The sequence below is a fragment of the Pelodiscus sinensis genome, chromosome 4, assembly GCF_052426305.1.
Source record: "Pelodiscus sinensis isolate ZL-2025 chromosome 4, ASM5242630v1, whole genome shotgun sequence".
Classification (NCBI taxonomy): Eukaryota; Metazoa; Chordata; order Testudines; family Trionychidae; genus Pelodiscus; species Pelodiscus sinensis.
Window position 1 is genome coordinate 61,341,587 of NC_143055.1, and position 71,837 is coordinate 61,413,423.

At 45.4% G+C, this 71,837-nt stretch overlaps 1 protein-coding gene across 2 annotated transcripts; it reads left to right on the plus strand.

Annotated features, from left to right (window-relative positions):
* The first annotated feature begins 6,223 nt into the window (after positions 1-6,223).
* DCTD (dCMP deaminase) lies at positions 6,224-38,726 on the plus strand. 2 transcript variants are annotated; one of them, XM_075930271.2, is made up of 7 exons: positions 6,224-6,463; positions 10,517-10,611; positions 21,340-21,451; positions 25,682-25,817; positions 31,024-31,140; positions 35,378-35,474; positions 37,573-38,726. In XM_075930271.2, exons 2-7 carry the CDS (start codon positions 10,580-10,582, stop codon positions 37,649-37,651), a joined length of 573 nt encoding a protein of 190 aa, XP_075786386.1. In that variant the 5' UTR covers positions 6,224-6,463; positions 10,517-10,579; the 3' UTR covers positions 37,652-38,726. The 2 variants fall into 2 exon arrangements, with proteins under 2 accessions (XP_075786386.1, XP_075786385.2); XM_075930270.2 differs by lacking the exon at positions 10,517-10,611 and having other exon boundaries at positions 6,228-6,463.
* Positions 38,727-71,837: the final 33,111 nt, after the last annotated feature.

The window sequence follows — 71,837 nt, forward strand, 5'->3', positions numbered from 1 at the left end:
CCCGGCAAACCAGTCACAGCTCCCCGCCGGAGTACTTCTCGATACTATGGCATATCCGATAATCCGGCACCACCAAGGTACCAAAAGTGCTGGATTATTGGAAGTCTACTATAGTTGATTAATCGATTAACCAAATAAGCAAAAGCTTATAGGTTAATGCTATAGACCAGGGGGTTCCAAACTTTTTGACACGGGGACCAGTAAATCCATTCACGAGCTTTCGGAGGACTGGTAACAATCAATTGCATATTTGCATATTCATTAAGCAAATGATGAATATGCAAATAAGTTGGTTTTGGTCCTCCCAAAGCCCCCAGGACCAGCTTTAGCAAAACTTTTGATACAGCCACCCACAATATTCTTACCAGCAAGTTAAGGGAATATGGATTGGAAAAACGGACTGTAATCCAATAAAACCCTGCACCACCACATCGTGTATTGAAAAGCGGCTCATTTATTTTCAGAAAGCCGACACCATCTTTGGAATTTTTTATCCATATTCTCGTTCCGGATGGTGAATGCACCAGGTTCTCTCCATTCTGACACATTGTAGTGCCTTTAAACCTCACTGTCAGCAGTGGGGATATTTAAAAGGCACTGCTTTACATTTTTATTCAGGATCTGCATGTGCCCTGAACTGTCCCACTCCCCACTGGCCAAATCTCTCCCTCCCTCCCTCCCCACCTGCCCCCTCCCCACCAGCCCCGCTGTCCCCGCCAGCTGATTCTCTCCCGATCTCCCCTGGCAAGCCCTGCTGCCCCTGCCAGCCCTGCTTCCACTGGTCGGTTCTCTGCATCCCACCCATCTTTCCTGGCCAGCCCCACTGCTCCCGCCTCCCCGGTCAGCCCTGCTTCTGCCGGCTGGTTCCCCAGCCAGCCCCGCGATCTCCCTCAGCCAGCCTCACGGCCCCTGCAAGCCGGTTCCCCCCCCCCCCCCCCCGGTGATCTCCTCTGGCCAGCTCCACTGCTCCCGCCCCACCGGCCAGCCCTTCTTCCGCCAGCCAGTTCCCCAGCCAGCCTCACTGCCCCCGCCAGCTGGTTCCTCCCTCCGCGATCTCCTCTGGCCAGCCCCCCTGCCCTCCCCTCCACCCCGGGCCAGCCCTGATTCCACCAGCCGATTCTCCAACCAACCCCATGATCTCCCCCAGCCAGCCTCACTGCCCCTGCCAGTCAGTTCCCCTCCCCCCCCCCCCGATCTCCCCTGGCCAGCCCCACTGCTTCCGCCTCCCCCCCCAGCCCTGCTTCCACCGGCCGGTTCCCCTCCCTATCTCCCCCGGGCAGCTCCACTGCCCCGACCCTGCTTCCCTGAGGCCCATATACAACCTCCACCCTCGCAGCCAGCAATAAGAGCTCACCTGGTAACCCTCACTATGCTCTGCCGGGAGCCTGAAACATATGGCTGCATCCGCCCAGCCCGGTTGGGGGCTTGGGGAACCCGGCGCTGCACGGACAGTCCAGGAGCCCAGAATACCCTGGCAGCCACGCTGAGGCCTGGTATTATTTTCCTGCAGCCCGGTACAGGACCGCGGCCCATAGTTTGGGAAATGCTGCTATAGACTACACGCATTTCCCCCCTCTGCCTTGCCAGTAAATTTTTTAGTGGGCTGGCCAGCAGTCCGGATCAGTCCCAGCGTGTGCCAAGTCTACCTACCCGTGCTGCAGCTCTGCATTTAAAGTGTATTAGGAACCAGGTGGGCAGGCAGCCCAGCTCAGTTCCACCTCGCATCGGGCCTGAGAGTTCAGACCACCCAGACAGACAGACAGTTTGCGAGGGGAGCTGTTTTTTAAACTGGCTTCCCTCAGGGACCAGCTCCTGCTTGGCATCCCATGCTGCTGCCTCTGATAGAGAGGCAGCAGTGTGGTGTGGCAGAGGGCTCTCCGGGAATGGGGCTGGAGCACACTGGCTGCTGGCCCCACTTCCAGGGACTATAGAATAGTCGAGTAACCGATAAGAATTCACAAGGTTAATCGAATATTCAATTAACTGATATTTAACATCCCTTATAAGGACCTCTGCTTTGAGCCTCTCTTAGGCCAGGTCTACACTAGTCCTGGAAATGTAGCTTAAGGTACACAGCTCCAGCTACCTTAAGCCAAGTTTGGCGCCATCCCCACTGCAGGAGACCAACGGGAGCAAATGCGTTCTCCACATTCAATTTACTGGTCTATACTAGGCTCACTAAATTGAATGCCAGAATGTCAATCTCTAGCATGGCGAGTGAAGACATGTCCTTAGCATCCACTTCGCTCCTGTTGATTTTAGTGGGAGAAGTATTATCTAGGGCTAGATTTTTGCCAGTCCTTTTATATGCTCCCTACCTCCACATTGCAGCCCTGTGCAGCAATTCTTTTTTGCTCTCATTTGAGTACCGTGATTGCAGAACAAGTGCTGCTAGCTACCCTAACAGAACAGACAGGAAATTAGACCACAGAGAGTTGGCAGAGCTGGCCAGACACAGAACGGAGCACATAACTAGCACTATATTATGCAGTGAATCTTGATATTAGGTATACTCCAGCTGACTGAATGTCTTTTGAGACAGCCAAAACTTTTGGCTAGGTAATTTATAAACACAGTTCAATTTCTATTTGAATTACATATTCTGTGGACAAAAATGAATGATCGATAACCCAATATTTTGATAATTGGGGTTGGAATAAACAAAATTTACTTGTAAAACATCTGTGAAGAATGCATATATAGTGTATCTATGGCAAAGGCCCAAGAATAAGAGGTAAAGTGTGACAGACCCACACTGAGAAACACACAAATTCAAATGCTGCTGGATTAATGTTTTTCGTTACAGCCAAGCCCAAAGATACAACCGGATTTGCTCCAATCCCACAGAGAGAGACAAACATGTACAGGTTCTATATAGAGAATTTTTAAAACTGAAATACCCACCTGCAGAAGTGAAAAACAGATCGACAGAGCCAGAAGAGTACCCAGACATGAACTACTTCAAGACATTCAGAGGGGTAGCCGGGTTAGTCTGGAACAGGAAAACTTAAAAAACAACAAATAGTCTAGTAGCATCTTAAAGACTAACAAAACATGTAGATAGTATCATCTGAAAAAGTGGGGTTTGCCCATGAAAGGTGCTACTACTATTAGTTGTTTTTAAAGTTTTTACTTCAAGACAGGCCAAGAAAAGAAAACAACAGAATTCCACTTGTCATCACCTATAGCCAGGGCTCGACAAATAATACAATCAACTTGCCACGGGCGAGTAGATTGTAAGCCGAAGAGCTGGGTTCGGGCAATCTGCGCATGCACAGAACGATCTGCACATGCACAGATTGCCGGACAGCGAGGCTGGCGAGCGAGGCTCGTCGCAGTTCGGCGAGCCCTGCCTAGAGCCCACAACTTAAACCCCTCCAACGCATTATCAACAATCTACAACTTATCCTGGAAAATGACCCCTCACTCACAGGCCTTGGGGGGGGGGGGGAGAGGGGGAGGATAATCCTCACCTACAGTCAACCCCCTAACCTCAAATTATTTCCAGTAACCATGCAACACACCTCCATCATAATCATCCAGGAACCCACCCCTGCAATCAGCCCCGGTACCAGCTCTGTCCACATCTACACAAGTGATTTCATCACCCAACCACATCAGCCATTACATCAAGGGGCTCAATTTAACTGCACATCCACTAATGTGATCTATGCCATCAAATGCCAACGATACCCCACTGCCATGTATATTGGCCAAACTGGACTGCCTCGACGGGAAAGCATTAATGGACACAAATCAGATGTCCGAAAAGGCAATACACAGAAACCTGTTGGAGAACACTTTAACCTGCCTGTGAACTCATTAATAGATCTCAAAGTCACAGTGTTGTTTCAGGCCAATTCCACAAGCCAAATATACAGGGAAGGGCTGGAGCTTCATTTACAAGTTTGATTCCTATGAGGGAGGAATGAACAGGCTAGCACACTACCTTCCACATCCTAATAACTTAACCAATCAACAAAACAAGGGGTACTTCCTGAGGTGCAAATTGTTCTTATCAGCCTCTTGTAACTTGAACAATTCAATTCACTATTTTTTTTCCCCTGCTCCCACCTCCCCCACCCACACCTTCCCTTATTTATTCTTGGATCTGGACTTTTAATACTCCAGCCATCTGAAGAAGTAGGTTGTACCCATAAAAGCTCAAGATACCATCTACATGTTGGCTGCATCTAGACTGGCAAGTTTTCCCGCAAAAGCAAACGCTTTTGTGCAAAAACTTGCCAGCTGTCTACACTGGCCACTTGATTTTGCCCAAAAGCACCGACGTTCTACCGTCCGAAATCAGTGCTTCTTGCGCAAATGCTTTGACATTCCCGTTCGGGTAAAGGCCCTTTTCTGGAAGTGTTTTTGTGCAAGAGGGCCAGTGTAGATACTAAAAACTGTTTTGTGCAAAAAAGCCCCGATGGTGAAAATGGCGATTTTTGCAGAAAGCATCTGTACCAATCTAGACGCTCTTTTCCGCAAATGCTTTTAACGGAAAAACTTTTCCATTAAAAGCATTTGTGGAAAATCATGCCAGTCTAGACATAGCAGTTTTGTTGGTCTTTAAGGTGCTGCTAGACTATTCGTTGTTTTTTAAGTTTTTCTGTTACATGGTTAGAGCACTACAAACCTGTGGATGTTAATCTGCTTTACATTTGCAGTTATCTGCTTAGCATCTGTGGATGTGGTGCAAATATTCCTGTACCACGTTTGCTGATTGCAGATGGATGTGCATCCAAATTCTGTATCCCTGCAGGGCTCTATCTATGGCACCTCATTCCCGATGTAAATAATTCCCAGCAATAGAGGCTCAGTTTGTTTGAAACATGGATAACAACTGGAATTAAATGAGAGAAGTCCCTGGGAATGAGGGATGTCTGCAAGCTTATATATGTGTGTTCAAAGTCTGTCCTCCAGTCCTGTTTCTTTTGCAGGCAGCAGAGCTATGGGCACTGGAGGACAGACAGTTCAATCACATGCTAGTATGACGGATTCGGAATAAAAGAGTGGCTGCTGTCTTTGTGGTGACTTCATATGTATTTATCCCTGGGACAGTGGTGGGGTACTCGTGGCCTAAGAGCTTTACATGGGTCATTGGGGTTCCATGTGTAGCCTGCAAGACATTTTGGTTACTGTTGCCCACATGAAGGGTTGCCAGTTTTTTTCCTCCTGTTATTACAGGTTGAAACGCTCAGGTCTGGCACCTGCGGTTCCTAACAAGGGAATTTGCCAGATCAGGGAAGTCAGGTGTTTGAGCTCTCCTGGGGCTCCCCTCCTGGTTGCTGTCCTGGGGGAACCTGGAAGGCCTGACCTCCTCTGGCTCACCTGCCCTCAACCTGCTCCCAGGGCTCTGCTCCCTGTGTCTGGTCCCACGCAGGGCAGTAGCTGCTCCCAGGGTTCCTGACCCTGGTCCTGGGTGGTGGTGGCAGCTGTTCCCAGGGCTCTCTGGTTCTAGCCAGGTGGTGGCAGCAGCTCCTAGGGTTCCCCATCAGGGATGGGCACAGGGAGCCCCAGGAGTGGCTGCTGCAATGCAGTGCTGGGGAAGCAGCTGCTGCTGGGCACACAGCCAGGGATGGGCAACAGCTGCTCCTGGGGTTCTCTACTCACAGGTCACTGCTCCTGAAGCCTGCTACAGACCAGACCAGTTCTGCTCCCAGCCGCTCTGAACCTCTGTGGCCGGAGTTCTCTGGTCTAGCACCATCTGTGGTCCTACCAGATGTTGTTGGACCAGGGAGTGCAAGACTTCAACCTATACTACAGAGACACGCACTTAAAGGGAGGGTGCATGCTTGCTGATTGCACACAGCAATGACTGTAAGAGGTGTGCGCCTTCTCTGCAGTAAAGCAAAGTGCTGCTCCGGTTCAATGCGCAGGCCATGCAAGTTACCAGAACTACCCTAGCAGGGAGATTGTCTCGATTTGCTTCCCACGCCCCTTAGCTCTGATCGGCGGGAGTGGTGCAGCCAGGACCGCAAAGCAGCTGTGGCTGTCTCGCTCTGTCCCCCCTGCCCTCATCTTGCTGCTCACTGAGACGCAGGAGGCCCCTTCACTCGCCTAGGCTGCCCACCACTGCCCGGGGGCCAGCAGCGGGAGCGCCCCGCCTGCCAGCCCCCCGCGCTGAACAGCTGTCCCCGGGGACTGGCTCCCAGCATGCCCTGCGGTCCGGGCCGCTAGCAGAGCTGGGGTGGGGTGGGGCATGCTGGGAGCCCCCAGGCTCTGCCCTGCGCTCCTTCCGCCCGGCCGCCGCCCTCACTGCCGCAGCTCCGCGCGCTCTCCGGGGGCGAACGGTTGGGCGTGGTCACGCGCGGTGGGGGGCGGGGAGGAAGCGAGGCCCCATGGCCCCGCCCCTCCTGCTTTGGCGCCAAAGAGCCCAGCGTGTCTGTGCGAGTAGCAGCGGCGGCGGCGCGGCTCGCGGGATGAACGGGGATCAGCCCGGCCCCTGCGGCCAGCGGAAGGGGTACGGCCTGGGGGCGGGGGGAGCGGCCCCTGCCCCGCAGAGTGGGAGCAGCGCGGCTGGTGGCTGCGTTGTGCACCGGGGGGCTCGGAAATGGGAGGCAGGCTGGCAGCGTGTGGGCGCAGCCGGCTGCTGCTGTGGAAGCCGCGCGGGCGGCAGGGCCCTGGGGGCGACAGCCGCGCGGGGCTGTTCTGGGAGGGTTTGTATGTGCCCATCGCCCTGGGTGAGGGCTAAGCCTAGTGGGCAGGGAGGGGCATCCTAGGCCTCAGGTTCCGACCTCACCGTGTCAGGGGAGCCCTTAGAATTCAATACATTGAGTCCAAAAATAAGTTCTTGCCGGTACCAGATTGTTACTGGGTTCACATGTATTAGATTTGCTTTGTCAAGTCGGATTTAAAATCTCTCTCATGATGAAACTTCTACTTCCCTTGAACTCTGTTCCATAACCTGTTAGCTTGTACTATCTTGAAGGGGGTTTTTCCTTTTATTTAGCCCAGGTTTCCCCTCACACACTTAAATCTAGTTACTCTTGGTTACACAACTTTCTTCCACTAAATAATTAGTCTGTTTGATGTTTACATCCTTCAGATATGTCTTTCTGAAAATATCTTAAAAGAAGGTCTTTGCTCTTCATGGAAGCTATGCTCCTCTTGGCTTTGTATTGTGAGACTTGGTGTTTGCTCCTGTGCCTCTTAGCCAACATTTGCCTGTGCACATCCTTCCTGAAGCATCCTAAGTAATTTCTGTTCCCAAATCCATGATATTGCAGCTTACTGGTGTAGCTCTTGTATGAAAATACTACATAATTTGCAAAACTCATTGAGATTAAATGTGTAATGTAAAAGTATCTTTACCATAGAATACATGGAATCATAAGAACACTAGAACTGAAAGGGACCTTGAGAGATCAAGTCCAGTCCCCTACCCTCAGGGCAGGACCAAGCACCGCCTAGCTCATCCCTGATAGGTGTCTATCCTAAATATCTCCAGAGATGAAGGTTCCACAGCCTCCCTAGGCAATTTATTCCAGTGTTTAAACATCCTGACAAAGTTTTTGCTAATGTCCAACCTAAACCTCCCTTGATGCAGTGTAAGTCCATTGCTTCTTGTCCTATCATCAGAAGCCAAGGAGAACAATTTTTCTTCCTCCTCTTTGTAACACCCTTTTAGACATTTGAAAGCTACTGTCATGTCTCTCTTAGTCTTCTCTTCTAAACTGAACAAGCCTAGATCTTTCAGTCTTCCCACATAGCTCATGTTTTCTAGGCCTTTAATCAAGTTTGTTGCTCTTCTCTGGACCTTCTCCAGTTTCTCCATATCTTTCTTGAAATGTGGTGCCCAGAACTGGACACCATCAGCGCGGGCCTAATCAGCATAGAGTAGAGTGGAAGAATGACTTCTCATGTCTTGCTCACAATACTCCTGTTAATGTATTCCGGAATCATGTTTGTGGTTGGTCCCCCCCCCCCCACCCCCAAACAATGTCACACTGTTGACTCATATTTAGCTTGTGGTCCACTATGACCCTTAGATCTCTTTCTTCAGTGTTCCTTCCTAGACAATTGCTTCCCATTCTATATGAGTGCAACTGATTGTTCATTCCTAAATGGATTAATTTGCATTTGTCCTTATTAAACATCATCCTATTTACCTCAGACCATTTCTCCAGTTTGTTCCGATCATTTTGAATTATGACCCTATCCTCCAAAGCACTTGTAACCTCTCCCAGCTATCATCTGCAAACTTAATAATAGTACTTTCTATGCCATCATCTAAGTTGATGAGGATATTGAATAGAACAGATCCCAAAACAGATCCATGTGGAACCCTACTTATGCCCTTCCAGTATGATTGTGACCCGATAACCATTCTCAGAGTAGTTATTATCTAGCCAGTTATGCTCCCACATTATAGTAGCCCCATCTAGGTTGTATTTCCCTAGTTTATTAATAAGACAGTCATGCAAGACCATATCAAATGTCTTACTAGTCTAGGTATACCACATCTACTACTTCTCCCATACCACAAGGCTTGATCCTATCAAAGAAAACCATCTGATCTGTTTGACATGATTTGTCCTTTACAAATCCATGCTGGCTGTTAACTCTCACCTTATTGTCTTCCGGATGTTTGCAGATGAATTCCTTAATTACTTGCTCCATTATCTTCCCAGGCACAGAAGTTAAAGTGACTAGTTTGTAGTTTCCTGGGCTATTCTTATTTCCCTTTTTATAGATGGGCACTATATTTGCCTTTTTCCAGTCTTCTGGAATCTTTATTATCATTGGTTATCTTCTAGACACTTCAAAAACTTCAACAAACATTGAAAACTAGGTTTCAATATATTTTGTTTGTATGACCATTGTTTGGAGTTTTGTTTTTTAAAATCCCTGCATGCTAAAATGATTGCTCCCCTTATCCTCGTTTATAGTTGCAGACTTTATGCATAGGCTTGTCCACCTCTGCCAGCTCTATTGCTGTGTTAGGGCAAAGATTCTAAGTTTTAGGCAGTGGCGCTGTAACAGGTTTTTTTGTTTTTTTTTTTTTTTTTGGAGTGGGGATGCTCAGCTGCACATCCCCTTACCTCTGTCTGCACCCCACTCCCCTCCACCCCCATGAGCTGGGGTCAGCAGCTGGGATCCCACATGTGGGGCCTGGAGGCAGAGCCCCAGGCATAAGATCAGCAGCTGGCTGGGGCCCCAGAGCTGAGCAGGGTGTAGGAGATAGGCAGGCTAGCGGTGTGTGTGAGTGGGGGGGGTGAGGGGCAGGAGTTAAGTGAGGGTTCCACAAGGGCATGGGAACAGCAGCCAGGACCCTTTGCAGGAGGGGTGTGGAGCTGGGATGCCTAATACCTGGGAGTGCTGCAGCACCCCACTCTCCCCTCTTTTTTCACACCAGTGGTTTCAGGCAAAGATTGAAAGATTCTGGGGTTGCTACGAGGGATGCGAAAGTGTAACCGTGTACATGGTTACACGCGGGCTCCTGGTACTTGTAGCAAGCTTGCTCAAAAGCTGGCTCCCGGTTTGCTGCCAGGGAGCCACCTGCTGCCTCATGCTCTTGCCTATGTAGCAGAAGTAGCAGTTGACGGAGGGCAGGTGGGAGCTGGTGTGCATGGAGAGCCAGCTTAAATGCCAGGTCCCAACACACACCTGCATCTGGGGAGCGGATAACCGCCCTACGTGTGATTGCTGAAATTTTCAGTGGTTACACACTCACTTAAATGCATTTTAATACCCTAGTTCAGGCCTGGGCAAAATACGGCCCGTGGACCAGATCTGGTCTGCCAAGCCACCAGATCTGGCCCTCAAAGTGGGGCGCCTCAGGCAGGCTCCCCTGCTTGCCCCGCAGCCCTGTGTGCCATGCAGAAATGTGGCTGCTGGCCTCCGTTTCTGTTTTAAAATTGGAGGGGAGGGGGGAAGTTTCAGGAGCTACTCTGCCCCCAGCAGAATAACAGGCAGCCAAGAAGAACCATGCCCCCTCTTCTCAGCTCATTTATTCAATGAAGCACATGGCAGGCAAGCAGGCTGGCAGTGAAATGTTTTAAGCTCTGCAGGCAGGCAGACTAGTTTGGCATCTGGCAGGTAAGTCTCTTGGCCACAGCCTGCTTCTGGCACCTCAGCCCTTTCCTGCTCTAACACTCTGTTCCCCTACTCAACTTACCCAAACCCTCTGTTCCCCTCTGACACCCACACCCCACCCCAGATCTGGCACCCCAATCTCCTGCCTCCGATCACAATACCCTCCTACCTTAGGTCACATCCCAAACCTCTGCACTCCAGTCCACTCCCCTAGGTCACAACTGCTTCCTTCACCCAAACTCCCTCCCAGACTCCAGTCTCTCTCCTGCACCCCAGCCCCTTACTCTAAGCTCCCTTCTGCACCCAACCTCCATCCCAGACCCCGCCTCTCCTCCATTAATGTCATGGAAGAGTGTGGCCCTCGACCACTTTCCAAAATCTTGGCATGTCCCCCTGTCAAAAATTATTGCCCATCCCTGCCCTTATCTCAGTCATTTTGAGAACTGGCACAGACTTGCATTGTGACTGTATATTACAGGGGTGGCCAACCTGCGGCTTGCGAGCTGCATGCGGCTCGCAAAGAAAAAAATTGTGGCTCCTGATGGAACTGCGATGGAACCTGGAACTACTCAGGTCAGCTGCTCTCATGGCCGGGCTGCTGTGAGCCGCATGCTTGCTTGTGGCCCGTGCCGTTAAGCTCATGGCCCCCAGTGAACTACATCATATCCTGCACGTGCAGGCTGGGTCGCACACCGCGTCCCAGCCTGCATGTGGGAGCAGCTGGCTGGTGAGCGCAGGCAGCGGTGAGGGGTCGGGGTGTGGCGGCGGTACCAGCGGCTTCAGGACCTAGGCATAAGGTTAGTGGGGGAGGGGAATTAGGTTAGAGCTGGGGGAGGGGAAGGGGGAGATGCCTGGCTCTGGAAAAGGGGAGGGGAGGGGATGGGGGTTGCACATGGTGTCCCGGATGCTCGTGGTGGTAGCAGTGGCGGCATGGTTCTGGCTCTGGGACCCAAGCACAAGGTTGGGGGAGGGGGGGAGAGGGTGTGCACGGCGTGCTGGCCGCTCAGTGCATGTGCGTCACTTGGAGGGAGATGCATGTCTGTAGCTGCAGCTCCGGGACCCGAGAATAGGTTAGGGTGGTGTGTGTGCGTGCGCCCCTGGTTCTAGTCTGGGAGAAGGGAAGGTGATTGGGTTCAGGGAGGGGTATATGCGCGCACCAGGCAGCATGTCTCAAGGCTGGCCGCTCAGCGCCCACACCTCAGTGCCTGGAGGGAGACGCGTGTGGCTGTAGCAGCAGCTCCATGACCCGAGAATTAGGTTGGGGAGGGGTATTGGATTTAGGGGTGTGTGTGCCTGGCTCTGGGAGAGGGGGATTGGGTTGGGGGGGGGGTGTGCCTGGCTCTGGGGAAGGGGAGGGGGAATGGGTTACAGCAGGGGGTGTCTGTGGGAGAGGGAAGAGCAGCCAGCTCGCTTCCTGAGACCCAGGATCCCCAGGTACTTGTCCCAGCTGTCTCTGTCCCCTGCCTCTAGCCAGACACCCCCCCCCTCGAGTACCCTACCCCCGCACCCTGCCCCCAGCAGCACAGTTGGGGCCTGTGAGACTTGTGGGAGGGGGGTTGCATCTCACTTGTGTGGCCCTGACTGACTTTTCTGTGGGTCAGTGACCCCTGACTCAAAGCAGGTTCCCCACCCATCTCATAAATAAAGACAATGCTGAAACGTTTTGTGTTTGAGATAATATTTTATTTAAAAATGAAGCCCGGCCAACAAGCCCCCAATTGGGGCCAAGCCCCCATCTGGCTGCAGCATCATAAACTCCTGCACCTTCCCAGACCCCAAACCTAAGCCTATCATACACTGGAACCCCCTGTCCTGAGCCTCTCTCATCCCCAAATTCCTATACCTCCACATCCCCAGTCTTCTGCCACAACACTCCTGCATCATCGACACACTGCAAATCTGTGTCTTGAGCCCATCATATTACCAGCCTCCCTGCCCTGAGCCCCTCATGCACCTCAGCCCAAACTTCTGCACCCTTGCAGCCACAAGCCTATGGCTTGCTCAGGACCCAACCCTCCCCCTGACCTCAACCCTCTCCAGCCAGGAGCCCCCTCCCTGAGCCAGCATCCTCTTCTCTACTTCCTCCTGCACCCAAATTCCCTCCCAGAGCTTGCGCACCTCACACCTTCCCAGTGCTTTTTTTGTGATGGTATGCTCCGGGATGGTGTACCAGCACCTATTTTTCCCTGGTGCAGTGTGGGTTTTTTTTCTCTCAACAACTCTCCTCCCCATCCACCCCGGTACGTGGCTCTTTGCACACTGTCTACCACTATTTTGGCTCTTCGTCTCTAACGGGTTGGCCACCCCTGGTATAGTAGCTCTCTTGTGGACTTAGTTACAGGATCAAAGTCTGACTCCCAGCAGGGGGAGCTTTATTGAAGTCACTGGACCCTTGTGAGAGTGCCATGGTCTGCTGGATCCTGATCCAAGAATCACTCTTTTAGAATATTAATCATTCAGGTCTCCCAAAAGAGCAGTGAAAGCGTCCTAGATCCAGTATTCCCCAAAATAGAGACTAGCATAAAAAATGCAAAAATAACTAAATTCACAAAATATTCCGTGAATTCAAAATACCATGTGAATTGTGAAAACACTATTCACTCTCTGAGTGCTCAAGAGGGACTGATTGTTGCCAAAATGCATGTAAATTGTAAATATAAACAGTATTTTCTTCTGTAAAGATTTTGATTATAGCCAATCCATGGGGGGTAGCATGCAGATATAAGGCATGCTTTTTATTCTTTTATGGAATATATATGTATGTATTGTCCTTCAGCAACCATATGTGGTAGGGAAGAAAACTTAATTAAAGGAAACAACACATTTTCTTGAATAAAGGCTATAAATAAAAAAAAAAGCAGTGTGGGGATGGAAGTTAATATCCAGAGTCAAGTCCACATGTTCCTTGTGTCCCTCTGGGAGGTGGAGCATCTCCCAAGACTTCCATTTCCTGAATACATACTCAAAGCCTGTGAAAAGAATATGAAAAATATTCATGATTGATTTCCAGGAACAGACTTAATATTATATAAGTCCTAATTCAGAAGTGGTTGTAACATGTACATGGGTCAGATAATGATGATAGAGGGAAAGACTACATATATAAATAATAAGGCCAGGGACTTAGAGCCCATTTTCCCTCAACTCTATTTCACAACTCCATTGACCTCAATATACACTGGTTTGAGAGCAGAGCCATGGCAGTGTATTTCAGGATTCTCAAAGCAAAATCTTTCATAGTTTCTTGTGTTCTCTTCCTTTTGTTTGCTGAATGCAATTTGTTGCTTTTTCAGGTGTTCTAGAACTGTACATGTGTTGTTATAACTAAGTTGAAGGCTACCTGGACTTATTAAAAAAAAATATCTGGTGAGATGCCTGACTCATAAGGTGTCTTTTTTTTTTTTTTTTTTTTTTTTTTTAAAGCTGAAGATACATTTATGTTGTTCTTAGTCAGGCTGGAGGTATAATTTGGAGAAAATACATGATCTATATTTCAATTTATCTTTATCTCTTGCTGCTTTCAATATATGATTTTGCACAGTGTAGCCTATACATTGCTGGTAATTTTATAATTGGAGAGACATCTTTTTCATCAGGGATCTTTTGAGCAGAATTAAGCATGATAATTGCAAATTGCCTATTCTGCTCTCAGCTTTCATTTTGCGGGAATTATTGTCTCAATATTTTTATTAGTTTAAATTTACAGATCTTTATAAAGTAGCAGAGTTCATGCAGCTTTATTAAAATATGTGGTAGTTATCTGAAAATATCCTATGGTAATGTCTAATAATATAATTCCATTTATTCACAGATTGGGGGTTGAAAATGTCAGCTTGGTGAAATATGCTAACTCTAACATGCTATATTAGAGGTGGGCAAGATTGGGCCTGCAGGCCAGATGTGGGCTGCCAGGCCGTTCGATCTGGCCTGTGGTCCACCCTACAGTTCCATTTGGTCTGGAGGCAAGGGGACTTGGTGTGGGGAAGTGCATGAAGTCATCTGCTATTCAAAGTGGCTAGCGGCTCCCTCCCCCAGCCAAGGGCACGCAGGCCTAGAGGGATCCACTTCTTTCTACCTGACGCTTGCTCCTTCTGCTGTTCCTAGGTTGTGGCCCACAGCTGTCTATCAAAATTCATAATGTGGCCTCCCTGCAAAAATTAATGCCCACCCCAATGCTATATCTACCAGTTTGTCTTGTCCTTAGTCTTCAAAGGGAGCCTCAAACTCGTGACTCACAGGCCATCTGCACCCCAAGCAGTACCACAATCCGATGCGCACGCGCACACACGGGCTGGTGTGAGTTTCTGCAGCCCGGGGTGGGTGGGTGTGTCCCCATGCCTTTCCCCCAAGTCCAGCCCCTGCTCTGCCCTTGTCCCACCTCTTCCTGCCCTCTCCCCCATTGTACCCCTTCCCTTAAGTCCCCTCTCCCAAGTGACGCATCCTTGGGGATTATGGGGGGGGGGGGGTAGGTTCAGCAACCACGGGTGTTAAGGATGTTAAAATGTGATTATCTGTCTAATTGTATACAATTTGTATCGACTATACGATTAATTGATAAGTGCTGCTGCTGAGGAGATAGATCTAGGAGCTGGCTCAGAAGCCACCCACGCTGCTGCTCTGCCTTTTAAATGTAGTAAGAGCTACTGGACTCTTATTACACTTAAAATGCAGTGGTGCGGCAATCAGCATGAGCCAAGACTGCTCAGTCCCGGTCCGGTTCATTCTGAGCCCAGCAGCCTCTGTTTTCGGCTGCCAGCCCTGGCCACCATGAACAAAGGCTACTCCAGGACCATCTCCTGTTTGCAGTAGCCAGGGCTAGCCACGGGACAGGAGCTGCTCAGGCAGAAGCCCCTGTTTGTGGCCATCTCTGGATACCAGGGGCAGCAGGGGGGGGGCAGGCAGCATGCTGGAGACGGTGCTGGAGCTTTTAAGCCGGCTCCCCTGCCCCCCAGCACTGGCTCTTATCTCCCCACTTGCTGCCTCTCAGAGAAGGAAGCAAGGTGGGGGGTGCCGCAGAGAGCCCGGGGTGGACAGGAACTGCTTGAATCCCTGCTCACCCCGTGTTCCCTGCAGCACTTCTGCTTTTGTAATGTAAAAGCAGAAGCGCTGGCAGTGGGAACCACATGCCGTTTCTCCACTGTGCATCTGCCTCTCCTGCGCCCCACAGAGGTGGTATTGGGAGGAAGCAGCTTAAAGCTGGTTTTCCCCCAACACTGGCTCTTGCTCCTTCCCTTCGCTGCCTATCTTTGATAGAGATAGCAAGCGGGGTGGGAAGTGAATACAGGCAGTCCCCGGGTTACATACAAGATAGGGACTGTAGGTTTGTTCTTAAGTTGAATTTGTATGTAAGTTGGAACTGGTACATATTGTACCCCAGGTGTCCCCGATTCAGCCGCTGCTGAAACTGACCAGCGGCTGACTCAAGGAAGCCTGAGGCAGAGCTGCTTTGCCCCTGGCTTCCTGGAATCAGTCGCTGATCAGTTTCAGCAGCAGCTGACTTGGGGACACCTGGGGTAGAGCAGCTGGGGTGCTGCCAGGTTGGTCCCCGCAGCGCCGTACCTCGGGGACCAAACCAGCAGCGCCCCAGCTGCTCTGTCCCAGACGTCCAGATTCAGCCTGTGTTGAAACTGACCAGCGGTGGCTGAATCAGACACGCCTGGGGCAGAGCAGCTGGAGTGCTGCTGGGTTGGTCTGGTAGCGCCGACCCTTGGCGCGGCGGGACCAACCTGGCAGCACCCCAGCTGCTCTTGGGGATGCCTGGGGCAGAGCAGCTGGGGTGCTGCTGGGTTGGTCCCACAGCGCCGCTCCTCAGCACTACTGGATCAACCCGGCAGCCCCCCAGCTGCTCTACCCCAGGCGTCCTGATTCAGCCGCTGCTGAAACTGACCAGCGGCGAGAAAAGCCTGGTCTGCTGGGGGGGGGAGGGGCGGCTCACTAGCTGCGCCCCCCCTCCTTCAGCGGACCAGGGAGATGCGGACAGCGGGACCGCCGCGGCGCGTCTCGGCGGTCTGCTGGGGGGGGGGAGCGCAGCTAGTGCGGGGTTCCCTCACCCCATTTGTAAGTAGGGATCCGACATAAGTCGGATCCGCGTAACCCGGGGACTGCCTGTAGTCGAGTGGCTACTCGACTATCCAATAAGCATTTGCTTATCCTATAGTCAACTAGTTGCTAATATCCCTAGTAGGGGTTGGGTGCCCTGCACTCATTAGGGATGAAAGCCTCTAGTTGGCTATTGGATAAGCAAATGCTTATTGGATAGTTGACTAGTTACTTCCGTGAGGAGATGGGGCAGGGGCGCAGTGGGGAACTGGTGGCACTCCTGTCTTTGAAATGTAACAAACCCCAGCTCTTGTATATTTCAAAAGCGGGGAGCACAGGGCCAGTGGGGGACTGTTTGAGTTCCCCACTTGCCCCACGCTCCTTGCGGTGCTTCCACCTTTGAAATGTTGCAAGAGCCAGTAGGCGGAGGGGCCCTTGTTTACATTGGCTATTTGATTAGTTGATTAATCTAAATTTAACATCCTTAGCACTCACTCTGCAGCAGCATCTGCTCTGCCTCCCTCTTCCAGGCCAGCCCAGTCGCTCTGCTTCACTGTGGCAGTGAGAAGTGGAGCAGGCTGCTACTTAGCTCTGCTTCTCTGTGGCTCCTGCTGCCACGGTGAGTGCAGGGGGCCCCAACCCTTTTGCCAGCTCCAGCCCACTGAGGGCCCTGCAGCCTAACCGGGTATGGGAGACCATCCCATCCATACGATGGTTAGGGTAGCTGCCGCAAAAAATTTAAGGCTTGGGGTAGTTGCCCCAAACTGCCTTATGTATGGGATAGGTCCGCACACATCTCCCTAGGCCATAGAGACGTGCTGGCAGTAGCACAGAGCTAGCAGCCACTTATCCCCAGTGTGCTACCAGAGGTGGTACGATAGGTCCCTGAGGGAGAGGGTTTAAATCAGCCAGGGTGGTAGGCAAGCCGGGAGATGTGGAGGAGCATGGAGAGCCCTGCTGCCTTTTCCCTGAGCCCTGCCTGAGGGAGGCGCCTGCTGGCCCACTAGGAGGATTTGAGGACTGCCACTGGCCTTAAGGTAAACTGAAGTCCAGGGGTCTCAAACTAAAGCTTCTCTTATGTGCTGTTGGATGCTACTAAATCAGAAGCATTTCATCCCATTCTGTGTTGGTGTAAATGGGTACACAAAGTGTAGGGCCTGGAAAATCTGGCCAAATTTGTTGTTAGTTGTAAGTCTGTCCATAAATACCATTTAAAAAAAAATAGAACTGTGAAGTCTTTTCTTTCTGTACAAGCCTTTCATTGATCTTGTGGCATGTCACTGCTCTAATCCATTCATGCAAAGCTGGTACCTTGGAGGATTTCCAGTTGTGTTGTATAGAGTTTGGCACACAAGAAGAGTAAATGGAATAATTTGGTCCTTTGTTGTTTATAAATGTGGTTTCCAGGGAATAGTTTAGCAATAGACAAGGCAGGAAAAAGTGTTCCTCTTCCCCTGTATTCAATATAACATTAGCTAGTTAGAGTACTTCTTCCAGAATTTGTGTTTGGCGTGGCTCCATGCTACCTCTAATATCTCCATCATCAGTTATACATCTCCAACATTTTTACTGTGAATCTTGCTGAGTTTGGATCTGTTTTAAGGTAGCTTTTTAAAGTCTCTTCCACTTGTGATTGCTTTTTTTCCCTGTGTGTTTCTGTGAGACACTTAGTCTCACTCAATCTGTTGAAATTAATTCATTCAGATTGTCACAGCTTGACTACCCTGAGGCTGTGATGGTGTGGGTGTTTTGGGACTTCATGACAGATTTCCAGTTTCTCCTTTTCTATCACACTGTCATCCTTCACTAAGAATTGTTCCTTCTTAGGGCACTAGGAGAGTCCTCAGGCCAGTGCTGGCAGAATCCTTTACTTATACCGGGTACTAAGTTAGGGGATGACTAATATGTTTTGCCTGTCCTTCGTCAGGAAAGGAAAGGATGAAAGTGTCCCCTATCAAAAGAGAGCCAAATTTTCACATTCACAATCTGTGTTTTTAATAGTGGTGCTACTAGCCTCTGGGCTTTCTTCTCCACCCAACTTTAAGAACAAAATAACAAAGGAAAAACACTTGCCCTTAAATTTCCTTCCTAATGTACTTTTGTGCACAGAGGACTCCTGGCTATGCATTGCTGTGAAAAGTCATCCTCTCTGATGGGCGGGCACCAGCTGCTGAATAGCGCCTCTTGGATCACTTCTGCGGGGCACTCTCCATTGTCCTGTGGTTCCATAAAGTTTCTTTACAGCTTTCAGTGTTCGGTGCAGCTGTTCAGTTTTAATTTACCCCTAAAAAAGTCTTCTCAGAGCCCAATAAGCAGTGTAAGTGTTGGTAATGCTGTTAGAAAATATTGACTTCCTGTGGTATGGCAAATTCTCTGGTTTGGCACCAGTCAAGTTCTGAGCATGCCAGACTAGAGAGGTTCAACCTGTAATACAGGACTTGTCTAAGGTGAATTGAAAAATGTATTTTTTTTACAATGCAAATATTTGTAATAAAAAATAAAGTGAGCACTCTACACTTTATATTCTGTGGTGTAATTGAAATCAATATACTTGAAAAGGTAGAAAACATCCAAAAATTTAAATAAATGGTATTCTATTACTGTTTAACAGTGGTATTTTTGATCACACAGTCCTAATAAATAGTCTCTGTGAGACAGGGTGGGTTATGAAGATCAACTTCCTTCCTTCCACTCTGTTTTTCCCATTCATGGAAGAGGCTGGAAGGCTCACTTGAAAGCTGGACACATGTTCCCACAATCCTAAATGCATCATTTACAGCCTATATACTTGGTTATACTTGATGAGATGAGGGATGTAAAAGTATAGTTGGGTAACTGATTAACCGATAAGCAAAAGCTTATACAGGCAATCCCCGGGTTACGTACAAGATAGGGACTGTAGGTTTGTTCTTAAGTTGAATCTGTATGTAAGTCGGAACTGGCGTCAGCCGTTGCTGAAACTGATCAGTTTCAACCGCGGCTGAATCTGGATGCCAGTTCTGACTTCCATACAGATTCAACTTAAGAAACCCAGGCGTCCCCAAGTCAGCTGCTGCTGAAACTGATCAGTGGCTGATTCCAGGAAGCCTGGGGCAGAGCAACTCTGCCTCGGGCTTCCTGTAGTCAGCCGCTGGTCAGTTTCAGCAGCGGCTGACTTGGGGACGCCTGGGGCAGAGCAGCTGGGGTGCTGCCGGGTTGGTCCGGAGTGGCGCTGCGGGACCAACCCGGCAGCCCCCAGCTGCTCTACCCCAGGGGTAGGCAAGAAAAGCCTGGTCTGCTGGGGGGGGGGCACTAGCTGCACCCCCCCCCCCAGCAGACCAGGGAGACGGGGGTGGCGGGACCGCCCAAGTCCTCCACGGCTTTGCTCCATCTCCCTGGTCTGCTGACCTGGGAGACGCGGAGCAAAGCCGCAGAGCACGCGGGCAGCAGGACAGTCCAGGCGCGCCGCGGCTGTCCCACTGCGGGTGTGCTCTGAGGCTTTGCTCCCCATCTCCCTGGTCTGCTGGTCAGACCAGGGAGACGGGGAGCAAAGCCGCGGAGCACGCCCGCAGTGGGACAGCCTGGGCGCGCTTGAGCTGTCCCCCTGTGGGCGTGCTCCACGGCTTTGCTCCTGTCCCCCTGGTTTGCTGGGGGGGTCCAGCAGACCAGGGGGACAGGAGCAAAGCCGCCGCCTGGGCAAACGAGGCATAACCCAGGCAGCGGCTTTGCTCCTGTCCCCCTGGTCTGCTGGGGGGGTCCAGCGGCTTTGCTGGACCCCCCCAGCAGACCAGGGAGACCGGGAGAAGCTTTTCTCGCCCCGGAGGACACGGGTGGCGACCCACCGCCCGTGAGCTCCGGGGCGAGAAAAACCCCGTTCGTAAGTACGGATCCGACATAAGTCGGATCCGTGTAAGTCGGGGACTGCCTGTAGGTTAATGCTATAGAGTACACACATTTCCTTCTCCCCCTCTTCCTTCCAGTACATTTTTTAGCAGGCTAGCCAGCAGTTTGGTTCAGTTTTGGCTTGCACCAGGTCTGGGACCATCACCTGCTGTGGCTCTGCATTTAAAGTGCATTACGAGCCGGGCAGGCAGACCGTCTGTCTGGTTCAGTCCTGGATCATGCTGGGTCCAGGACCTACCCTAGTTTCAGCTCTGCATTTCAAGTGTATTAAGAGCCTGCTGGAGAGTTCTGGCTCGTGTTGTCTGGGAGCTCAGATCCTCCTCCCCCCGGACGGACTGCTGCCACCCCTGCTGCTGCCTCTTTCTTAGAAGCAGCAGCACAGGGGAACAGGCTGCTGGTCTGCGAGGGGAGCTTGTTTTTAAACTGCCTTCCCTCATTGACCAGCTGCCACCTGGCACCCCACACTGCTGCCTCTGATACAGTGGCTGCCACCTCCGCCCCTGGCAAATAGAATAGTTGACTAACCGATAACATTATGAGGTTACTCAAGTATCCAGTTAACTGATATTTAACTTCCCTAGATGATATCTATTGATTCATGTGTTAGGGAACAAGATGGAGAAGAAACTGGCAGTTTGTAATTGCTTTTGAGTGAGGCAAGTTTGTTTTGCAGTAGGGGCACAGTAAAGCCATTAGAACCACTTGTAGCTCAATTGTATGCGTCAAGAATATTTCTTGTAGGCATTGTAAGTAAAGACAATTCATGGCTAGTATTGGTACCAAGAGAAATGTTTAACCACAAAGAGAGATTCCAAACATAAGTCTGCTTAATAGTATTTATTATTGGCCTTAACAAATAGTTTGAATCAGATGTTTGCAATTAGAACACTGGGCATAAGAGATTGTATTGCATGAATGGAAAAACTTTCGGTAATACAGCAACAGGGGACAAACCTTTTCTGAGAAATATGTAGGGGGATATCTTTGAGGGATAGATAATGCCTGCTATTAAGCTATTCAAAGACTGAATTATTTCATCCAAAGCTTCAATTTATGATTGCCTTTTGGCCTCTTTTATTTGAAGGGAAATGTTGCTTATAGGTTCTTGGCAAAACACTCATATGCTTTCCCATTAAACTTTTGATGTGAATCTGTAACACATGGGGATTGATTCTTCTGTTGTCTACAATGGTGTAGATCCAGAATAACTGCACTGAATTTTAAATCTGTGTAATCAGAAACAGAATCTGGTCCCTAGCTTGTTTGGAAAGCAAACAGTAAAGCACTTTTATTGCATCTCCTTAAAAAACAAACAAAAAAGCAAGTATAGCCACTTTTGCTATCTCTTTACTGACTGCCTGTCTGTCTTGTTTTTTGTAGGCTTGGCAGTGAAATGCTCTTTAAAAAACGGGAGGACTACTTGGAATGGCCAGAATATTTTATGGCAGTAGCCTTCTTATCAGCACAAAGAAGCAAGGATCCAAATTCTCAGGTAATAAGCGTCATGCAGGAGTAAAATAATATAGGTTGTATGAACTGGAGTGCAGTACACAGTGGATATTCATTACGAGTTATTTCAGTAGGACTACTCAAGTTACAGGCAGTCCCCGGGTTACGTACAAGATAGGGACTATAGGTTTGTTCTTAAGTTGAATTTGTACGTAACTAGGAACTGGCTCCAGATTCAGCCGCTGCTGCTGAAACTGACCAGGGGCTGACTACAGGAAGCCGGAGGCAGAGTTGCTCGGCCCCCAGCTTCCTGGAATCAGCCACTGATCAGTTTCAACAGCGGCTGAATCTGGAGCCTGGGACAGAACAGCTGGGGCGCTGCCGGGTAGGTCCCCCCAGGACTAACCCGGCAGCACCCCAGCTGCTCTACCCCAGGCGTCCACAACAAAAGCCTGGTCTGCTGGAGGGGGGAGGAGGGGCAGGCCTTGGAGGCGCGGGACCCCACCGCCTCTGCGGCTTTGCTCGGGGTGTCCCTGGTCTGCTGGGGACCCCTCCCAGCAGACCAGGGACACCCCGAGCAGACCAGGGACACCTGGAGCAAAGCCGCAGAGGCGTGGGACCCCGCTGCCTCTACGGCTTTGCTCGGGGTGTCCCTGGTCTGCTGGGGACCCCTCCCAGCAGACCAGGGACACCCCGAGCAGATCAGGGACACCCGGAGCAAAGCCTTGGAGGTGCGGGACCCCGCCGCCTCCAAGGCTTTGCTTGGGGTGTCCTTGGTCTGCTGGGGACCCCCCCAGCAGACCAGGGACACCCGGAGCAGCTTTTTTCACCCCAGAGGATGCGGTGGCGGGACCACTGCGCGTCTGGGTGGTCCTGCCGCCCGCGAGTTCCGGGGCAAGAAAAGCCCCGTTCGTAAGTGCGGATCCGATGTAAGTCGGATCCGCGTAACTCGGGGACTGCCTGTATAGCACAGTGGGTGTTTTTGCTACAGGAATTTTGTTCCTGGGTTTGACCTCAGATATAGCACTGTAATTACTTTTGTAAGTAACTTCTTCACCCTAACTACCAGAGCCTTGTAGTCACTGCTGATCTGTTCAGGTCATAAATGGCAGTATCATTAGTGCCTGTGTGGATCATCAGCATTGAGTAATGATCAGAAGGACAGAAGAGCATCGGAAATCTTTGTTTTGGGTGCTATGTCTAGACAGACAACACACTTCCTGGGACATTGTCAGGTTGGCATTTGGTTTCTGCCCCACAGAAGGGAGTTTCTGACAGCCAGTGTTCTAAGCTGCTTCCTCTTGGCCCTGGTGTCTGTGAGCCTTCCAGTCTGGGGTAAAGGGGACATTCCCTCCTCTCCTCCCCTCTCCCCTCCCAAGCTGGAAGATCATTTGGGTCTGGTCCTCACCACCTGTTGTTAGTAGTGCATACCGGTTCTTTACAAAGATGAATGGAGGATCTGGTTAGGGGTGGAGCACTGTCTACTACCTGAGGTGGCCAGCAGCCAATCTCTTTCCTATGGAGTAGCTTGTTCTTCTCCTTCTGGTGTCACTAGATTCAGCTGAGATCCTCTGTTGCAGATATTTCCACTTGTATCCTTTCAGTGAAGTCCTCCTACTCCCAGATGGTAAACAGACCAATCACCCCTCCTTCAGCTCTCTTGCTTCTTCTTGGGGGTGGCGGGTTCCGTCAAGAGACACCTGTCACACTGGATGATTCCTGAGCCTGGGTTTCATTAGCACACACATGGAAGCCATGTACCTAGTGAGTCACGGCTAGTGAGTGCTTGGATTGAAGACTTCACGATCGGGATGCCTGTCTGCCAGGGGTCTCACAAGGGCAGGCAGAAGAACTAGCAGTGGTATTGACAACACAGCAACACACAATTTTTTCCTTCTATTGCAAGTGCTTCCTTGTAAGGCAGATGATTGTCTGGGTTCTGTGCTTTGCTGCCTGGAGTTGGCCACAGGGGTCAGGCCCTTCCTTGCATTCACCCGTGGTGGTGGGAAGCCACCTAGTCCCAGCCTGCTCCTTTTCACTGGCTCCCAGCGTCATTCAGGAGAGGGGTCTTGGAGGAAAGGATGGAGCAAGGACAGAAAGAGATAGGATGTGAGTGGGACCAGGAACCCGTGAGAGTGTGTGTCCTGGGCCCCACTCACCCCTAGGGATGGCCCTGCTTGTAGGTTGCGTACAACATAAGAAAGGGAAAGGGGGAAAAATGGAAGTAAGTCCAGACAGGTTTGAGAGAATTTGACAAGCAACATTTGGTATTAGATGGCTAGGTCAAATTAGTTTAGTTTAATTTAGAAATAAGTGAATTGTTTTAAATTTGTGCATTTAATTATTTAGGCTTAATTCAAACAGACAGTTTTTTTAATGCCAAAATAAGTCCAGTACACACAGTTAGTGCTATAATAAAAAGGTGGGAATTAAAATTGGTGTCTAGTATTTTGGTGCAAATGTACATGTAGACCAGACCTAAATCACTAAAACTATGCTGAATTAAAACAGATTAGGAATGGTCCCTTAGGCTCTCTGCCTGTAATCTTACATGATTAAAGGTCTGCAGGACTGGGCCCTTCAATTGTAAGTTTTATGGAGTTTGTCTCTTCTCATCTGTAAAGTAGCTTGCATACTCCTGGTGCATATATTAAATCACAGTTGAGGCAAGCGATCAATGAAAAACAAATTAACTAGATTTAAAAATAGTTATAATTAATTGCAATTTTAATCACACTGTTAATAGAATACTAATTTAAATAATAAATATTTGTGAATGTTCTTCTGCATTTTCAAATATATTGATTTCAATTACAACACAGAATACAAAGTGTTCAGTGCTCACTTTGTTTTTATTGTAAGATTTAGGGATGTTAGAAATAGTTTATTTTGGTTATCGTGTAACCACAACAATTCTTAGCAGTTACCCAGTTACTAAAAATACTCCCCTCGGGAGCGGGGGTGGCATCCAGTGCGCTCTCAGCCCCACTCCTGGGGAGCCTGGAGTCTATATGAGAAGTAACAGTGGGGGGTGGCAGGCGGGAGTTAGTTTAAAAAGTATCTCCCTGTGCAGACCAGCTTCCTCTTGCTGCTCCACACTGCTGCCTCTGATCCCTCAGAGCAGCCTCTGTCTATGGCAAACCTGGGCCCACTGCGGACAGATTCTGCACTGCATCAGCTACCCCTGTCCATGGGGGACCCAAGCTCCCCATGGACAGAGGCTGCTCTATGAGATTCTGGAGCAGCCTTTGTCCATAGGAAGCTTGACCCTCCCCCCCCCACGGACTGGGACTGCTGCTGCCTGCATTGCTGCCTCTGTTAGAGAAGCAGCAGTGCAGCGTGGCAGGCAGCTCTTCTGCATGCTCTTGATTTAAAACTCGTACTGGTGGGCTGGGATTGATCCAGCCTGGCAGTCCAAGTTTTAAATGCAGAACACACAGTGGGGGAAGAGATCTGCGGTTAACCAGGTCTGTTGATAGATAAGCAGTTGCTTACCAGTTAAATAGTTAGCCGCTAACATCCCCTGCTAACATCTCTAGTAAATAGTTGCACTGTAAAAATAATACAAGAAATAGTTTTTTCAGTTCACCTCATACAAATATTGTAGTGCAATCTTTTTATCATAAAAGTACAACTTACAGATGTAGATTTTGAGTGCAGCTGTGTAAAAATAATGTGTAAGACTTCAGAGCCTACAAATTGAAACATAAAAAGGCATATGCATGTTTAACATATGGTATGTAAATACCCTACATCAGTATCATGAGAACACACATTCCCATTTTCAGGTGATATTGTAAATAAGAACCGGACAGCATTATCTTACATAAATATAAATAAACTTGTTAGTCTTCGTGATTAGCTGAACAAGAAATAGGACTGAGTGGACTTGTAGGACATGTTGTAGTTTTACATTGTTTTGTTTTTGAGTAGACTTTTATGTAAAAAAATTTACATTTGCAAATTGCACTTTCACAATAGAGATTGCACTACAGTACTTGTATAAGGTAAATTGAAAAATACTAGTTTTGTGCAAATATTTGTAATCACAAATATTGTATTCAGAGCCATAATGGAAATAAATATATTTGAAGGTTTAGAAAATCATCCAAAATATTTATAATTTAAATTGATATTTGGTTATTATTTAACAGTGCTGTTACTGTGATTAATCATGGCTTTTTTAATTTCACAATTAATTGCAATTATTATTTTAATAGTTTGACAGTAATAAATAATAGTACATTTTTTTTTTTTTTTTTTTTTTTTGTAGGTTGGTGCTTGCATTGTGAATTCAGAAAACAAGATTGTTGGAATTGGATATAATGGGATGCCTAATGGTTGCAGTGATGATTTGCTGCCCTGGACTAGAACAGCACAGAGTAAGCTAGACACAAAATATCCTTATGGTAAGGAACACTTTATAGGTAAGGTTTCCTATGTGTTGCAAATTAGACTCATAATTTAAATATGAGTCCAAATGCTGTCCCAGCATGGTAAATATTGATTCATTTACCCTCAACTTGGCTGATTTAACAGGCATGCAGGTGGTATATCACCATGAAATCACAGCTCTAGAAATAGTGTTTATTGGCTCTCTATTTCTGTAGAGTCTCTGGGACAAACAGCATCATCTTTGATTTTACAATTTCCTACTAATGATAAAGGGTTGTTAAATAAATATTTAAGATTTTTAACTATTTTTCCCCATGTTATTTTACAGACTCAGAATTAGTAAACAGGTTAACTAAACTTTTGTTATAGCACAGGGGTCTCAAACTCATGACCTATGGGCTATCCCTGGCCAAAGCAATTGTGTAGTCCTGCCGGGAATACTGAGGAAAGAGGAGAAGCCGTTGGTTTCTGCCCCCAACCTCATCCTTTCCTGCCTGAACCCAATTCCCTGAGGGACACAGCCTTGGAGATTACCTGGGGGGTTCTGGCGTGGGGCAGTAGCAGTGGTCAGCCCCACCCTGCACTCTCTGCAGTGGGGACCTACTGTTTGCAGCTGCAAGAGAGAATGGGGATCTGGTAATGGCAGCACAAGAAGGGACAGGGGAAAGAAATGTGGAAGTGCCAGACTCTTTGGGAGATGTTTCTACAGGTCTGGGAGCTCCTCAGGCTCTCAGATTCTACAGATCCATAAGAGGATAGTAGTGGAGATAGATCTATCTCCTTCAGAGACGTCAAGGGAAAACCATGCAAGGCAATAATTTTATGAAAATTTAAGGACAGTCTCATTCTACTGATCTGCTGGAATTTAGTTAAGTGTATTCTAAAAACACGTATATCATGGCAGAAAAGTTGTGCCGTGTTCACATAGGGAACATATAAGGATCACATAGTTCATAAACGTATATATTTTCCAATTAACCATGTTAGTAAGAAAACAGGCTCTTTACTTTTTAATTCTATTTTATGATAAGACAACATTTTATAACATATTATGTGTCATATATAATACAGTACCATATCTGGTGCATAATATTTCAGAACATTTTAGTGTCTGTTTCAAATAGTAATTTTTAATGCATGGTAATATAAAGTTAAACTTTGCTCCAGATTTCCTTTCTGATTGCTACTTATGATATATGGCAATCTGTTATCAAACCTCTTGATCAGGCAAGTAAACATAATACTATTAATGGTCATATGGTTCTTATTATTAATGTTGTATGGATCAAACTCTTTTTATTAGGTGGGAGGAGTAGTTTTGACTTTACAATCCACTGAAGACATCTTCATGGCTGGATAGAGGATATGCAGAAAGCAACAGGAGTAGTGTGAAGGATGGCCTCTTTTGTTGGATGTATGAAAGATTTTGGGTTAGATCACAACACAAGATCAAACATTCAGGATGATAATGTGGTTCAAGGTGAAAGGAAACAGAAATGTGAAAAATAGTAGGCAAAAAGATATTAGTAAGAAATATATTCTTGCTGAAGAATAGGGAAGTTAGTCCCTCTGTCCACTTTTTTTTATTAAAACATTCACAAATAGTCAATACTGTATATAAGGTTCCACTGTTGGCTTCTGTTCTGAAAAAGTGGCTTGGAAAATGTTCCCCAAACACTTCGTTAGTAGTAGAAATAACCAGGTAATGAGAATTTAGAATACGTTCTGAACCTGCTGTCGGAGGGAAGAGGAAAGTATTTACCCACAGGATATTGTAAAATTGATAATTCTGATGTTCTCCATTTTGGACTTTTACATCGTATTGAATGCCTATGCAGAATTCATAGGAATAGAAAAGTTACTCTCTTAATGTTTCTGTGTAGACGTTATTTCAGAATAACTGATATTATTCTGAAATAGGCTAAGTACAAGTCTACACTACAAGCAGTTATTTCAACGTAATGTCAAAATAATGTCAAGCTGGAGGATTTCTTACTCTGACTCCTGTAACCCTCATTGTATGAGGAGTAAGTGAAGTTGGAGGAAGAGTGCTCTATCTCGGACTTCCTGCTGCGTAGACAGTGCCAAAAGGTGAAATAAGCTGTTTCGATTTAAGCTATGCAATTGACCTAGCTCAAGTTATGTAGCTTATTTCGGCTTTAGCTCTGCTGTTTAGATGTGCCCTTACTGCTAGAAACTGGGATTTATAATCCAGTGCATAGTGTTAATAAGATGGAAGTTCCCAGCCTGCTGGTATCAAAATGTTAAACTAGGGAGAGCTACTTAGTTATTAGCATAGGATAATCAGAACTCCTAGGTTAAAATTTCTGGTTCTTCCACTGATGTGTCACATGAAATTTAACCAGTCATATAGGTATATTAAGACACAGGCTAACTGTATAAATGCCATTTGAATTCATTCAAATCAAAAGCAAACTCTTTTCTCTTTCAGTTGCTTAAGACTTTCTCTAACACATTGTTCTTGGAATGAAAGCTGTCTTGCGTGAGCCTCACCTAACTTAATATTTTTACTTTGATAGTTTTTGCAAAATCAATTAAATCTTTTTAGTCTTTCTGTCTGTAAAAACTGTTGACAGTATCATGAGCATCTCTTGCTGCTGGGTAACAATAATCAGTACCATGACCTTCACAGAAGGATTGCAGAATCTCTTCAAATCCTATCTGAGGCTATTCAAGATCCCAAACAAGCTCCTGGACATTCCGTAGGCTGCGGTTTTCATATAAGTGGCATTTCCAAGTTAATGAAGCCATAATGAAGCCTATTAAAGCAATCTGGCATGCATCTGCCACTTACACCCTATCTTCTAAAGAGGGCTGAGAATCATAGAATACTAGAATTGGAAGGGACCTTGAGAGATCATCAATTCCAGTCTTCTGGCCTCATGACAAGACCAAGCACCATCTAGATCAGTGGTCCCCAAGGACGTGCCCATGGGCACCATGGCGCCCTCTGGGGCATTTATGTGCGCCCGCCGAATGATCTGGGGCGGCTTTGCCCCGGGCACATGGTACATGGGCGGCCCCTGTCCCAGGCGCGCAGCACATGCGTAGTGTCGGCCCCGGGCGCATGGTGCATGGGCGGCCTCTGCCCCGGTGCTGGCCCCAGGTGCGTGGCGCATGGGCGGCCGTTACCCTGGGTGCGCGGCATGTGCGTGGCACCGCCCCCAGCACGCAGCGTGTGTGCAGCCACGCCCCCGGGTGCCCGGCAGCCCCAAAAGGTTGGGGACCACTGGTCTAGATCATCCCTGATAGTGTGTGTGTGTGTGTGTGTGTGGGTTTTTTTTTTTTAAAAATCTAAGCTGCTCTTAAATATCTCCAATCTTGGGGATTACTGGGGAGTAGGGGGAGGCATGGCATGGGGTGGCAGCAACGATTGGCCCCCTTCCTGCACTACCCATGCTGGCAGGTGCAGCAGGGAAATGCTGTGCACTTGGTGCACGTACTCTGCTTCCTGTGGCTCCTGCTGCTGTGGGGAATGTGGAGGCTCCCAACCACTACTGCTGCTTTGTACCAGGCCTCCCTGGTACTTCTTGGGGCCATGCCCTTTGAGGAACAGCGTGCATTGGAGGGGGGGTGAGCGCTGGGTGGCAGGAAGGAGTAGGGCATGGTGGACAGGTACTGACATGCCCCTCCCCGTCTAGATTGCAAAAATGGTCCCACCAGAGATGGCCCATGGACTGTGAGCTTGAGTCCCCTGATGTACACAGGTGCTGCATTGTCCTAATCACACCAACATATAAACCCTATGGCATTTATGGAGACTATTATATCAATTTAGGGTGTCAAGTCCGTAGGACAAGGCTGTAGTGTGTACACTGACCTGATTAGCTAGACTTATGCTGTCTTATGTCAACCTAATTATGTAGTGTAGACCAAGCCTAAGACTCTTGTCATGGCACAAATACATGCCTCATTGTTGCAGCTGTCCACTCCCCAGTGTAATTGTAACTTAAGTACTGGACAGTAACAGGCTACAGAACCCATCGCTGTCTCAATCTGGTAACATTCTAAATAAAAGGATCCTGTAACTCTGCTTATAGCTGTTTCCATGACTTTATGCTGACTCTACACACATAATAGACTTAAGGGCCACGGTGACATTTCTGGAATTCTATCTGTGTTGTAAGTTGGACTCAGTCCTTTTCCTAGTCATCAGGTATTTGAATCTCAAAGTCCATCATTATTACTGATTTTACTTGGCAGTTCTTGCAGAGTTCCCTCCCTCCTCGTGCTCTCAACCAGTTTTGAAGCAGTAGCCACTAGAGTGGTCTGGCTACACTCAAACGGCCAAATAGCCACAAGTGGCTAGCGTGTTGGACACCATGGATCTATCCAATATGTTATATTGAACACATCACCGCACTGCCAAGGGCTGTAAATGTCCAGGAAGACTGAAATATCTTTTTCACCCCAGTTTGTAAGACATTTAATACCCTCGTAATGCATCCAGTATGAAAACTTAGATGTATAGATGTGGTCTCTTTGTAAAAGCTTAGATATGCTTTTGGAATGGAACAGTGAAGCTGCTGCTTTTGCTATATCTATGTTTTAGAGAAATATAGGACTTTGTGTTTTCATTCAGGAAGTCTGGTATTTTTCCATGATCAGTAAACTCACTTAACATTAAAGATAAGAACATTCTTGTGGTTATGAGTGTCTCTTGTGTATTCTCAGGGTGAAAGAATCATGCAGCAAAGCTGAGCAGTTCTGACACCCTGAGGACAGAACTGTTCAGTTTTACTTGATGATTCTCCTGCCCTTAAGAGTGCACATGGCACTTGTATAGCTGTAAGAATGTTCCTATCTGTGCATATAAACAATACATGAGCTGTTTTATATTGGCAATTAGGTACTCTAGAGAGTTGTGAAGCTGTGAGAGATTACCATACTTGGGGTGGTTGAAGACCAAGTAGTTTCAGCCCTAGAGCTTTGTTGCCTACAAGTGCTAGCAAAAGGCAATGCTAATGTGCTTAATGATTTCATTCCTAATCAGCAGTCTGGTCAGAACAATTGACCTTCATTAATCTTGGTATTTCTCATTTAATTTTTTTCTTTTCCCTCTAATGAACAAGTCAGGTTATTTGACTTTGAAAGGATGCAAGCCGTTACCTCTTAACACTTAGTTAATTTTAGATTGACTCATTTAAATGAACAGTATTATGAATATTTTTCTTCTACTTTTCTACTTTTTAAAATCAGTGTGCCATGCTGAATTGAATGCCATTATGAACAAAAACTCAGCTGATGTGAAAGGCTGCAGCATGTATGTTGCCTTGTTTCCATGTAATGAATGTGCGAAACTCATCATCCAGGCAGGTAAGGAGCAATGATGCCAGCTTGATTTTTGTCAGAGTTGCAGCACTGCTTGCTCATCAGTATCTTATCACAGATGTATTTGATTTTAAATGGCTGTTGTTTAGATCTAAATTAATTGCACTATCAACTTCATAAGATACTTGTGTTTTTGCATTTGAGTGGTGCCAAGTTTTTCCAGTGCTAATTGCATCCTCTGTGATTCTTAGCGTGTTTTTAATTTAGGTTTACAACTTCTTAGACCAGGAGCTGCCAAAGAACAGCACAGGCATTGCATATCATTACTGTCAGTTTACTGTGCTCTGACACATAGAATAGAGTATAGGGAAAAGAAATAAACTTCTGTCTGACACAAAGTCTGTTGGGAGTATATACATGAAATTTTAATTTGAATGTAATACATGGTAGATATTTTAAGATTTTAAAAGATATTTGCCCATAAATGTCATAAGACTTCTATGATTCTACTTTAATTATATCTTTCATTACTCTTGATTTAAAATCTATACCACTGCAGCAAGTGTGCTGGCCTGTTTTGCCTTTTTCAGATGATTAGGTGTAATTGCAATAGAATTTGGTTCCATAAGACTCCCTGCTTAAGTTCCTACAACTGTGTGTGTGCGTGCACATAAATAAATAAAGGGGTTACGTCTTGAGACAGTTACATAGTGGGGGGATTTCAGGATTGATCAGACCTCATTTAGTGAAATCTCATCAAAGTCTTGGGGAGATGGAAAATTTGGATGAAGATGCCCAAGACTGAACCATTCACCCTGCCTTTGGTCCACCTGCCTATATAGACACAGGAAGGTTAGGGAAGATGTTCGGTATTCTAGAAAATGTATCTCTTTGTGTATTACCTAAGTATGATTTGCTATAAGCTTAAACCAAAGTCCTGCTCTTTTCCTCGTACAGAGGAAAGGCTGGTATCAGACTCTGCTGGTTGGCCATAAGAAAGTGAATGAAAGTGTCAGCCAAAAAGTGAATGAGAGGCTCAGATACAGTAAACTTCCGATAATCCGGCACCTTTAGGACCCAGGGGGTGCCGGATTATCAGATATGCCGGACTATCAGAAGGGGGGGCTATGAGGGGTCTGGAGTGGGGTGGGAGGGGATGCTACCCCAGACCGCCTCATAGCCCCCCCCTTACAATAGTCCGGCTCTGCCCCAGGCGTCCCTGATTCAGCTGCTGCTGGTCAGTTTCAGCAGCAGCTGAATCGGGGGATGCCTGTAATAGAGCAGCTGGGGTGCTGCCAGGTTGGTCCCGCAACGCCAAGGGGCGGCGCTACAGCACCAACCCAGCAGCACTCCAGCTGCTCTTGGGGACGCCTGGGACAGAGCAGCTGGGGTACTGCCCGGTTGGTCCCGTAGCGCTGCCCCTCGGGGCTGCGGGACCAACCCGGCAGCACCCCAGCTGCTCTTGGGGACGCCTGGGGCAGAGCAGCTGGAGTGCTGCCGGGTTGTTCCCGCAGCACCAAAGGACGGCGCTGTGGGACCAACCGGGCAGGACCCCAGCTGCTCTGCCCCAGGCGTCCCCAAGAGCAGCTGGGGTGCTGCCGGGTTGGTCCCGCAGCCCCGAGGGGCAGTGCTACGAGACCAACCCGGCAGCACCCCAGCTGCTCTGCTCCCGGCTTCCCCGATTCAGCTGCTGGTCAGTTTCAGCAGCAGCTGAATGGAGGAAGCCTGTCCGGCTGCCCCAGCACTTCCGGCACCATCAGGAGTCCCGGAGCATTGGATGCCAGACTAATGGAGTTTTACTGTACTTAGTGCATGGCAGGCTTCGTGTGGTATAAATTTGTAGCCAGGCTTTCTGCAAACTGACTGTTCATATAGAAAAAACCCTGCATATGACCAGGTCCGTGGGGGGAAGTTATTCTGTATTAGATAAGACTTCTTCCTTGATGCATTGATCCGATTTACAGTGGAGTTATTACAAAAACAAACAAGGAAGTAATACAATGGCTTCCCAAATAAAAACATCTAGATACACGCTAGAAAGGCAATAAGACTCGTATTTTAGTTTCAGAGGTCCTATAACTTGTCTCCCATAGTCTGTGAATGTTGTTCTGAGATTCTGGGATCCAGCAGATAAAAGAACTTCCAAAGTTTGAAAAGTCTGATTCCTACGAAGGTGGGGGTCAGTGTTCCCTGTAAGTTGTGGCTTATGCGAGAGATATCCAAATGCAGCCTACCTGATTAGCAGAACACTCCCATCTAGATTTTTTTTTTTTTTTTTTTTTAATTTTTACTTGTGGTTCACTTCCGTACACACACAAATAATTATTCTGCACCTGGATGGAAAAAATCTGCACATGGATGGAAAATAATGGGGACATTAGTGGTGGTGCTTGCCAGAAGCTGCCAATATAGGCTGGCACACAGGGAGACTCACTCTGGGGAGGAGTCCAATGGAATTTGGCCTTTCCAGATCTAGGGAATGGTAAGCATAATGAAAAAGTAAGCGTAGCCTTTAGGTTGGCTAATTGTTTTAAGATGCATTTCTTTTCTGTAGGGCTTTTTATTCTAAATAAATGATGCTCTGCTTTGCTTTGATTGTCGATTACTACCGTCATTGCCCTGGAGGTCTTAAAAAGAATGCCAAGGTGTTAGATCTTTAAGGTGATCATGGTTGATGCAGGGGTCTGCGCTCTAGTATTTGGTTTGAGAGTAGGAGAAACCCATGTTCCATTCCGAGACTCTGTGGTAGGAGAGTCACACAGAGAAACTGGGGAGGGGAGAGAATAATTGTGATACTGTTCAGCTTTTGGCTGAAAGTTCTTATTTCAGTCTTTCATGGAAATTTTCAAATTTTTATTTTCACCAAAAATTTTCCATGGAGAGGCTATTTTATGAACTGCTTCACTCTTAACTCGTAGTATAGACGTAGCCTTTCTGGGCAAAAAATATACTAATGAGGGACTAATTTGCATGAGTCGCAATCTCATTTGCGTATTTTCTGCCAATCCGTTTTTGCACTAGGGCCGTGGTCACCAACCAGTAGCTCGCAATCTACTGGTAGATCTCAGGGGCTCTAAGAGTAGCTCTTGAGCCCTCTCTGAACTGCGCGCCTGCGCAGTACATTTACATTAGACTTCCTCATTTGAGGAGCAGCTACTCACTGAGCAACAACACAGGTGAGTAGCTGCGAGGAATGGTGGGAGCTGGGAGGTCGGGAGGGCTGAAACACTCCAGCAAGCTGATTGTGGCTTTCAGCTGAAAGCGGCTGCCCCACACTCCAGCTGATCGGCGGCTTCTCCTCTGCGCCTGCCCACGTGGAGCTTGGTGCACCCTGGCTGAGCGCCATGGCCAGCTGGCCGGGCAGCCACTTCTCTTCCCTCCAGCCCAGCTGCCCTGCGCTCAGCCCAGGGAGGCTGCGTCTAGCTCCAGCTGTGCTGGAGCAAGCTTCCCAGGCTGAGCGCAGGATCACAGATGCCCATCTGATGGACTGCATACGACTAGCAATCTCAGACTACAACCCAGACTTCAAGACACTGGTAGATACTGTTCAGTCACAGGTGTCACACTGAGACTCTGTTATTGGAAGAAAAAAATATATAATTATCAATACTTGATTTTAGATTTACAAAATAGCAGAGAACAAAATGTATAATTGTAAATGCTTCATTTGACATTTAAATAGCATGAATTAAAAACAGACCATTTATTTCATAACTATAAACATGTGATTTCAATTGTATATATTGCGTAATTTAAAAATAAACTGTTCAACTGTGTATAAGGGCTGGGGATAGCAAGTGATGGACAGGAGAAGAGAGGGCGGGGCTTCAAGGAAGGGGCAGGGCTTCAAGGAAGGGGCAGGGCGGTAGATCTTCGCCTGTTCTGAGACTTAAAAAGTGATCTTGGGTGTAAAAAGGTTGGAGACCGCTGCACTAGGGGGCTTTGCGCAAAAACAAGCAGTGTGGACGTCTTTTTGTGCACCGGTGGGTCTTGTGGAAAAAGGGGTTTGTGCAAAACCTCCAGTGCAAAAATGGATCAGCAGAAAATATGCAAATGAGATTGCGACTCATGCAAATGAGTCTCTCGGCATATTTTTTGCCAAGAAAACTCGTAGCGTAGACGTAGCCTCACAGTATAATTTATAATACGTTTTCATGTAATGTGGTACCTAGAATATATGGATAGGTGCTCTTTTTAGTCTTGTATATGTCTAAATTATTTTCCCCTATCCGATTTATTTCTGCTTGTAATTATAGCATGTCTTCTGATAATACATTTGTAGGTATAAAAGAAGTTATTTTTATGTCTGACAAATACCATGACAGCCCTGAAATGACAGCTGCCCGGCGCATGTTTGATTTAGTGGGAATTATATACAGGTAAGACATAGAGCATTGACTGGTGGTGGTTGACACTTAAATATGCAAATAAAGAAACTGTGTAAGGAAGAAACTGGTTAGGCAAAAACATTTTTTTTTCTCCTTATGTAACTTGTGTGGTACAGTTAATTCTCTTACAAAAACTCCCGAGCAGATTTAGTGCCAGTCAATTTACCTCTGATAGCTTTTGAAACTGAAGTCTGGTCTCTGGGGAACAGCAGTAGCTGCTTCTGAACTGTCCCTTGCCACTATGCCTTAAATCCAATCTTGTGGTATTTAGGAGTGACCTAACTTCTTACTTCAATGTTTGTTCACTCCTTGGCCTTTCTTCTAAGACTGCCATCAAGATTTCCAATTGGGGCGATGGTTTTATGGTGTGTGTATTCATATTTGCTTGACTGGAACCACCTATTTGTTTTATGTAGACCATGGAACCATGTTGGAAGGGTAATAACTTTCTGTCCAGGGGGACCAACAGATTTGCCAGGCTCAGGGCAAGATGTGTGTGTGTGGGGGGAGAGGGGGGTGATTCCATGCTCTGGAAGGGGCAGGGCCTTTGGTGAAAGGGGTAGGACTGGGGGCAGCCAGCCCTCAGCGCTGCCCAGAGTGTAACATGTCTGCCCTCTTATCCCTCAACCAGATATGAGAGTTGCCTGGAGTGTACCACAAGGGGTTCAGCCTGGGGCTCCAGTCACCACTGTTCCTGCAGCTGGGAGTCCTGGGACCTTTTGAATCGCTGGGACCTAGGGCAACGGCTCCCTTTGTCCTCTTTGCCCCCCCTCCCTTCTTGGCAGAACTGCTTCTGATATAACCAGTCTGAACTGGAGTTTAACCAGGAGCATATCAGTCTCTATCATTGTCCAGTCTTCTGCAGTCCGCTTTCTTAAAAGAATAAAACCTGGAATATGTATCCTGAAGTGATGAGAATCTGAATGATCTGTTAAGTTTTTTAAGCATAGTGACAGAGATATCTCAAGACAGCTAGTTTGACAGCTAGTTTGATGCCAATAACATGCTATGGGAGAGACTAATTACGCAGTCATGGGGAGACTTTAGAATTCCAAAAAGTTTTACAATATTAATATAAAACCTTCTTACATTTTACAAATACATCAATTCTGACAGAAAATTTTAGGATGAAAAGCTACCTGCTGGGCTAAGAAACACCCATGAACCAATACAGCTGTATTTGAAATTCACTTTTAAAATCAGTGTATTTCCTGCCATTAAAGTTACTTGGCTAACTAAGGCATAAATCATTCCATTACAAATGAAATCTTACCATAATTTCCCTATGGTGAGTAGTATTCCTTGCTTCTCAATTTGCTGGGCTGGAAAAAATGGACATTATAATCGATTAGTGTATCTGTGGTCAACAACATGTTCTTTACTGTGTTTACTGTTTTCACCTGTCATATTGATTATTAAGGATACAAGTTGTACTTAACAAATCTCTGGATCTGAATTTTGAAGCCTGAGACCCTAAAACCACTTCATTTGCATAATCCTTTGTTTATTTGTAATTGTAAATTAAATATTTGGTCCCTGAATACCTTCCTTGTTAATTGCAGTAGCAGATGCTCTAATGGTGTAAAAAGATGCATTTTGTGGCAATATTAATTTTATAATTCCAAAGTTATACTTTTTAAATGATTCCCTCTTAACCATTGTAGTTATTTCTTTTACAGTGCATATTGCAGTTTATTCCCTTTGCTCAAAAAGTATTGAAGTAAACTTTGAAAGTTTCCTGTTAAAACTTGGCAGGAAAGAAAAGAGATCAAATTTTGCAGAAAAACTGGTAACATGATGCCACCTCCTACAGCTAAGTTGTTAGAAATCCTTTGACTCCTGGGTAATTTATGAACTCCAATAGCTGAAGAACATACAGACTAAACAACCCCATGTGTCTTTTTGTCTTAGTCTTTCTTGTCCGGGTTTCTCTCAGTATGGTGCACTATAATTGGCTCCTATAGAGATAAAACGCTAAGTGAATCCAAGGAAATTTTTTTCTTCAAAAAATTTAGTTGGAGCCAAAGCAAACAAAATATTTAACTACTCACTGGCTAATATCTATCCTTTATTTTTATCTTATTTTCAGGAAATTCAAACCAAAGTGCAATAAGATCATCATTGACTTTGATTCAATTAACGCCAGACCAAGTCAGAAGCCTCTGTGAGTTACGTCTCATTAAATCTCTAGAAGATTGTGATTTTCCCTTTCTGAGAAGCTGCTAATGCCTTTCATCTTGAAGTTACACATAACTTTTTAATAGCCACTACAGCTAAAGTAGACATCTAAAGAATGTAAGGCCTCAAATTTTTCTGTCAGTCTTGTGATACAGAATCTACATTTAAACTTTTAGTTGCTGTATTTTTTTAAGCTTGTTTTAAAATCTGGAACTATATAGAGGAAACATAATATTGGATTTGTTCTACAAGAAAATGGTTTGATTCTTACTGCATCTGTCACCTCTTCTATTAAATGGAGTCCGAATTATTGTAGACAGTCTATTGTAGACAATAATATGCTGGAAACTCTCACTTACATATATAGCTCTGTCCTTATTCAATGTAGGTATCTACATAGCTAATCCACATAAAGTGTAAGAAATGTCCATGCAACTATTGATATTCAGTCTACAATAGCACTAGAATATTCTAGTTAAAATGTTACAACAGTTTAAAATATTGTGGTGTCAAAATATACTGTTGCAGTGATTTTTTTTAATTGCTGTTTTACGTTGTAATATACGGTGTCTGTGTCTAATTTTTTTTTTGGGAATATTCTCTTGAATTCAGTTTAGAAGACTACTAGATAATCCAACACAGTTCACTCTCAGAATTAACCTGTAAGGTAACTGAATCATTTTTTGTCCTCCGAGAGAAACAAAAGAGTTAAAGCATATTGAGGTGGTCTGCCAAAAGTAGTAATTGTGATTTTTAGCTTGTTTTTTAATGCTGGCACAGTGCCTTCATTTTCAAAAATGTTGCATAAAATAACATCCTTTTGATTTTATTTTGAGGGTTGGGACTAGATTTGAGTGCCTTTTCTTTAATTTGATTTTTTTAAAATTAAGTATGCCTAATGGCTTTGTTTAGAAGATGTTTTTATCCCATAGGTAATCATATTTTTTTAAATATGATTATTTCTGTAAGCTTTTATTTTTTCTGTAAAGGTTTTCTGGTTTGTATTTTGGGACATTATGTAATTTGGCTTCCTACCAGCACTATTAAAGTATTATTAAAATCTGCTATGCTGAAGTAGACTCATTATTATTATATTACAGTATGTGCCGGCCTCCAGAGTGCTGCTGTTTTTGCAATCATATGCAAAGCATATTTTGTACATTTGTAATGTCATGACAAAGTGTAATGTTCAAAAACCACTTGTTTCTTAAAGGGATGTTATGGAGCACAGGTCTGCTGCCGGGGGCAACTGCATGAGGGCCCGGTATTTCAAACGGGTCCAGAGCTCCTGGACACCGCTGCTGCTATTGAGGCAGTAGCGGCAGCCAGAGGCCCAGACCCCTTTCAATTGCCATGGGAGCGTTGCTCCATGCCACTCTGAGGGCTGGGCAGGAGGCTATAGCACCATGCTCTGGGCAGCGCTAAAGACTGATTACCCTTGACTGCACCCCTTCTGCCCGAGGCTCCACTTCATCCAGGGCACAGAGCCAGACTACCCCCACAGCTGGCCCCTGAGCCTGCAGTGGCTGTCAGTCGCGCTGATGGTAGTGTTAAGATGTTGGTCATTTGTGACCTTTTCCCTTACTGACTCCAAGCTTCCACAGTTGTTTTTCACTTGAAATTTGTCTGGGGTCTACTGCCAAAAGAGAGGGTTTTTTTTTGTGTATGTTAATTTTGAGGTGGATTGAACTGACTATTTGAGAATCCACATTCTAATTTTTCCTCCCCCTGCCTCAGTTCTCAAAAATGGCTTGAACTGGGAGCTCCATTTTTTTTCAGGTAATGTGGAAAGGTTATGTCAAACTATCCTGGGTTGATAACTGAGGGGAAATCTCTTGTAGCTACTACAATGAATTTTTGAATGTTAAAACGCAATTGTTGTAAATATTATCACTAGAAGTTCTCAATCCCTCATGGACCACATATTTATTGTTCTGCGGTATTTGGATCATGTCAAACAGAAAAGACATAATAGTGATAAAATGATCTTTAACAGTTGAGCTCAATTTCAGAGTGAATAAATGGTCTGACAAATTACTTTTCTCTTGCACATCTTTGAACACCAGTTCATCCCTCCATTTTTAAACCAGAACATTTTAACATCAAGAAATTCTTAGTTTCAGGATAGATTAGTTTTTTCATAGCGCATTTCTCAAACATTTGAATCAGAATCACCAATAGGATGGCCAGAACTTTACCAGGGTTCAAAAAAAGAACTAAATAAATTCATGGAAGATAGGTCAATCAATAACTATTAGCCAGGATGGATAGGGATGGTATCTCTAGCCTCTGTTTGTCAGGGGCTGGGAAGTTGTGACAGAGGTGACCCAGTATAGTCATTCTTATGGGAAATTCTTGGGCCTCTTCTGCTGAATCACTCTAATGTAAGATGTTAGAATCCTGTATTGACCTTGTAGAGTAACTTCAGTTTATTCATGTACACAGGTAGGTCCTATGAGTTCCAGGACGACTCCATACTTAAAGGGGTAGGAAGAGAAAAGGGCAGATTGGAAGGATGCTATAAAAGCCAAGATGAAGATAACGCTTAGTCTGATGTTAATTTGCTATTTAACAACAAATTCAAACACTAAAAAGGCATTTATACCATATCAAGTTTTTGTATCCTACTTGGAATAGGATGGATATTTGCTTACAGTCATTTAATCCAGAAAGAAATGTATTTGTAAACACAAACATGAAATATCTCCTTTGACTTCCAAATGAAGAACACTTGTGCTAATTATAAACTATATACTCCTGGGGGAGTTCTGCACAGGTGCAGAATTCATGTCCCATGCAGATTGTTTTGTTTCCTCACAGAATAATAGATTGTGACAGGGAAGCTGTGAGAGAGGTCATGTACCCCTTCCTGGCAGCAGTCCTGAATCAGTGTGGTGTTCTGGGCTTTGGGAGCAATTGGGGGAGATGTAAATCACCATCCCAGAGGAGGAAGGATGGGTGGTGCTTGGAGTGTATGCGAGGCTCTGTCCTTCTCACTCACTATTGCAGTGTGCCTGGCATGGAGGGGCAAGGCCCTGGGATATTTCTAGGACAGGCCCAGCCTTTTTGCTGTGTTAGGAGATTAGATGCAGCACCACTACCAAGTCCATATCTGGAGGAGAGGGGGACTGCAGACTCCATCCTGTGCTCCTCACTGGGAAACAGCCCCAGTGCATGCTCCTTACTCTGCTGCTGTGATGAAGCTTCAGGGAGCTTTGGCTAAGGCACCATTTAGGGAGGCCAAAGGGTCTGCTTCCAGCATATGCTAGAGGCAGAGCTCTTTCCTGCAGCATTGTACAGGCAGGATCCATTCTTCAGGAGCCAGGATTCTCCCACTGTGGCTTCTGTGGTCAGTTTCTTTTTGAGGGTGGGGCAGGCAAGGAATGGGTCAGTCAGTGTGGGAGGCGCAAGTATAGGGACTCAAATGGTGGTAGTTCTGGGGGAAGCAGAGTCCTTAATGGTGGTGAAAGCTGGGGGTTGGAGGTGGAGCCTGGATGGAAAGGGGAGGCAAGAATATAGTGTTGTGTCCTGAGCACAGTGAAGGGGCAATGAGTTCTTGGGACAAGGATCCTGGGGGAGGGGGAGCTGAAGCAAGGGACAGGGTCTAGGCACAGCTAAGATGGTCTTGGGGCTTACTTGCCCTCAGAAGTAGGCAGCACCCATCCCTTCCCTGGGAAGAGACTTGGGGACAGAGCCCACTAAGGTAATGCATTCTCTCAAACGACTAATTGGCTCTCTGCCTTCCTGCCCCTCTCTCCTACTTTAGGGGAATTTATACCTTGATCCTGCAGTGAGGATCCTTGTGGGCATAAAGATTTCTTTATCTACTCCTGGGGGAAGTCTGTATTTGTTGTAGACATACTTGCTGACAGGTATTGTGAAATTTACAAAAATAATTGAAACTGGTATGTTTATGTTGTCATTTTGACAAAGAGCGTTCAAAAGTTTGCAGAATTTTAAAATACTGTGTTCAGAAGGGTGCAGCCCTTTTACTGAAGGAATAGCGATGTAAAGGGGCCCTGCTTCTGACTGGGTGATTATGAGCACGGTAGAAGACTCTTATAACGATGCATTCTAAGGACCTCCAAGTATAAGGGACATGAGTGGGAATAGAGGCACAGCATGCAATGCTGCATTCAGGAGAAATGCAGGAACTTAGGCCCTCAGGGCAATCTGCAGTATGCTAGGGGCTTTCCAACTCCAGGAGTAGCCCAGGATCAAAGGGTGGGAATGCAAAGGTGGCATTTAAATTTCTGTCTTCTGCAGAACACCTCTTGCTCTGATGTTGATAATTCCTTTGTTTCAAAGGAACTTTGTTGTAGGTAGAAGGGCTGTGTTCTGAACCAGTGGAAACTTACTTAAAATCAGCCTCTTTATTCCAGGTGCAGCATATTAGCTATAATATTCCAACAAGACATAATCCCTAGCAGAATTTTCCATCTTTAAAGTGCTATATAAAATTAAATTCTCACAAGAATCCTGTAAGAAAGCAATATCCCTATTTTTTTGTCAGGGAACCATACATACATAAAGTGACCTAAATCCAGAGAATAATTAATTGGATGATGTGAAATCAGAGTTCTTGATGCTTGGGCCAAGCATCTGTAGTACTGTGAGGCTGTTACATGAAATGTGCATAAAGGAACTTTTCAACTTTACAGTGGGTAATTATTACAACAGGTGTAACATTTCACAGCTGAAGAGAATCACACATTTTTCAGAAGTCAGTGAATCCTTTGAGTGTTTTCTTTCTCCAGTCGCATTGCTCTTTTTTTACACCAGCCCTAGTTTGTCAGACTTCACTTGACAAACCCACACTTGATCATTTTATTTATTTACTTTTCCATTTGCACCTGTCTCAAAAGTTCAGTGCATATGATGCCAAAACAATACATATTGATAAATACCTTCCGGACCACAAGCAAGACTGATTGTAACCTACCTCCTCCTAATCCCCCCAAAAAGACTGGTGCGACGGGTAAGTTCTAATATTGTGTCCTGTAATGAAGTCCTGTAGTGTATCATGAAGGTCACCAAAAGTAGGTTCAGGAATACAATATAGCAAGCAAGTTCCAAAGCCAAGGACTCTCCCTTCTGCCAGTGCCTCTGTATCTAAACCATGCAGCTGTTTCTTCCAAGTTACATATGATAATCTTCAGAAGTTTGAGAGATGGGGCACACCTGCTCTCCCAGGTCTTGGGGCTTTAGCCAGTGGGGTGGTGGGCTCAGAGCTTCTGTCCTGTAGAGCCATGTGGTCTGTCAGCATCAGTAGTAGGAGGTCTAAAGTCGTAAGGTCCCTCCCATGTGGCACAAGCCCTGAGCCCCTCCTCTCTGCTATGCAGAAGTCCCTAGCCCACCACCTTGCCAGAGGGCAGAAGCCTCAAGCTCCTCCAAACAGTTTGGTAGGCTGAGAACAGGGAGGCATAGGGGGCTGCACAAGCCATACTTTTAACTGTCAAAGAGCCGCATGGCTAATGTGCCACAGTTTGGCCACCCCTCCTTAATGGTACCTTGAGCAGTGTTGGCTGGAAAGCGAGACAGTCACTGAAATAAATAGGAGTCAGTGCATTTTGGTCATATAGGTTAAAACTACCTTAATCTATAGTAAATCCTGCCCCCCTTATGTTTGACATGCATACTGTAAAACTGAAAAAAAAAAATCTAAGAAACCAGCAATATCCTATTCCCAAAGACTCATCAAGGATGAAGAGGGTGGTGGTAGTTCATACTGTTGCTTGCTGTACCACAGCAATAATCTTCAGGATAAGTAGTTTTGGTTGTGCAATAATGTGACTTTTTCTTGCTTTGTTTACTGGAAAGACTTTAAACCACACTTGAGAGAGAGAGGTACTGTGGTCAAGTGAGATGGCTGTTATTACCAAAATGACCATTGTTATTGCAGGAAAAGGTTGGAAAGGCCTATTATAGAGGCTTCTCAGGTACATAGCTCAGAATGAATGCTCTGAGCTTGCAACATCAGAAAAGACAGAAACTCATCAACTAATAAATCCAAGGGTTCTAAGCTGTTGAGAAATGGCAAGAAAAGAACTAGCTGTTGGACTCAATCCTTAAAGCAGTATGTGAGTGTATTTTTCTTAAGGGAAATAAGACCAGGTGAAAAGTCCCTGTCTTGATCACCAGTAAACAGCAAGTTAATTCTCTACTTGATCTCACACAGGTGTAAAGAGTAGGTACTGAGAACTAAAGCAGACTCCCAGAAAACAGGAAAGAGGGAGAACCTAGGTACTTAAACAATCAGAGGTCTGAAGAAGCAGATTAGTCCTGGGGAATTCTGAAGTTATTGCATTTGGAGCCATAGTAAAATTGCAGAGTTCCCCCCAGTGCTGTACTCAGTTGCTAGAAGGCTGTTTTGTAACCCAGATGGGTTTGTTTGGATTTTTTTGTTCTGTCTGTTGTTGGTACCCATAACAAGACTCATTAAAGCTTGAGAGATTACCACAGCTGATGAGGACCTTCTAACCTGCTACTGTCCTCCCTACAGGTAGGGAAAAGGATTCTACACAGTTAATGTCTTATTTTTCTTTCTGGGTGATGGTTCAGAAGGTTCATTTTAAAAGAGTCTATTCTGGTGAGGTTTTAGAATTCCTCTCCCTTTGAAAATCAGCTGTAATGATGAGCTTGATGCAAACTCAGAATGGAGGTAAAATTTGTTTTTTGTCCAAGTATTTATCCATATCTGTTGTAACACCTTATGCTCTAAGTTACTGAAATGTGGGTGTCAATAGGGCATGAGGAAAATAGATTCTCATTGCCATAGTAACCCCAGTTTTGGTTAAATTAATATGTCCTTTTGTGAAAGCTCAGGGGTTGTTTTTTTCTCTCTAGGGAATTGGGGAGAGTGGTTGTAAGAGAAACTGGTGGTGAATTGTGTCTTCTAATTTTTATTCAGAGAAACAATATCTCTTTGGCATTTGTAGCTGTTGTTAAATGGCGGTGAAGGCTTTAATGAAGCATATGGTTAATCAAAATATGTAAAAATGAAATGTTTGATTTTTGCTGTGGTAGGAGCTTAATCATAGCAGCTTAGTTCCTAAGGGTATAGATCTGCAGGAGGAGTGGAATTATGCTGTCCAGAAATGTTTTGAAGATGTCAGTGTTCCAGTTAATAGGGGGTATACTTTGAACTGGTTGCCTTTAGGGGAAGTATTCCAGAAGGAAGAAGTCTTGAGTAGCTTTGTGCCTTTAAGGCATGACTAGATAATTGTGGCATAATGGGACTATATCTGAGAGCACTGTTGCTGCCTGTCATCACCAATAAGTAACAATGAGGGCACCCTCTTTCTGTGAACTGTTCAGCAAAGGGGCAGCACTAAAATGGAAAACACAAGCAAGAGAGCAATTTAATTACGCTGACTTGTTTTGTACTTGTGTTAGATTTTCAGGAGGAAGGCAAGAATGTGAATTAACAGCTGCCAAATATTTTGTGTAAGCTTAAAGACTCAAAAAACCCTGTCGTCAGTCAGTGTGTTACCATTGTCTACACTCCCCAAAAGTGAGGCACAAGACAATCAAAATGGGTTACCTGCAGCTGCTTCCTTTGTTTGCATAGTTTATTCCATTTTGCTTCCTTAGAATAAAACACAGTTCTACACAGAACAAGAATGATGTTCCTAGTCAGCACAATATGGATAGTAAAAAAACAACTATTAAATATTGCATCCTGGGATATCTTGTGGTTGTCCCAATCCACTCCTTTTTAAAAGCCAATGTGAATTCCATTTCCTTCATGTAAGAGTTCAAAAGATCTCAACACACCCAAGGAAGCTTTTCTGTCAGCTTGTGTGAAAGCCTGTATGTAGCATGGTCTTTTCCCTCAAATATTTAATCAGCTGTTACTACCAATCAGCAGCCTCTTGGGTAACCAGTACTGATTAAGATTACAATTGTTATTCTGTGGTGTGCACAATATGGCATTTTAATAACAAGCAATAAAGAACCTAATAATGATGAACTTATATAATGGTGTGGTTTCTTTCTTGGAACAATTGTCAAATGTGACTAGAGAGAATTCCATAGTCAGAATCCAGGATTAATCTACATATTTCCTTTTTAAAAGAGAGACTCTATTTAGACCATTATGTTTGGATAATAGCAAATTATAATATTAGCTTTTACTATATAACTGGCTGTTGGCCAATAATCTGAATGGCTGAGTTTTTACTATAAATCCTGAATATCTGATTTTATGGTTTTGTCCTTTCTGGTCTTTAAATTACATCTGACTGACAATGGGATGATTCTTTCATTTTTACGGAAAGATTACTGAAATCTACGATGGCTTTTTTTATGCTTAAAGCTGAACAAAAGTTTTGTGTGTGTGGTGTTATATAAAAAGTGTATAGTAGGATGCTCTTACATTGTAATTGTTCATTTTTTGTCTAGTCTCCTGCCTTTGACATTAGTGTGTAGTATACTGCTTTAATTCAAGACAAATCCTAGACAAATCCTAGTCTTCCTCCATAATAAGTTAGCTCCCTATAAACCAAAGTGAATGGGTGCCTTATAACAGAGAGTACAATATTTTATGCACCTTTTCAGGATAGCACTTTAAGTATGTGCTTAAGTCTCATTCAAGTAAAAATAGGACTTATGCAAATACTTAAAATTAAGCAGTGTTAGCATGCATTCCTGAATTGGGGCCTGGATGGACATAGAGGCTAAATGCCTTCTTGATTCCAACACAAGGGTGGGCAATAATTTTTAATGGGGGCTATTGCATTGCAAAATTTTAAGTGGTCATGGGCTACAGTTTTCTATGGATGGGGTGCAGGGTCTGGGACAGAGTTTGGGCACCGAAGGGAGTTTGAGGTAGGGGATAAGGGTATATAGAGGGTGTTGAGTGAAGGGGGGGGCTTGCAGCGCATGAAGCTTCCGCCTACCCCCAGTGCAGAGAGACAGATGGAGCAGCCAGCTGCTCTGAGTCCCGTGTGTCCAGTGGGATGGGCCGCGGGTCAGACTGAAAGGCTTGGCCAGCCTGATCCAGCCCCCCCGGGTGTATCTTACCCACCCCTGCTCCAACAGATTCTTGGTATGAAAAGAATGATCATAACTGCCTTCTCTCCAAGCACTGTTGTAAATGTGTTCTGATTCAAGGCCCTGCCCACATGCAGGAGCTGAAACAATACATCCTAAACTGGTTTTAAATGTGCTGTAAAAATTAGCTTAGGCTAACATTATTTACCTATCCAACAAGGGAAAAAGCCAGAGCCCTTTTAGTTCATGCTCTTGCCCCATGTGTTGATTTTTATGAGACTCTAAGACACTGGCTTTGTCTAGACTCTAAAGTTGTAAGCGCAGCTGTGGCACTGCTTTAAACTGAAAGTGTGATCCCAGCAAGTGTGAGCACTCTCCTAGTGCTCTATGTAATCCACCTCCACGAAGGGTTAGCTAACACACTGTAGCCTGGTTCACACTGGTGTTTTACAACACTTGTAACTTGCTATGCTTTGGGTGAGAGGGGGAAAGTTCAAACCTGTGAGATAGAAAGTTATGTGAAGTGCCAGTGTAGATTTAGCCACTGTGTATAGCACTAGAGCTTGTCAAAACAGTGGGGCTTATTTTGTTTATGTTCAAACAAGCCTCCTAGTCTAGAAAAGTGAAAAAACCAAAGCACTACCGTTTAAAGATAAGGCATAACGATCTCCATTGGGCAGGCAAACAGAACTTATTTTAGCTTGGTGTAGAAAAAGACAGATCTGTCCAAATGAATAAGATTCCATAATTTGCATTGCTGAGTTAGAATAGGGGACACAGAAATGCAGATGTCTCTTTGCATTTCCTTATATTAAAGCAAGTTATATTCTGAAGTATTTTATATTTCCTCATTTATTTCTATATTTTGGAGCTTTCAGTCTAGGCGCGCTTATAAACCTACTGCTTCTCCCACATTCACTTTCACTGATACCAGTCAAACTGGTCCTGTCTAAGGTGCGTGCTTGTCCCTTTTCCTTTACTCAGAGGCTACACTGTCTAGGAGTGTAGGCAGTTTGGCTAGTTATTTTCTGATGTGAGCAGCAAGCATTGCAAACGCATGTCAACCAGTATGGGCTGTCTGTTCCAATTTGGGGAAAAAAAACTGTTTAAAAGCTGCAGCAGAGAAGACAGGCTGTGCAGCGGAGCCTGGTGTTTGGAAAGGAAGCCTCTAAAAAGAGCCAAGAGCTGTGATTAAGGAAGGCAGATTGAGACTTTATTGGGGGGGGAGGGGACATTCTCAGATTTCAAGAAGTTCAAAGCTTTGAAAAATAAATAGTTTATATCTACCCTAAAGATAAAAAGTTAAGGCTACTGAAGCATAGAGGAAATGAGAGGAACTTCCAAAAGCTATATACACTGAATCTGGGTTTTCAAATTAATCTAGGACAGTGGTCCCCAAAGCGGTGCCCGCGGGCGCCATGGCGCCCGCCGGGGCATTCGTGGGCGCCCGCCGACAACCTGGGCTGGCTCTGCCCCTGGCGCACGGGAGGTGCCAGCCCCAGGCGCACGACACGCACCAGCGCTGGATGCGCAGCACTCGGGCGGCCCCAGTCCCGGGGCACATGCGGGCGCGCGGTGCTCGAGCGGCGCTGGTGCTGGCCCCAGGCATGTGGCTCAGGCGGCAGTGCCGGCCCACGGCACAAGGCGCTCGGGCGGCCCCAGCCCCGGCCCTAGGGCACATGCCGGCGCTGGGTGCAAGGGCATTCCAGTCCCCTGGCGTGCCCCCGGGTGCCCGGCGCGTGAGTGGCCCCCACCTCCCGGGTGCCCGGCGCGTGAGTGGCCCCACCTCCCGGGCGCCCGGGAGCCTCTAAAGGTAGACCACTGATCTAGGAGGAGATTTCAAAATGACACTATAGTCAGAGTTCTTGTGGCCCAGAGCTGCAAACTACCAGTAGCACAGCATGCTTCTCCTTGTGGGATCTGACAGTGTTTTTCACACTGTCTTCCACGCCATGAGTGAGGATGTCGGAACTTAATCCCTTTCCCTTCTGGCTGTCTTAGGAGTAGTGACCAACCCTTCTCAGCTAGTGAATGTCATCACAGTGCAGGAGCCTGCAAGCTATAGTTAGGTTTTGACATGGTTATCCAAACTCCTGCACTGTGAAGGAGGAGTAAACACAAGAGTGGAGAAAATGATGCTTGGTTTAACAAGCCTTTTGGTTGATGGCAGAGAAATGTTATTTCAGATACTAAGTATAATTGAAGAGACGTTTCAGCAGAATGTGCACTGGCCAAACAAGTTTAATCATAGTTAAAGTAGAATTTGCTAGTGTCGCCTATGGGTGAAAAAATGCAATTCCGAAACTAATTCTTTACTCCCGATTCAGGATTCTATGAATTTTGAGCGAGGGACAGATTATTTCTTCAATAAATAATTGAAGTAATTAATTTAAATTAAAATGTTTGTAAAAGCATAACTGTGTGTGGGCTCAATGTTATTTATTACTTAGCTAACACTGCAGATCTACACATGCTTTGAAATATGGTCGGACCAAAAGAGCTTGCATGCCATAACACAAAGATTGGGGGGGGAGGTACAGCTACATAGCAGGGCTAAAGTCAGAATAAGCTACGCTACTTCAGCTATGTCAATTGCATATCTTAAGTTAAAACAGTTTAAGTTGGCTTTTGGCACTGTCTACGCAGCAGGAAGTTGAAGGAAGAGCACTAGTCCTTTGACTTCTTACTTGTAAAATGAGGGTTACCATGAATCAGATTAAGAAGTCCGCCAGCTTGACATTATTTCAGAATAAAGGCTTGTAGTGTAGACGTGCAGTATGTTATTTCAGAATAACGTTAGTTATTCTGGAATAACGCTGCTGTGTAGATGTACCCTGGGTAATTTGAAGGAGAGGGTGATTAGCAGATAAAGAGCTTCCCAGCTGTAACTACAAAGAGCCCTATGGAAGAAGCACAGAGAAATAATTTGGGAGGACTGGGAGGAGCACAGTGAGATGCTTATAGTGGCCCCGATGTGAATTTTGAGTGAGGGACAGACTATTTTCCTTCACTGTTTCCATACACCATTTGGGAATTAAGCATGGCTAGTGATTAGAATACTAGACTAGAACTCTGAAGACAGTGAATCTGTTACCAGCTTTTGACTGGTCAAGTTTCTTGACCTCTACACTTATTTTCTTGCCTGTAAAATAGTGGTTTTGAGTTCCTTTTGTGAAAGAAGCTGTATAAGTGTGCCAGTTTCACACTTACAATATCTCTGCAGGATACCCCAACTTCCAATGTATCCATTCAGGCTTGTGTAGTAGCGACACCAGGGTTCTGAAGTAATGGTTCCTTCTGTCTTCTCCACTACCAAGGTCAGAATAGTTATATCTAGAGACAGGTGGAAGCACTCTGACAATGTTTTGAGCAGCCCACAAAACTCTGAGTAACTATTAAATGGGATCTAGCTCTCGAGAAACATATGTGAGTTTATGAAGGGTATATTTGAAAATACCTGAGATCTGAGTAACCTAGTCAATGCCATCCCCACAAAAGCTTGCTTATTAAAACTAGCTTTGAATCAATGCTAAGCTTCTTCCTTCGGAGAGATGGGCTGTAGCAGCATTCACAGAGGTGCTGAGCGGAAGACATAAAAGATAGGGAAATAGCTCATCCCCTTCTAGCTATGTGCATACATTGCATAAATCAATCGGGTATTAATGTGCCAAGCACAAACATTTTAAATTTATCTTCCTAGACATTCTTTCCATCCCCCTTCTTCACACTGGAGAGCTGAGAGCAGAAGAACTTTTCTTAAAGAGAAAAAACATGACTATTTTTTAAATGATAGAACACCATTTAGGATTCTAAATTAACAAACTACAAGGATAGGCTTAAAAACAAATTAATATACTTTGGAAAGGACAAAACCAACCAACCTTTTAAGCCTGATTTCTGTTCTCCTTGAGGAGTGGGTGATGTGTCAAAGACCTAGTAAAGTATCAGCATGACATCTTAGAAGATTGGGAGAGATGGAGAATGAAGTAAATAATATATGGGGGAGAGATCAGTCTGCCATATAAGACTTCAGGCTTTGCTTACACCTTTGTCCAAAAGCACAGCTGAAGAATAAAGAAGTTAAGTTATTTGTTCATCTTATTCCCCCTCTAGTCATAGGTGTCGCAGTCCAGTGTGACTACACATGTATTTTCCCTCAGTTCATTCAGCAAGGACACATACTGTCAGGCTCCTATTTTCCCAGGTCATTACCTTGCTGCCTCCTCCAGGGGATTGCTTGGGAGTGACCTACTTGGAATTGGCATGAGTAATTGCTCAATGAAGAGAACTCGGTGAGAGAGGTTGCTCATGTCGATTCTGTCACCTATCCACCTCCCATCGGTCAGAGTATCTGGCAAGGAGAAACTAATGAGGCAGTGGGTCAGCAAGGACCTATATACAAATCCATGAAGGCACCACTCCACAGGGCTTCCCAGCTGATGCGATGGATATTGCTAGGGAAATCCTTCCGAGGTGTGTGCACACCTATTTGGAATGAACATAAGCACCACATCTTGAAGAGCAACACTTACAAAAGGTGTGTAACCATTTTTTTCCTTTGTGGTTACAAGTTCAACAGAGCTTCAGCTCAGAAAAAGCCTCTAGTCTTGAGACCGCTGTAGGCCTAGTCCTTCATATCCATCCCTAAGGAATGGGGGCCCTCCAGACCCAGAGGTCCTGTCAGTTTGCTGGATAAAGAAGGTCCTTAGCCAGTTTAAAACCAGGCTATCTATCCAAAAACTCTTTATTTGTTGGTCCCTGAAGAATCCAGTTTGAACTTGTATATGCAAACATCTCCAGGCGGCTTCAAAGGATTGATAAGAGGAAGTGCATGATTATCCCCCTCCCAACTGAGGCAGGTACGTATACTGCCCCAATAACGCCATTGCATTTTAATACAATGTACCCCTCAAATGTATTAACCCTAAATCAGTAAATTTCATCTTAATTCCATAAAGTTTGTTGTCAAGTGTGCCACATTATGTATGTAACATCCCACACATTTGGTATCCATAGAAATTGTGTCTCTGTGGTAGGAACTGATGAAATCTTGAGAAATAAAGATCCTGTTTTCATGCAAAATTCCTCAGTAAGGAAAAGGCGAGGAAAGAAAAATGATAAATACAAGTGTTTCTCGCTGATAGTATTTTGAAATACTCTCCTTGAGGCAATAGTTGCTTTTTTTATAATCTTGCACTTAGCACATACTCTATGCTATAAAAGTTTTAGGTCTGTAAGCTATGATGAAGAAAGTAAAGTTGAAATAGTGTTAAAGGGAAGCCACGTGAGTCTATAACTGAAAAAATTTACAGTGAATAGTCCTGTAGCACCTTAGAGACTAACAAAAAATGTAGATGGTATGAGTTTTTGTGGGCACAACCAACTTCTTCAGATGAATAGAGTTAAGGGGTCCAGGGTACAAATAAATAGAGATGTGGCGGGCGAGAGAAGGGAAAAAATATTGTTAATTACCGTGTCTATGTAAATGAGAGGACCTATCCACAAAAGCCACCATGTCAGAGGATCATATAACTGAACATCTATCAATGTGATCTATGCCACCAAGTGTCAGCAGTGCCCCACTGCCATGTATATTGGCCAAACTGGACAGTCTCTACAACAGAGGATTAATGGACACACATCAGTATTTGTAATGGTAACACAGAAACCCGTTGGGGAAAATTTCAACTTGCCGAGGCACTCACTAATGGATCTAAAAGCAATTTCAAAAGCCATCACGAAAGACAAGCTGCAGAACTTTGTTTAAACCTCTACTAAAGGTGTAATAAAACAAAGACCTTAACTGGATGGGCCACTACATTCCACACCCTACTGATGTAAAAAGCTAAGCACAAGGTCCTTTAGAATATTTAGAACTCACTCTATTAGCCTCATTTAGCATGGACACTCTGACAATATTTTTTCCCCCTTTCCCTCCCCATCCCCTCTTTCTCTATTTATTTGTACCCTGGACTAAGGATGTTAAGGACTAGTCAACGATCCAATAAGTAAGTGTTTATCAGTCGACTAGTCGATTTCCCTCCCCCACCCGCTGCTCCATTGAAACACTGAAGTGCTGTGGAGCGCGGGGTCAGCTGGGGACTCCAGCTGACCCTGGGTTCTGGGAAAGTGCCATGCAGAACCCGGGGTCAGCTGGGGAGTACCCTGCTGAACCTGGGTTCCATGGCTTTGAAATGCACAAGAGCCCCTGCTGGGGACTGTTGTACATTTCAAAGCAGGCATGCAGCCTGGAGTCAGCGAGGGCTCTTGTATATTTCAAAGGAGGAATGCAGAAGTGCCTATTGACTAGTCGAGTAGTTGATGGAAATTCCATCAATAACTCGACTAGTCAGTTAACCGCAATTTAACATCCTTATCCTGGACCCCTTAACTTCATTCAGATGAAGTGCACTGTGTCCACGAAAGCTCCCGATACCATCTACGTTTGTTAGTCTCTGAGGTGCTGAAGGACTATTAGGTTTTTTTTAAGTTTTTAAAATAGTGCACACTGTTCTTGATAAAATATTTAAGATTCACTGTGTGTAATTTATTGCTCAGAATATGGTTAGGTAATTTTAAATAAAGTGAACATACTCTTTTTGAACACTGGACTGTAGGGGAGAAGTTTGTCAAAGATTGGACAAAGGCAGTATGTGTAGTTTTTAGTGCCACATTGTTTCTAAGCCTTCCATTAGTCAGTAAATACACTGCCATCCTAAATCTCCCTCTCTCGCTCACCTTAATGTCAGTAGGGGAATTGTATTCACAGCTGAGATGTGTATCAGTTACATATAATACAGTAATTCTCATTAACTTCAGTGTTGATTATTTAAATGCACATTCCTGATTAACTGGTTGAATTAGTTCTATAACCTCTCCCATTCCCAGCATATCAGTAGTCTGTATGTTCTACAAAGCAAAAGCAGCTTTCTGGACTCATTGAAAGACCTAGTGTCAGCACAGATTATGCATGTAAGCTCATTACCCACCAGCAAGAGGAAAAACTGCTTGCTCAGCAAAATAGTTTATCAAACTAAATAGAGAATTAGCCTTCTGAGACATCATTGTGCTAAGTGAAGTCACCTCCCTTTGCACAGCTGAGGTGCATGCATTTCCCAGTTACTGAATAAATCTGAATTGAGATGGGCAGGCACAATACTTGCTATCTGACCTTCTGCCAGCACATTTTAATGCCGAACTTAAAGCATCACCCTCTACTGAACTTGGATGATATTTCAGTTTTCATCTCTGCTCAGGCAAGACCGAAGATTCATTGCTCCAAATGGACTTCCTGTCTGATATTTCTGGCTTATGTTACCAGTGTAACCCTGAATAAAAGTATACGTTGTTACAGCCTCTCTTGTGGATGACAAATTCTGATTGTATATTTGCAAGCACCATCTCTTGACAAAGGGCGGTATCTGACGCACATTTTATTCCATGCAGTGTACATTTCTTTTATAACTTTCTTCATTGTCACTGTTCTGGAAAACTAGAGAACCTCTTCCATTTCTAGCTCCTAACTACTGTTGGAGTGCATAATCCCCTCCAATCAAGTTTGCATGATCCATGCTGTCTGCTACATTTATGGCTAGACACTACTGAGTGGTATTTTTCAGATCAGAATGAATTAATAACCAGTTTCGACCAGAAAAAAAATCCTTTAAAAATAATGGGAGGATGGACAAGAAAATTCAAGCCATTCTTGTGAATCTGCAATTAGAGAGAGACTCCAATTTCATGATTATTGTATGCTTACTCATCAACTTGCAATGTGGAAAAGAAAACTCAGTATGTCTACACTATGGACCGCACAGTGGCACAGCTGCATTGCTATAAGGCAGGTCTACTCAACTTTGGAGGCCTCGGGGGGCCACAATAATACTCTTAGCACATGCTGAGGGCCACAACTTAAGAGTGGTTGCATACACTTGCAAATAGCTTTTTTCACGCTGACGGGCATGAATATAAAGATTAAGCATTAAGCTGCAGTGCCAGATCCAAACATGGCTAGTATGAGCCAGTCAGCACTTCACAGGCTCTGCCCAGAAGGCTAAGCAGCCAGCATTTCCCACTATGCCCTGGCGCTCCCGGCACCTCCTCCCTGGGGTCTAGAAACACCGACACCCTGAACCTTCCTGTTCCAGTCAGCCCGTCCACTTGCATCTTTCATTGCTCATCCTGCCTGGGAGACTCCTCACCATTGTGGAGCATGTTCCCAGTGGAGGACATGTTCAAAGGATCCCACCCATGGGCCACATGTTGAGCCCCACGTAAATCCAAACTGCACCACGAGCCGTAAACAAATGGGCTGCGTGTTGAGCCCCGCATAAACCCAAACTGCACCACAGGCTGCGTGTGGAGTAGTCCTGCTATAAGGTATCCCATGTAGCTGCTCTTTGCTGACAGGAGAGTCTCTCCCACTGTTCTAGTACTGTCTACACCAGCACTTCCGTCAGCAAAATTTATGTTGGTCAGGAGCGTGATTTTTTTCACATCCCTGATTGACAAAAGTTTTTACTAACAAGTGATAATGTAGACTAAACCTTAGTGACTTTCTGCTCCAAAAACACTGGCATGGCTTGAAGTAAAGGATAATTGCCACTAGCTATTGGTACTATTGGGACTTTTATCGACTCCATAGGCCAGGTGTACTTTAGAGGAGTTTTCCAGGAACAGAAATAGTTCCACCTAACTAGGTGTGCTAAGCATACTAATTGCCCATTTAGTCAAGTGTTCTGTTTCCAGAGGTAGACAGTTTCAGATGATGGTGTAATAAATAATTATAACATCAGGACAGTGGTTCCCTGATTGCAGGCAGCTAATGATAGGTTTACATCCTGAAGCAAAGTTGGAAGTATCAAAGCTCTGAATGAGATCCAGTTTTAGTTAGCATGCTCATTAATTATCTGTAAGAGAGAGTAAATAAAAGGTGAATGAAATTCACAGATGATACTAAAAAGAAAGGTGTCATGACCACCAATTGGAGGTGGGGAAATAAAGAGATCTAGGAAGATTAAAGTTATAATAAGCAAAAAGAATAGTGGGATTATTTTCGGAATGGGAAGGGGAATTTATTTGGAGTGGCTAGTGGCAATACCTGTAACTTTGGGTCTTCAGCCAGAGTCCAGAAGTCTACATTGCAAAGAAACAGCCTCGCAACCTAAGCCCCACAAATCCAGTCAGTTGGCATGGGTCTGTCACAGGTGGCTAATTACACTGTAGACGTGCCCTAATAAGAAAGGAAAAAGCCAAGAAAGACGCTCCATCATTCAGTTGGACTCTTGTGCATTTAAACAGCAGTGTGGCAAAGTCAAAGGGGCAGAAACAAAGGGATTTAGGGGCCACATATTTTCCTTGGCTTTGAGTTTCGAGGGGAGTTTGAGTGCTTCAGCTGGAGTTGAAAACTTTTTGAAAACCCCTTTAATTCTAAATTTTTAGTGGAACCTGGAATGCTATGTATGTGCTCAGATTGCCCAAAGCTGCTCTTATTTTAAGTTGGCAACGTGGCAGTGAAAGCAGTGTAGCCTGCAATATCCATAAGGTATATGCACTCACCTATGATTAACCTTACTTGGCCATTAAATGTCATGGTTGCTACGTACACACAAAGCTGAAAGAATATACATTTGTCAGTAAAAAGGTGAACGAATGAAAGAAGTTGTGAAATGACATTTTTCAGAAGGGTTGTCATATCTCAAGCATGGAGGAAAATTGCTTTCTGTAAATCTTGGCCCAACAGAACAAAACATGCATTTCTTTCCAGTTGGGAGGCCATTCTCATCGACATAATGAAGGCATTGTAAGCTGTGACTTTTGCAAACTCTGATAGAAACCAATCTGCAATCTTGACAGATATGATCTTTTCCTGGGTGCACTGTTCGTTTACAGCAGCAAGAGACCTCAATTAATTTATGAGCGAGGACAGCAGACTGTGAACTCTTCAGCTCAGTCTAGGTGGAGATATATCCCTGTCTGAATTTGTGTTCTTGTAATTTTAAAAAAAAAAAAAGATTTATATTAAGCTTTTCTTTCATTTTGAGAGTAGATTAAAATTCTAATGGAAACCATTTGTATGCATTTCTTGAATTGAATAATATTTATTGCAATGTGAAAAGGGGAGAGAGATCAAAATGCTGCAAAACTTTGCCCACAATAAAGTTAGCAAAGCAAGAGAAAGTAGGAAGAAAAATCCGGCTTAGAAAGGAAATACTTAGGTGAGTCTGCAGAAATTCTGCTGCTCTACTGAAGGGTCATGAAAGTAAGAAACAGATGTTTTAAAACACAAACACAACAAGAAGCTACCCCAGTGAACACTCTCATTCCCTCCTTCCCCCTATTTCACTCCCCCAAGCCATTAAAATCTCTTCCAGTAGTGAGGTTGTCAGACCCTGTGTTTGAATGTCTAAAGCAGGTTGTTTACCATTCAAACCCTCCCTTCCGAAATTAATTCCCTACAGGGCAAGAGTTTTCTGCTCTTCAGGGTGAGTTGCAAAATCTTTGTATTTACTTGATGGGATTTTCAAAACCACATAAATCTCTCAGGTCAGCACTAAGTCTCACTGAGAGTCTTGTACTCCAAAGTCAGTGGGACCTGCACCCCTAAGGATTGGTCTGAAAATCAATTTTTGTACCAGTATTACCACTTTGGCTAGAAGTGTGATTTTTTTTTTTTAAACTGAAATAAGTCAGTATAGCCCCTAATGTGGGTGCAATTATACTGGCATAAAGATGCTTTTTACTGGCATAGCTTCTCTTTCCTGTACAGGAATAAGCTGTATTGGTATAACTGCATCCAGACTAGAAACGTTATGTACTGCTTTAACTATATCTGTGTAATTAAAACAATACACTTTTTATATACAGACAAGGCGGGAGGTGCTCTCAAAATTCCAACCTTTGGCCTTTTCCTGAAAAACCAACCCTAGTGAGAGCTGGGTATGAAATTATTTTTAGGTGGGAGTTATATGTGTTGAGTGGTATTGTCGAATGGTGTACGTCTTTATAGTTGTTCATGGCATATGCCCATAGATAGCAAATTTGGATCACTAGGACCGTGGTTTCTTATCTGCATGTAAAGCACTTGGCAAACTATTGGTGTTATAGAAATAAATGTATATAAACTACAACAAATATTCAGGGTGGGGATTGGCCTGCAGCCCCAATTAAAACTAAACTGTTGCAAGTACCTAAAGGACGAAATATGAGACGGTGGCTAACACTGCAGAAAACAGGGTATCTGCAAATGGTGGAAAGGTGTGGGGGACCAGCCCATCAACCAGAATGACCTCGTGGATTAAATTGTTCTTTAAAGTGTGTATTCTCCTTTTGAAACAGGTAGGTTACTAGAAGTAAAAATAAAATACAAGTAGGAAATTCAGCCAGACCTTTAATTATTTACAGATTTTTTTTAAGGCACTCTCTATGTCAAACACATTAATTTTATTTAATATATTTATCAGTCTCTTTCATCATTTGCAACTAGTGTATGCATTGCTTGAAATAGTACATAGACAAGTAATTAGACTTAACTCTTGACCATAATAAAATCCAGCACCATAAACAGAAGTAGCCTGGCATCCAGACATCCTAAAAACCTCAAGGCAAGTCACAAACAGCAGATAAACTTTCAAGAACTGATTAGACTTCATTTAGGGACAGCTTTATAGGTCTTACTCATGCTAACTAATATCTTAACTCAGTGAGCAAACCTACTGAGGGTTTTCTTAATTCATTGATCTCAACATGAATAAGGGTGACAGATTATAAAACAACAGGAACCAGGTTAATGATCTTTATAATACCTCTTCATTAATGTGTAGAGGATTTGGGTCAACAATTTTGAATAGGTATATGCTTTAAATTGTATTTAGGCACTGAAATAAAGTGGTCTGATTCTTCAGAATGCCCTCTGTTGAGAGGATGGATCAAGCACAAACTCAAGGGCTGATTCTGATGCCCTGTGTTCAGGGGTGGGCTAGGGATGTTAGCAACTAGTCAACTATCCAATAAGCAAAAGCAGAAGCTTATTGGATAGTTAAGTAGCAACTTGACTAGTTGCTTCCCCTCACCCCCACTGCCTCTATCAGAGAGAGGGCTCTATTAGAAGCCAGTGCTGGGGAGAACCAGTTCAGCGCCAGCCCCTGTTCACGGTGGACAGGGCTGTCTGCCACAAACAGGAGCTGCTGGACTCAGCGCAAGCTAGTACTGAGCAGTACCGGCTTGTGCTCATCACTGTGCTTCTGCATTTTAAATGCAGTAAGAGCCCAGTGGCACTTACTACATTTAAAATGCAGAGCCACAGCATGGGAGGCTCTGGAGCCGGCACGAACCAGGATTGCTCATTCCTAGCTGTAGTCGGGTCCTGGGGCTACCCCGCTGCAGCACCACTTATTTACTAATCATATACAGGCAGTCCCCGAGTTACGTTGATCCAACTTATGTCGGATCCATACTTACGAACGGGGCTTTTCTCGCCCCGGAGAACGCGAGCGGCGGAGCCGCCCAGACGCGCCTCAGTCCCGCCGCCCGCGTCCTCCGGGGTGAGAAAAGCTGCTCCGCGTCTCCCTGGTCTGCTGGGGGAGGGGGAGCGCAGCTAGTGCGCCCCCCCCCCCAGCAGACCAGACTTTTCTTGGGGACGCCTGTGGTAGAGAAGCTGGGGCGCTGCCGGTTGGTCCTGCAGCGCCGCTCTCGGCGCTACTGGACCAACCCGGCAGCACCCCAGCTGCTCTGCCCCAGGCGTCCTGATTCAGCCGCTGCTGGTTAGTTTCAGCAGCGGCTGAATCAGGACGCCTGGGGCAGAGCAGCTGGGGTGCTGCTGGGTTGCTCCAGTAGAGCCGAGGAGCCGCGCTACTGGAGCAACCCAGCAGCACCCCACCTGCTCTGCCCCAGGCGTCCCCAAGTCATCCGCTGCTGAAACTGACCAGCGGCTGACTACAGGAAGCCTGGGGCAGAGCAACTCTGCCTCGGGCTTCCTGTAGTCAGCCGCTGGTCAGTTTCAGCAGCGGCTGAATCTGGATGCCAGTTCTGACTTACATACAGATTCAACGTAAGAACAAACCTACAGTCCCTATCTTGTACGTAACCTGGGGACTGCCTGTAGTCAAAACAAATTGTATCGACTATATGACTATCCAGATAATTGCATTTTAACATACTTAGGGTGGGCAATAATTTTCACGGGGGGAGGGCACTTAATGAATTTTGGCATTTGGTCAAGGGCCGGCTCCTCCCTTGGAAGGGGTGAGGACTGGAACGGGAGGAGCGGGGTTGGAGACGAACCTCCCCCCAGAGTTGTCTGGGGCCGGAGGGTTTAAATTAAAAACCCTGTAAAGGGATCGCAGCTCCCAGCCCTGACGCTTCCACGGTGCCTGGCAGTTGCCCAGGATCGCTGCGGCTATTTAAAATGGTTGTAGCTCCAGCCCCTGCTGGGGTAGCGCCGCAACCAGAAGCCAGGAGCCATTTAAATAGGATCCTGCTGCGTGAGCCACCACCTGGAAATTCAGTGGCACAAGCAGCAGGATATAAATAGAAAGCAGCCAGATGCAGTCTGCCAGGCCTGCCTAAGTTCATGAGTAGGGCCCTTCTAAATTAATGTCCATGAAAAACATGTTACAGTCAGTGAAATGTGGTCTGTCTTGTGCTTTTACCCTATTAGTTACAGATTTCAAGGGAGGGCGAGACTAGTGTTTCTCAAAGTGGTCTCCTGATCCAAAAGAGGGTTGTGGAGGGGTTGGAAGGTAGTTTTAGGGGGGATAGTGGTATTGCCAACCTTACTTCTGTACTGTCTTCAGAGCAGAGTGTCAGTGGGTACTCAGCTTAGAAGGCAGTACACCTCAAGCAGCAGCACTGAATTAAGGGTGGCACACAACGAGGGCCCAGCTCTGTAGCACAGAATAAGGAGGGCAATGCTATACCATGCCATTCTCTAGCTGCCCAGCTTTGAAGACAGCATCACTGCCAGCAGCAGCATAGAAATAAGAGTAGCAGCACTGCAATCCCACCCCCCCACACACACACAATAACTTGACAATCCCCCAAGTCCTTTTTGGGACTCTTTGGGACAATTACAACACTGAATTTCGGATTCAAATATCTGAAATCATGAAATGTCTGATTTTTTTTTTAAACGTATCACCATGAAATTGACCCAAATAGACCATGAATTTGGTAGGGCCCCTATCCATGCCCCATTGGGCTGAATGATATTGTGCAAGTACTCATCATGAGCTAGGGCAGCAGAATCAAGCCCTTGATGGATTACCAGCCAGCAAAATTATGTCAAGGCTTTTCTTTTCTATGCTGGCCTGTGACGAGAGTTTGCATAAATAATCATCCCCTCATTGTATGACTCTCCGGAGCGTAAATTTTTTCCTGCTGTTTTTATCTCAACTCTTACATTTCACTGAACTGTACAATAAATTCCCCTTTTTTGTAATACAATGTATTTCTCTCCCCTCATCTATCCCCCATTCTTCTGTTGCCTTTAGGAATCTCATTTGACAAAGGCCTCGCAAATGGAAATGCAAATCTCCTACCTGTCACAGAACACTTTCTGACAGCAGTGGCACAGCGGAGTCAGAATGCCAATTCCTCCGAGCCATGGGGATTTTGTAACTTCACTGAAGCTGGGGAAGATTGTTCCTGCTCACACCTGGGCTGAGTTTGACCCAGTGTGTGCTGTGCGCTAGCATCATGGAGAGGGCCCAAGTTCCAGAAAATATTCAGGAGACAAACATTAGTTTATTCAACTCTGGGATATAAATAAAAAAACCTGATTAGATTTAAGGCCTTATTAGGCATTGATGTATTCCAGCCATTCATCCATTTCCTGCTTAGTAATTTCCTTTTACTTTAATAGACAGCCAGCTTCTCTCTTCATTAGTGAGTAACGCATTAGTGAGTCTAGCTCTGATAGTGTCCTGTCTAATCTTATCTATCTAGGGTTGCATAAAACCATAGAAAGCCTGTGTGATCTTACCAGATTAAACAATGTCTCTTTCCTATACAAAAGTCCCAATTTAAGTCAAGTGAATGACCTTCTGTGGTTTAAAATGGAATCGCTTGAAGTTCTCAAGTAATCTTCCAGCAGTACATATAGAATTGGGCAGCTGTGCTTGGGAGACTGGGACTGGAGAAAGAAAATACCTTTGATTGATTGGTAGAAAAGGCAATTTCCTCTCATTTAGGCTATGGAAGCTTTGGGAAGTTACACTTGTTCTGCTCTCTCTTTTCTTTGGAAAACCTAATGTATTGCACATGAAGGGCTTTTGCTTCTGCGTGCTCTTCATAAAAACAATGAAGAATCCTGTGGCACCTTAAAGACTAACAGATTTATTTGGGCATAAGCTTTCCTGAGCAAAACCCCACTTCTTCAGATGCCTGAAATGGAAATTCCAGAGTAGGCCAAATTTAATTTCCACCCCATGCATCTGATGGAGTAGTTTTTTGCTTGCGAAAGCTTATGCCCAAATAAATCTGTGATACCTTAAAGACTGAGTGAAAACAGTTACTTCATGGGTCCAGGGTTTGATCCATAGTATTTGCATGCCAAGGGTGTGGGGGAAGATCAACAATAGAGACAGTATTTTTAAATGTAATAATCACATCCTTGCCAGCCACACCTAAAGCACAGGCTAGTATGTGGGAATAAAAAGAAAAAAAAAAAAAAGGCTGATTTGTATCATGTGGCTCTTCCCCTCCTCCTTTCCTAACACTCTGACTCAAACACCAACACAGTTGTGAACACACAGGCATGGGCGGGAGATTGTTTTCTCTTTCCCCATCTAATTCTTTCCTTTTGTCTTTTCACGCTTTGTTGTGCCACTTTTCTTTCTTCCCTCTTCATGTACCATACACTACGGCTGTGTCTAGACTGGCAAGTTTTTCCGCAAAATCATCTGCTTTTGCAGAAAAACTTGCCAGCTGTCTACACTGGCCGCTTGAATTTCCGGAAAAGCAGTGACGATCTCATGTAAAATCATCAGTGCTTTTCCGGAAAAACTATGCTGCTCCCGTTTGGGCAAAAAAAAACCTTTTTTCCGAAAGACTTTTGTGCAAAAGGGCCAGTGTAGACAGCATAGTACTGTTTTCCGCAAAAAAGCCCCAATTGCGAAAAAGGTGATCGGGGCTTTTTTGCGGAAAACTGCGTCTAGATTGGCCACAGACGCTTTTCCGCAAAAAGTGCTTTTGCGGAAAAGCATCCTGCCAATCTAGACGTGCTTTTCCGAAAATGCTTTTAACGGAAAACCTTTCCGTTAAAAGGATTTTCGGAAATTCATGTCAGTGTAGATGTAGCCTACATGCCTGCCACGTTCCTTCTGTTTCTAAAGACTAAGCCTTCTCCTTCGTCACCCCCTCCCCCTTCCCTGAGTCTTCCTACCTTTGCCTCCTGTCCTTTCTATGTCTCTCCTTGCCGACTCGCTCCACTTGTTTCCTCTTACTTATTGTTCCATTGTGCTCTTTCCCTGAGCCAAAGGCCCTTTGCTCTTGAAGGCCATTTTAACGGGCCTAGCCCTTGTTCCTCTTGTCACCTCTCCATGCTCTCTTTGAGGAAGGAAAAATAGGGACCACCAGGAATAGTGCCAGTCCTATGATGCCTGCAACTCACACCCTGTGGTCTGGCTTTCTTTCTTAACTTACTCTCTCCAAGAACATAGACCTACCTAATCAGGGTGGGTCTGGGTGACTCGGTCAGATTTTGAAAGCTGTTTAGCAAGGGCACCATTTAGGAGGAAAGCGGGGGGGGGGAGGCGGGGGGGTTGCATCCCTCCCCAGGTTTCCTATAGCAGGACACTGCCTATCCTTTAGGAGTGAGACTAATGTAGGTAGCTTTCTTTGTTTAATCCTCTCCCCTCCCCTTCATGCTCACTCATGGGAGTGGAAGGAATGCAGAGTCATCAAGCACAACAAAAGTCCCAATCAATGCAAACTGCTGCTTGGCTTCTGGCTAAAATCAGGAGCATCTGGATTAGAATCCGAATTCCTAAGATACTGGTTCCATCTTGACAAGAACAAAACTGCAGCAGCAAATGCAAAACACAAAGGTAAACAGTCATCTAGTTTGGCTTACTCTTCTCCCCTCACCAGCCAGCCAAAAGCTATCTAAGCTATCTAATCACCTCTCACCCAGGCTCAGCCACATGATGGAAAAGAGGTTCACTCTTCTCTCATCCTCTCCTTCCCTATTCTTTGCTCTACCAACAGGAATGCAGATCCAATAGCAGGGCTGGAAGCTTCTGAAGCACTTTTTTTTTCAAATTCCTTGAGACAAACAGACTCAGGGACTGGTGGGAAAGGAAGTTCAGAAAATGAGTGTTGCAGATTTCATCATGATCTGCCCTCATTCTCACAGGTTGCTATATCACAAAGGCTGGGAGGAATAAGCCCCCTTGGACCTTAGTAGACACAGTTCTGCTCAGGCAGGGGAAGGAGGCTGTTGCCCTATGCACATTCCAGTTAGCCCAGCTTTGGATGTTTCAGTGCTTCACTGCAAGAGCAGCAGAGCTAAAGAATGACCAGTTGGGATCTTTCCCTGCTGTCAAGAAACAAACATGAGGTGTCATGCCACAAACATTGCTTAATTACACCTCAAACGTTCCCCTTTTTTTCCAGTTCTCCAATCTTTTGGGGGAATGGCAATACCCCAAGATGGCCATCTCTTCTTCCATTTAGAGCCACTTGTCTGTGAGAGTCTTTTCCTTTGGGTCAGGTTACCAGGTAGGGCTAATACACACTGTTACATACAAATGTTGATTCTTCACCAAGGTGGAAATTGCACTTGTTAATTATAAGACTTTTTCCCAGGACACCTTTTAAGGAACTGCTGGTCTTTAACATGTGCAAATAAATGCTGCCCTACGCAGTCAGCCATTTTATAGCTGTGTGTCTTCTGTGCTGTATGTCTTCCTCCTCTTCCAACTCGTAAGTTTACTTACTCTTTAATAGTTCTGAGGGTGGCAGAGTCTCACAAACTTGAATACCTTCAATGATTGTAACGGAGGTGATGCTTATTCTCAAATCCTTAGAACAACACACTAGGAACTTCCAATATGTTGTATTTATTCATAACTATTTTCATGAATCATTGAGTGCACATAAAAACACTCAAGCCAAGATTTAGCTGACAAAATGCGTTTGCTATAGATTTATGCTGCTAATATCCATCATTAATTATACTTTTGATAGTGGTTCTTTTTAAAGGTATAGACCAATGTGGAAATAAAGAAGTTGTTTAAATAGATTGGGCTACTGTTTTTTGTTTAAGTGACTGTGGACTATTGATTCAGTAGAAATCTGGCAATTCTATTTTTGCTGACTTTTCCTAGCTCAGATGAGACTGTGGCGTTATCCATTGCTTTAGTTTGTACCTGGAGTGTTGTTTGTTTTTCAGTAATTTATTTACTTCTAAACATCCCTGGAAGAAATTAACTATCTCATTCTCCTCTTTACAATTTGGACCATAAGGCATTTAAAAATAACAATAATTGCAAGTCTAAACAGGATTTTAAGTATATTTTATTTATCTCTACTAAAGATAGTGTACAAAGTATCAAATTTGTGTTAAGGCTCCAAACTGATGCCTCAAGATTTGGGACTGGTGATATCTTGCTGTTGATGGTTCTAATCTTACAGATAAACTTAAAAAATGGCTGTAATTGGTATTTGCTTTTTTTTTCTTTATATAAGAATTAGGAACACGGCTCCTGTCAGTTGATTTCTAAGGGTACGTCTACACTACAGCGCTAGTTCGAACTAACTTAGTTCGAATTAGTTAATTCGAACTAAGCTAATTCGAACTAACGCGTCTAGAACTAAAAACTAGTTCGAATTAGCGTTTTGCTAATTCGAATTAGCAAGTCCACATTGAGTGGACTCTGAACAGGGCTTAGGGATGGCCGGAAGCAGTGCTGGCAGGGCATCAGAGGAGGACTTAGAGCATGGAGATGCTGTCTCAGGCTAGCCGAGGGCTGCGCTTAAAGGGTCCCGACCCCCACCCCGGACAGACAGTTCTAAGGGGTGCCCCGCTTGCAAAGAAGTTCTGGCTTGGAGTGCCCGGAGTACCCACACTGGGCACATCACACCACTCGGCCATCAGCCCGGCTGCACTTGCCGCAGGCTGCCATCTGGGGAGAGGGGGCAATCCGGGGGCTGCAGGAGAGCTTCCACCCCCAGAAGCCCGCAGAGCCAGCCAGTCGTCCCCATCGGGGGCTCGTACCCCATTCCTCCCTCACCTCCTTCCACTTACCCTTCCCTAGCCCCCCTTCTTATTGATGTACAAAATAAAGATAACGTTTCTTCCAACATTGACTCTGTCTTTATTGAACAAAACTGGGGGAGACTGGGAAAAGGAGGTGGGAGAGGGGAAGAGAAAGGCTGGGAGAGGGGAGGGCAACTAACATGATCAGGGGTTGGGAACAGGTCCCAGATGAAGAGAGGCTACAGAGACTGGGACTGTTCAGCTTAGAAAAGAGGAGATGGAGCGGGGACAGGATAGAGGTCTCTAAAAGCAGGGGTTGGGTGGAGAGGGTGCATTCAGAAAAGTTCTTCATGAGTTCCCATAAAGAAGGACTAGAGGACACCAAAGGAAAGGAATGGGTAGCAGGCTTGAAACTAGTAAGAGAAAGTTGTTGTTCTTGACAAAGCAAATAGTTAACCTGCGGAACTCCTTGCTGCAGGAGGCTGTGAAGGCTGGAACTAGAACAGAGTTTAAAGGGAAGTGAGATCAAGTCATGGAGGTTGGGTCCATGGAGTAGTCTTAGCCAGGGGGTAGGAGTGGTGTCCCTGCCCAAAGTTTGTGGAAGGCTGGAGAGGGATGGCACGAGACAAATGGCTTGGTCACTGTCTTCGGTCCATCCCCTCCAGGGTCCCTAGGGTTGGCCGCTGTCGGCAGACAGGCTACTGGGCTAGATGGACCTTTGGTCTGACCCAGGACGGCCATTGTAAGCTCAGGGCTCAGGGTCGGGGGTCTCAGTGGACCCCCTTGATTTTCATGCACACCTGCTCCTGGGTGGCCAGGCTGGCAGCTCTCCTGCCCTAGACGGCCACTTTCCTGTGCCTAGTGCGGAGATCATGGACGAGGTCCACGATGTCCGCACTAGCCCAGGCAGGTGCCCGCCTCTTGCGGTCCAGGGCAAGTTCCCGGGAGCCGCCAGCCTGGTCCCGGGAAGAGGAGGTGGGCTGGGGGACATCGGGTGGGTGGCTCGAGCCGTGCCAGGTGCAGGGTCTGCTGGCTGGGTGCTGGCAGGCTTGCACCTGGCACGGGCACCGTAGCCAGCCCGTGCCCCTTTAAGGGGTCCAGGGCCGGGAAGGGGGCATAGAGTTTCCCTGGTGTTGGCCAGAGTGGCCACCAGGGAAACCTGGGGAGGACTAGCCTCCCACTAGTTCGAATTAAGGGGCTACACACCCTTTAATTCGAACTAGCTAGTTCGAACTAGGCTTAATCCTCGTAAAATGAGGTTTTCCTAGTTCGAACTAAGCGCTCCGCTAGTTCGATTCAAATTCGAACTAGCGGAGCGCTAGTGTAGCGCCTATTAAAGTTAGTTCAAACTAACGTCCGTTAGTTCGAACTAACTTTGTAGTGTAGACATACCCTTTGTTATCACCTGCAAAACCCACAGGAGTTCTCAGGTGCCTAAGTAGCCTCCAGAATGCCATCATAGTGAAAGCTGCTCCTCCCCCACCTAAATCTGAAATGGTGCCCCTGCTATTTAGGTGCTAAAATGCACAGACAGGCGCCTAGTAGGAATTTCAAATTCACTTAGCTCCCACTGAAGTCAATGATGACTTAGCCTTCTTCTGTTCTTTCGCTGCTTCCATAATTTTACTCCCCCACCCAGTACTACCCTCTATTCAAGCTCGTCTCTTTGTTGTACTCACTAGCATGCCTTAAAAATGCCAAACAACCCGATCTCAGGGATACCGGCTCTCCCTTCCTTCCTTCTACACAGAGCAATTCTTTGTTGTCCCCTTAGTTTATTAATGACAGATTGAGACTAATAAAGCTGTTAAAAGCCCAGAGGTTAATGCCCATCCAGCTGCACAGGTCTTATGGTACTGCAGACCATATAGGACTTCACTGTGCCATGGCCAGTTAGGTGACTTTTCTAAGCACAGGGCCCTCTTTCATAATAGCCAGGGTGGGCTAGCACCAGCCAGAGCCAGCTATTCTGAAGGAATGTGCAGCCTGTTCAAAAAGAATACCACTTTACACAAAGACTTTTCCCCCACGGAAGTGAATGATACTTTCCAAGGCCCAAATTGCTGGGAAGTAATCCTCTAGCTGCAGAGCTGAGCTCCTAACATTCAGTGCTTTACTTGAATTATTAAAGGGCAATACTGCACAATAATCACTCTTGCACTGCTTCAGAAATCCTTCCCAACAATGCTCCCCCGGCAGAGTAAGTCCCATTTGCTTTAATGGATAGTGGCTGCAATCGGGAAGAAGGGGACCCTGCACTTCAGACTGATTTGCACTGCTCTATGGGAATGAGGAGTGTTGTTTCCGATATTGATTCCATGCATGCTTTATACTTAAAAACAATAAATTCCTGGCCCTCTCTCGACACATCAGTGTGGTTTTCATTTCCTTTCCTTGAAATAATACCAAAAGCAGGTTGCTGACAGCTTCATGCTTTTGTGTAGTCAGCAGTACAAGAGAACAGCATAGACATGAGCAAAAGTCAAATGGTCTCCCAGGAGCGCCAAAACATTAAAACAATTGTGAAGGGAGCAAGAGAACAAAAAACATCTGCTGTTTGACTCCCCAGCATGCAGGAGTGTGTCTCAGTTTCCCTCTTCTGGAGATAGACCTGTGGTGTATGGATTGGACTCAGAGCTGAACTTTTCTAGGGTTCAGGGGTTTTCTGATCCTGGTTTTCATTCACTCTCTGACCAAGACTGAGGAAGCAATTGCAAAGATAGGCCTCAGATCAGAACTTCTGGTTGGGGGCTCTCCTCTGATGGAAATTAATGATTCTTTGGAAATCGCTAATGGTCATAGCTGGTATCCTCTGTTTGCCAGTGACCAGTGCCGCATAAATGGAGCATGGAAAGAAACCTCATTAATGCACCTAATAATGAATACTGCAGGTTGTACCTCCTAGGTCTGGCACCCTTGGGACCTGACTGATCCTGAACGAGGGAGTTTGCTGGACCAAGGGAGGTCAATTCAGGCTCTCTGGTGCCAGCCTCCAGGGCAGCCCCCAGACCATACTCCCAGGAGAGCCACCGGCCCCAGCTATGCTCCTGGGCCTGGTCATGCTTCTGGACACCGTCCCCCACAATGCTTCTGGACCAGCTGCTGGCCCCAGCTGTGCCGCCAGGCCTGTTGCAGTTTCCCACTCTTGTGGCTGAGCTGCCTGCTACTAGCAATGCTCCTCCTGGCCCTGGACCCATCCCCATCCCTAGCTACCAGCCTGGCCATGCTCTCCCGGTCACTGGCCATCAGATCTACTCCCAGCCCCAGCTACTGACTCCTGGCCAGCCCCCCACTCCTTGCCGTCAGGGCTCTCTGGTCCAGTAACATCCGTGTACCTGCTGGACCCTGGATGTTGCCAGACCAGTGTGTCCTGGACCAGAGAGATCCTGCCTGTATAATGTGAAGGAAATGCAGGCCCGTATGAGAAGGTATGTGTGAAGGGTGCGAAAGCACCCCTTATGGTCCCCCACATAAGCATGCTCCGGCTGGGCAGGGGAAGCCAGTAATGGCACTTCCCGAGCATCCCTCCCCCGTGCTCTAGCTGGGGGAAGACTGATGCTGCTTTCCCCGCTTACTTGGGGAATGATGGGGGAGGGGGGGAGTGCATTCACACCATTGCAGTCCACATTGACAAAAAAGCACCCTCCCACAGAAATTCCTGCATATGGACCTGGAATGTCTCCCTGATGAGTTGTCATGAGTGATATTTAATAAGAAAACAAGATTCTTTATGTGACTCAGTATCTCAGTAAGGGCTGTGACATTGCTGGGGCAGTGTTTCACTATATCAGTTGCAAGGCCTAATACAAAAATGTTTGGGTTTTTTGTATTTTATTTTTTAAAGGAGGCCAATAGCAATTCAAGTAGTATCCTACACTACCTCAGAGCAATGCAAAGAAGCCAATATTTTGGCATGTAAATGTTTATCAAAGCACTACACAATCACATGATGTTGACATTTTTAATTTTACAAAAAGCACTAGAATGTCTGCGGCTGGCAGGTAAGAAGCCTGCTTTTGGAATATATTTGGAATATTGTTTTTGTTAGCAAATGTCACTTCTGATTAATGTATCTGTAGTGGTAAGTATGTTTTAGAGGGTACAATTAACTTGTTACTTAAAAATAATTAAAGCTATTCTAGCAGATGAGATGAGTATAAATATATCAAAGTAATGTAATATGATAAAGGTAAATCATGCAGTGCTCAGTTTATCTGTACTGGCATGTTCACTCATTACAATAAGGAATAAACAAGCTCTTATTAGTAATAATTATGTTTTTTTTAAGTCTGCTTAAAATGTTCCTTGAAGAGGCAATGAGAGCCAAATGACATTATAAACACAAGCTGCCATAGAAAGCACAAATTGTCACACTCTAAAATCCTGCATGTATTTAATCCTTTTCTATTTACTTCTATTCATGGCGCTAAAAGTGGCATAACATAAGCAAACATAAAACATTTCCAATTCAGAGTTTCCTTCATTTGTTGATTTAAAAATTACTTTGAGGCATCACATTTTGGGTAGCCAACAAATTAGCACCATCACTTGCAATGCAAGAAGAGTTTGACAGCATAATGGAGACTGGTGAGAACTGTGTTCTTAGCACCAAGCATTAAAAAATACAGAATGATTAGGAGCAACTGCTATCATGAGCTGCTTTTTAAAAAATACATTTTCGATTCGGCTGACTTAAAAAAAGGTAAAATGACGGATGGAACAGTCAATGTATGAGGTTCATAGGTCCTTGTATATTTTTCAGTCTTTTCTTCCGTACAGCCCATCTTCGTGGCCGTCTCTCTTTGATGCTCCTACACTTCAGTTAGTCTATAAGGTGCTACAGGACTCCTCGTCGCTTTTGCAGATTCAGACTAACACGGCTACCCCTCTGATAATCTTTTCACATGCAAACACACACAAAGAGAGTAAGCTAAATTGTACAATAATCCAGGAGTGTTCTCAAAAGGGGGGTTGCAATGGGTTTAATAGAATTGGAAACCACTGTGTTAAATCAATGAACATTCTGGGTGTAGTGGAGTCAGATCTTCACAGTCTGCACTCAGGGAGGGTTCAGAGAAGGGAGACGAGCAGCTGGAGGCTAGGTAACTCAAACACTGTGAGTGGAGGGGGTGGTTTACCAGGCAGAACTTTGAGGGAGGAGAAATGATCTGTCTTGGCACATGAGCCCTTGCAGCCACTTGCCACAACAATCTCTCTGGTAAGGATTGTAAAAGCTTCTTTGGGTAGCTCGCTCCCTGGAGAGCACAGAGCCTGGCAGGACTGTTTGTGTTAAATTGTATTGATTGCTTTGTCTACTATTTAATAAAGCTTCAGCCTGGTTCTCCCCTCCCCCACACCTCACATGGCTCATCTGTCCTCACTGGAGCGTTCCCATGGCAATCACCGGTTGGGTTTTCATTAGTCTGATTTACTTGATAAATAAAGAGGAAAAACAAAGCAAAGCTGATCATGGAGCAATGAATAGCCACAGCAGAAACTCCACTAATGGCCACTGGCATCAGGCAATCTTGCAGTTTAAAAGTAGCTCAGCGCTTCCCAAGAGAATTTTGTTCGACTTCTTGTTGCCCCCCTCCCCCAGCTCTATTAGGTGTCAGGCCCTGGAAGAGTGGTTTCTGCAAGTTCATTGTATGCAAATTGCTTCCAGATTTTCTGATTTCTGAATACTGACTATCTTAATTGTTTTATTAAAACTCTGGCTGGAATATGGCAGTGACTGGATTGCTGCTCTCTTACATCCTGTAAAAGCCAAAGCCTTCTGTGAAAAACGTCTTAAGTTTTAAATTTGAGGACCTCCCGCCCCTATTTGAATGGAAGAAAAGTTTGTGCTTCTAAAACAATTCTCTCTGCTCCTTCCCCTCCCCCATGCCCCAACTGGTCTCTTAGCAGTGAGGATATTATCAGGGCTCGGATTTGGAGACCATTGGTCTTAACTCTACTAGATATTGCAAGATTTCCTAAGTCTG

Bases quoted from the DNA above. Each gene is read 5' to 3' on its own strand.
- DCTD (XM_075930270.2), top strand. From the start codon at position 6,342: ATGGCCCCGCCCCTCCTGCTTTGGCGCCAAAGAGCCCAGCGTGTCTGT. The intron at 31,141-35,377 runs GTAAGGAGCAAT...ATACATTTGTAG, and splicing joins GAAACTCATCATCCAGGCAG to GTATAAAAGAAGTTATTTTT. The intron at 35,475-37,572 runs GTAAGACATAGA...TCTTATTTTCAG, and splicing joins TTAGTGGGAATTATATACAG to GAAATTCAAACCAAAGTGCA.